The 71,725-nt window shown below is 37.8% G+C and overlaps 1 protein-coding gene across 2 annotated transcripts; it reads right to left on the bottom strand.

The window, feature by feature from the left end:
* Positions 1-35,421: 35,421 nt before the first annotated feature.
* ADH7 (alcohol dehydrogenase 7 (class IV), mu or sigma polypeptide) lies at positions 35,422-54,176 on the bottom strand. Of its 2 annotated transcripts, none has more exons than XM_055296933.2 (9): positions 54,050-54,176; positions 48,372-48,473; positions 47,335-47,473; positions 46,929-47,016; positions 46,614-46,830; positions 43,671-43,931; positions 42,126-42,261; positions 38,642-38,780; positions 35,422-36,338 (listed from the first exon to the last, which is right to left on the bottom strand). In XM_055296933.2, exons 1-9 carry the CDS (start codon positions 54,101-54,103, stop codon positions 36,314-36,316), a joined length of 1,161 nt encoding a protein of 386 aa, XP_055152908.1. In that variant the 5' UTR covers positions 54,104-54,176; the 3' UTR covers positions 35,422-36,313. The 2 variants fall into 2 exon arrangements, with proteins under 2 accessions (XP_055152908.1, XP_055152907.1); XM_055296932.2 differs by lacking the exon at positions 54,050-54,176 and adding an exon at positions 53,861-53,967.
* Between the last annotated feature and the right edge of the window lie 17,549 nt (positions 54,177-71,725).

The raw sequence follows: 71,725 nt of genomic DNA, 5'->3' as shown, positions 1-71,725 counted from the left end.
CCAATTAGTCTTTTACTAAATACACAATTTACAGGAATAGTCACTTATGCCTTAGTCTGGCTTAGTGAAACAATAGGGCAAAGGAAGCAATCAGATAGGCATTTGTCTCACATGAGTGGAGGGATGACTTTGAGTTCTATCTGTCCTTTGTTTGCAAGGAATTTCTTTCTTTTTTTCTTTTTTCTTTTTTATTATTATACTTTAGGTTTTAGGGTACATGTGCACAATGTGCAGGTTTGTTACATATGTATCCATGTGCCATGTTTTTTTGCTGCACCCATTAAGTCATCATTTAGCATTAGGTATATCTCCTAATGCTGTCCCTCCCCCCTCCCCCCACCCCACAACAGTCCCCGGAGTGTGATGTTCCCCTTCCTGTGTCCATGAGTTCTCATTGTTCAATTCCAACCTATGAGTGAGAACATGCGGTGATAGACTGGATTAAGAAAATGTGGCACATATACACCATGGAATACTATGCAGCCGTAAAAAATGATGAGTTCATGTCCTTTGTAGGGACATGGATGAAACTGGAAAACATCATTCTCGGTAAACTATTGCAAGGAATTTCTTTATGGGCAAATTGTGAGGGAGGTATGTAGCTTAAAAAAAAAATGTAGCTATCTTATTTAGGAGTAGAATGAAAGGTAAGTTTGCCCTTGCAGTTCCCAGATTGACTTTTCCTTCTGACTTAGGGATTTTAGGGTCCCAAGATTTATTTTTCTTTCACAAAGCCTATAGGATTTATGGGACACCATTAAGTAGCTTTAATGAAATATATGAATCTGAGAGTTGCAGAAGTAGAAGAAATGAGAAGAGGCAAGGTGATCATATTTAAGAAAATAACATCTGAAAACTTCCCATGTCTTCAGAGAGAAATGGATATCTAGATCCACGTTATCTAGGATATCTAGCTCTCAAAGTCTCCAAATATACTTAATCCAAAAAGCTCCTCTCCAAGGCCCATTAGGCTTGTACTGTCAAAAGGCAAAGACAAAGAAAGAATTTTAAAAACACAGAAAAGCCTTAAGTCACATATAAGGAAATCTCCATTAGACTAACAACAATTTTCTCAGCAGAAAACTTGCACACCAGGTGAGAATGGGACAACATATTCAAGGTGCTGAAAAAACCCTCGCTGGCCAAGAATACTACCCCCAGAAAAGCTATTCTTTAAAAATAGAGGCTAAATAAAGTCTTTCCTGGACAAGCAAACACAGGAAATGTATCACCACTAGACTGATCTTACAAGAAATACTTCAGGAAATCCCACATCTGGAAGTGAAAGGATAAGAAAACAGATGAGAATATAAAACTCACTGGTAGAATGGATACACCAATGAGCAAAAGAAAGGCATCTAACTTACCACTACAGAAATACATCCAACCAAAAAGATATACAATACTAGAGGAAGAAAGAAAGGATGCACAAAACAATAAGAAAACAATTAACAAATTGAAAGGAGTAAGACCTCAGCTATCAATAGTAACCTTGAATATAAATGGGTTAAATTCCCCAATTAAAAGATATAAAATGGCTTAAAAAACCATTTGGATTAAAAAAAAGATGGACTTTTTGAAATGAATGGATTTAAAAAACAACACCCAACTATATGCTTCCTATAAAAAACTCACTTCACCTTTAAAAACACACATAGATTTAAAGTTAAGGGGTGGAAAAAGATATTCCATGCAAAGGAAAACCAAAAATGATCAGTAGCTAAACTTACATCAGATAAAATAGACTTTAAGCTAAAAAAAAAGTCCTGTCATTTGTGGCATCATGGAGGAGTTTGGAGACTATTATATGAAGTGAAATAAGCCAGATACAAAAAGATAAATATTGCATATTCTCACTCATTTTTGGAAGCTAAATAAGTTGATCTTATAAAAATAGAGAGTAGAATGCTCACTAGAGGCTGGTAAGAGTTGGGGAAAATGGGGGCTAGGGAGAGGTTGATTAATGGATACAAAATTACAGCTAGATAGGAGGAATAAGTTCTATTGTTCTATATCACTGCAAGGTGATAGAGTTCATTAAACACTCTCATATCAGTACTTGATACAAGTACTGAATTCTATCAAATGAATTCAACACCGTGAGAATGAATTCAACACTCTCACATCTCACACCATGAGAGTGAATTCAACACTCTCATATCTTCTGTCGGTACTTGATAGAAGAAGTAGAAAGAAAATTAGTGAGGATATACTAGACCTGAATAATACAACATTACCAACCAACTTGAGCTAATTGACATTAACTGAAGACTATATTCAATGATGAAATGGTATATTTTCTTTTCAAATGACTTGGAACCTTCATCAAGATGGACCCAGTTCTACAAAATGACACTCAAAATGTCTGAAATGATTAATATTTAAATATTATCTAGTTATCGAACACAGACTTCATTCACTCTAATTCTGCTAAGAGTAATTTTTAGGATTCTATCAAATCAAATCAATTACACTGATCTTTTCTCTTTCTAATCTTATACTAGCTTGTATGATCCACAAAGTAGCAAAAGTTTAAATTGCTACAATATTTCTGAAATAGGTCACCAACGTCAGAGCTATTCATTAAAAATTAACGTGAAGTTCTAGTTCCTGAAACTTTGAATTTTTCTTTTTCTGAGGAAGATTTTTGCAGCTGATTAAATCTGGGTTTTATTGAGGGTGCCCATGTGCCCCAATTCTGGTTCACACATAGGTATAAGTAAAACGATCATATAATTAATTGTTGGAACTGGAACACTTTTGAGACTGAAAGGTAAGTCATTAATAATTACTTTATAATTATATTCTCAGCAAACCAAGATGTATCATTACCCATCCATAACTGTTCAAGTTGGATCATGGATTTTATGTGGTATATAAACTTATCAATGATATAAATACCACTCAGTTTTTCAGGGGACTAACTAGCATGATAAGCAAAAAATCAATATCCCTACCACTGTGAACAGAAAATGTGTATATTCACAGAGTGACAATTTTGAGGAGACTAGCAAAAACAGAAGTTCTTGACTCTAGAAGCCAGACTTTTTATTGCTAGGAGGCAGTAGGGCACTCAGATCCTATACACCATTATATTACGTTACTAAAGGCTTTGATTCCAACTCAACTCCTTCCCCACCATTGTAAACAACAAAAAAAAGTGCCTATCCTGTCTCGTCACCAATATTTATCTTAGAAGTGGATTAGGAGAGAGTAATTTAAGCATTTTATGACCACAGTATATGAACATTTAGAACTCTCTTCCTTTCTCTACATCCCATATAGTAAAAGATCATGAAACAATGCCAACAACACTATCTCAGGGAAATCCTGAAGGCCTGCCTTGAGCCCTGAATATTTCTTTTGGTCTTTGACATAACAATTATAACTATATTCTTCAAAGACCACAAAGCACTTTCACTAATGTGGTTTCAATTTTCATAAAAATGAATAGAGTTGGTAGAGTAATGATTACTTTTCCATTATTTCACAAATGAAGAAACATTATCAAAGAGGTCAAGGTCACACAGTAAGTGGTAGGTCTTCTTACTTTAATTTCTGTGTCTCGTCCATATACAAAATAGTTGCTATGGAAACTAGATTTGGTTGTTTTTGAAATATCTTTCAATATAACACTGTTCATCATTTAGCATTAATAAACTCACCCTGAGATTTATAATTAATATCAGAGTCTTCCCTGAGAGCAAGGTATTTGTAATGGCTAACAACAACAACAACAACAAAACCAGGGTAAATCAGGTAGCTTAGTAGAATGTTGAATCATGGAAGAATTAACAACAAATTGCATGCACTTCACAATTTTTTCTCAGACTCTTCTTTACTGGGACTAACACTTGGGAAGGAACCTTAATCTTAGTGCTAAAGCAATAGCTCAGGTTTTAGTATTTCTCTTGCTGGAGAACTCTACTGTTGAAGGAGATAAGTCATTTTAAGCATCTTGCTTATTTTTTCTCTTCTTTCTTATTTGGGTCCTTCATTTATTTAATAAGCAATTGTAATGTTTAAAAATGTAAGCAATCTCACATACATGCAGCCAAGATGTGTTTCTAAAATTATGCCTAAAAAATGTAGGTTATTACAAAGATGTACATAATCCTTGTGCTCTTTATCTTTTGATAAAAAGAAATGCTCAGTTTCCCAGAGTCTTCCTGTTCCCCAATTCTCTCCCAGGGCATCTGGGGGAAGGAAGACTTTCCCACCTCCTTGCCTAGGTGAAGATCAGCTCCTCAGCACTTGTGATGCTCCTCTTTCCTTCAGTCTTCATGACAATGCCTCTGTCTGCCTGGGTGCTGCTCACCTACTGTACTTGTAGCAGAGGGCCTTATCTGGTAGAGCTCATGGCCTGGTTTATTTTGGTTGGCCAGAGCCCAGTGTTGCTCTACTGATCACTTAGCTCACTTTAGCTCTAGTTATCACAACAAACCCCATGTCTCTCATCTGGCGTCCTTCTCTGATGTTCCATCTCAAGCTGAAGATCTTGATACATTTCACCAATTCAGGCCCTGTGTGTGGGAATGTTATTTGGCTCTCAAGTCACCTGATTGCTCAGTCATTCCCCTTTCCCCTGCTTGCTCTACCCTGCAAAAAGGAAATGAGATATTTACTTTCTGCCTTGGCCTTGTAGTGACGGAAAGCTGCCTTGAAAAGCTAAAGTCCACGCCTAATCTCTGTCTAACCACACTTTGTTGCCACATTAAACTCTGGTATGAGTCTGCCCTAGATTGGGCAGAAGGGCCTGTGGTTGGGCTGTTTACATAGACCCAAATAAGGCTCCATAGCTTCCTCTTCTAGAGCATCCCCTCTTTCCTAACACTCATTCTTGGCTAAAGTAAAGCAGAAGACATCAAGACATTTAGATCTGAGTGTTTTCTACTTCTTCTCCCTTTTTCCCTCCCATTCCACAACCCCCTATTACCAGAAGGATGGACTTTTTCCCCTTCTTCTGTGTCACATTCTCTTCCTATCATCATACAGCAAGCCCTGGCACTCACAGGCAGAAGAGATAGGTGTTACCATTGTGTCAGAAATCTGAGTCTTTTTCAGCCTTTAAGAAAAAAAAGAAAAGGAATTTAGAAAATTCTCTACCCTAAAAAGCTTGGCTTTTAAGCTTATCGTCTTACTTCAAAGTCCTATTTTAAACATCTGGGAGTAAATAGCAATAATCTTGATTGATATTTCTCTGGCCACCAATCATATGGATGTTTCGGGTCAATTGAGAAGAAGGTCTTAGAAGGAGATAATGTCATAGAGATATAAAGAAGTTTAAACCAGAAGGCTAGCCTTGGATCTGGGTGGAAAATTCCAATGTCATTTAAGTCTACTTTTATTGCGAAAGCTGAAGGTCATGGTTGTTGAATGAAAACATCTGTTTACTCTCTTTCTGGACACCCATTTCTACCATCATGCTTTCTGAACTTTGTTACATGTTAACTGAATAATTTGTAGCACTCTTATAACTTCAGAGTACCACGTGCAAAATAAGTGAAAAACTCATGGCTTTTTAGGAGGCAAGCACTCCCAGACATGTGTTATGCACTAGTAAAAACACGCAGTCACGCTTCCTGTGCATGTGCACCGTGTTTGCACTGCTGCCAAAAGAAAAGGAAAAAAATGCTTTTCATTCTATGTGGACATGTTCCAGGTAGAATGACACCACACATTTCAACTTTATTTCAAAACTTCTGCCCTTAAAAGGAAAATAAAGGAAGAAATGTTTATTCTTACTCTTATGGGATTAAAATCTACTTCAAACACCACACAGTAATTGGAAAGACCCAATGGATCAAGCCAAGTGCATAAGCCATGGGGTCAGAGTTGCCTGTTTTCTTCTGAATTATGTTATGATTAGAATAATTAAACAAAGAAGTTTAATAGCAATTTAATAGCTTGTTAACAAAGTTATACAAGCTAAGTTTAATATGTATTTGGACACCTCATGTCAAATAATATTCTCAAGAATCTGAAAAGTTCAGTGAAAGTCAATTGTAAGGCCAATTTGTAAAAGTCTTCTAGAACCAAAAAGATAATTAAAAAGAATATGTAGAACAATAGCAGAAAGCAGAAGTAAAATAATATAAATTTTTCTCTGTCATAAACTTAAACATCTGCTTCCATATGTTTATTCTATAATCTCAGAATTACATAATTAGCTACTCTAAATGTAATGTCAATATTACATGATATTCTGTAAAGAGTATAATGAATTCTAAGTATTATGTCTTTTGAAAATGAGAACCTCTGCTTTATAAGACTTTTTGGACTTTAAATCTCTGTAGGAAAAATAAAAACATTTCCATTGTACTTAGAGGTTTTTTTAAACAAAAAATTGCAGCTAGATGGTATTATTTAGTCTAAATTATTTTACACATGATAAAATTAAGGGCCCTCTGAGATTATTCAATTTTTTCAGGTCACATGTAGTTGGTGAAATATCTAGAATGGGAATTCTGCATTTTCTTATATTCCTTGCTAATATGGGGGTCTGATCACAGGTTCCTTAATTCTCTAGGTTATTGTATATTTGGGTTAAATTACTGGGTTAACATGATAGATGAATAATCATGCCTCCTGTGTCTCTACACAATGAAGCCAACAATTACTACAAAAGCTAGTATCCACAATATAAATTCAAAGGCCATAGTCAGAATAGATTTTTCATCTGTATTGAGAAGCATAGTTTTTGAGGCATATCACATACTCTAGCTTTTGAACCATATGCCAAAGGAAATATGAAAATACTTTGTTTTACCTCTCCTCTCTATGCCTTTTTCAGATTAAAGAGCTCTACTGACCATCAGGAAATGTTGCCATTCCTGAACAGACCATGTAGAATTATCTTTGCCCATTGGAATTATCCTACTTTCCCTAGCCACATCCTGCAACATTACTACTGCTCTTTCTCCATCCAGGCTTCTTTGAGAATGCAACATATTGTAAAAAAGGGGTCTGGAGAAAGCACAAGGCATCCTGGTATGCTTAGTGTGAACTAAGAAAACGTATTGCAAGTGTGGATAAAGTTAGCCTGTGGGAACTGTTAATGAGGAGGTCTAGTCCCATGTGTTATGTTGCTTAATTAAGAACTGCATATTGCATGGTTAGGTGCTGTGTACGAAAATAGAATTTAGATTTAGCTACCAAACAAGCTCTCAAGTCGATAGAATGGAAGCTTAAGGCTGTTTCACTCACCCTATCTTTTGACAAATGCAGTATCAGAAACAATTTTATATAAGAAAAAGGAAACAAGAAGAAACTAAAATGGGGCCTATAAAACAATACTGCAATATAAGGGGGGGAAGACCACACCCCAAAACATAAAAGAACATAACTTTTTATAAGAAACAAATCATAATTTTAGAAAGCAATTGGTTCATTGGTCCTCTCTAGGTATATGAATAGAATAGCCTCCATGAAATGGATGCTTTGACCCATTAGGCTAAAGTAAAGGCTGAGCTCCAAATGGAATCCCAGTGAATGAACAACTTACACAATAAACTAGGAATATAATAGTAAAAACAAGCAAGCAAACAAGCCAACAAATAAAAACTCAAAATGGAAATAGTAAAGACCAGAATTGACACTCTTGATGTCAAATCAGCAATCTGGACAACCTCTAGATACTTATCAAGAGACCCTAGAACAGGATAACAAAACAAAAAGATACTTCTTGAACCAAAATAATAAAAATCAAAGATATAAAAAATAGATGGTAGTAGTTTTTCATTCAATTAATATTTTTGAGTACCCATTAGGCTTTAAGCATACATATTGGGCAAATTTAAACACAAAAAAATCAGGATGGCTTAATAAAGATCAAAGAAGCCTGTGACTGGACAGAGAGGATAACTTTTTATGGCTAGAAGGAAAATTGCATAGTCAAGGAATGCCTTAGCATTAGATAATATAATATCTTAAAAGTTAGAATCATAGAGAAAATGAGAAGCAATCAGTTCAAGGAACTTGGAAGTGCCAATCTAATCTAAGGGAGAGGAATGCATAAAGGTTGGGGCACCATCCATAATGATACCTGGGTTCCAAGTTACAAAATACTAACTAACAGTGGCTTAAGCCCTTGCTACTCAAAGTGAGGTCCACAGACCAGCAACATGGGCATCACTGGGGTGTTTATTAGAGATGTTGAATCTCATGGCCCACTGTGCCTACTGAAGCACAATCTACATTCTAACAAGATCCCCAGGTAATTCATGTGCACATTATTCATTCATAATCAGTCATATACTTCAGGGCCCCCTACCCACGGGCCACCAACCTGTAACAGTCCATGGACTGTTAAGGAACCAGACCACACAGCAGGAGGTGATTGATGGGCGAGCTAACAAAACGTTATCTGTTTTTACAGCCGCTCCCCAGCACTTGCTTTACTGCTTGAGTTCTGCTTTCTGACAAAGCATTAGATTCTCATAGGAGTGAGAACTCTATTGTGAACTGCACATGCAAGAGATCCAGGATGTGTGCTCCTTATGACAATTGAATAATTGATTATCTGTCACTGTCTCCCATCACCCCTAGATGGGACTGTCTAGTTGCAGGAAATCAAGCTTAGGGCTCCCACTGATTCTACATTATGGTGAATTGTAGAATTATTTCATTATATATCACAATGTAATAATAATAGAAAGAAAGTGCACAATAAATGCAATATGCATGAATTATCCCGAAACTATCCTCCAACCCCAGTTCATAGAAAAATTGTCTTCCACAAAACCAGCCCCTACTGCCAAAAAGGTTGTGGACCACTGATATTCTTGACATGTGAAGAGTATTTAGAGTAATAATATTAAATGAGGTAAAATTATATTGCTGTATATTCTACATACAAAGAATATGTTTTTTTGAAAGTTTATACAAGACTTACAAAATGCATGATGGCCCAGTAAACAAAAGTCTTATTAACTCCAAAGAGCAGAAATTGTACAAGTCATATAGTCTGAAAACTAGAATAAAATTTAATTATACTAATTTAAACGAAGAAATTAACCAACCAACCAATAAAAAAACACAAACTTTCATTAGCTATTGCTTTACAGAATAAATTAAAAATGAATTGTGAACTTTTTGGAAAGTCATATACTAAAGTTTATAATATGCTCTCATCTGTACTAACAGGTAAAAGTTTAAGTTATTTAATAAGAAAAATTATAGCCTAGATCTTTAACTTAAGGAAGTAGAAAACCTGTAACAGCTTTGTGGAAAAAGACAGTCCAAGATATACATGCATGGTGGCAAAACTGATTCAACTGAGTTTTTATTTACTTAGCTTGTAAATAATATTCTTCAAGTACCTACGGCATTGTCATTGTTCTTTAAACTGGTGTAGAAGCCAATTATTACTCAGGTAGTACTGCACTGTGTTCAGCTCCTCCTTGATGGTTAGAATCTTCAATTACCTGAAAAGTTGAGGCTCAACCTGGAATTGCCCACTCACTAAATAGAGGGCTGCAGAAGGGTTTTCCTTGTACTTATAGATGAGCCTCCACTGGGACAACCTGATGATCTTCCCAGAAATGAGGGAGGAAGAGAGTGTCTGATTCTTTGTATTACTTCCTGAGGGCAAATAATGTGGGTCTGTAGTGACATAGAATCACAATATTTTCTGCCTTGACTTGGATTCAGAGAAAAAACTTCTTGTGAATTTGTGTGGACAAATAAAAGGCAAATATGTGTGATTTTCTAAACAGAGAGAGAATTTTAAAGAAATGTGTGTTTATTGTATGTTCACTTATCTTACTGTAGATGTTCAATATTTGTCAGAACAGGTGCCCAGCCCTTGGGATACTTTGCTTAAGAATAAGAGAATATAAAAACTATTACTCACATATGTTCCCGTAAGGAAATAAAAAAATATTATATGGTTGTGCCAGAAGGTTGAAATAAATAAAGCTAGTGAAAATAAGAGACAAGTCTTGTTGGGCTTCAGCAGAGAGCAGTGTCTCTATGGTAGACAGTGATCTATATAGAAAATGTAGGTGAGAATTATGGTTTGGTGTGTTTCAACAAAGCTTGTGAAAAATTCTGACTGGGGTGGGAAAGAGCAAAACAGAGGAGGGTACTTTCTTTTCCTTAGCTAACTCAGTTTAGTCAACTCTTATTAGTCAGTTGAAGCAAGAAATAAAAATGCCAAGATGAACTAGAGACACTTACTGCTTTTAAGAAATTTAAACTCTAAAAGTTAATGTAGGGAAAAGTTAGATACATGTTTTATTACAAGCTTAAAAAAGACTTATCACATAGGTCAAACCAGAGTGACTGAGAAATCTCCATGAATAAAGTAATTTAAACTGGGCTTTATATATTTTGACAAGTGGGCATATGAGGGAAAAATAATTCCAACTGGAGAAATACTTTCATAGAAGGGACAATGTATGGGGCATATTTTGGCTGGATGTATAGTGTGTGGAGGCAGTAGTTCAGGGCAGTAATTTTAAAAAGCAAGTAGAATCTAATTAATATATTACTTCAAATATTATTTGGAAGAGTTTGGATTTCAAGGGTGCCCACTTTCACCACTTCTATTCAACTAGTACTGAAAATTCTAGCCAGAACAATTAGACAAGAGGAAGAAATAGAAAGCATCTGAACTGGAAAGAAAGTAACATTGTCTCTGATTTCAAATTACGTTATCCTATATAGAGAAAACCCTAAAGACACCACCAGAAAACTGTTAAATGAATTCAGTGAAGTTGTAGAATATAACATCAACATTAAAAAAGTCATATTTCAATACAAGAACAATGACTGATCCAAAAAGCAGTTGAGAAAATAATTCTATTAAAATAGCATCAAAAGGAACAAAATACTTAAGAAATAAATTTAATAATGAAGTGAAAGATCTGTACACTGAAAACTACAAAAAAAACTCATGAAACAAATTGAAAAAGACAAATAAATGGAAAGATATCCCATGTTCATGGATTGGAAGAATTAATATTGTTAAAACTTTCATATTACACAAAGTGACCTACAGATTCAATGCAATTTTTATTAAAATTCTGATGGCATTTTTAACAGCCTCCATAGAGCTTGCACACTCTGCATCCCTGCAGAGTTAGCACCATGTGGACATTGTGAAGGGTTGTGGGTGTTGCCTTTTGGAGTAGCAGCCTGAATTGCACTTAGGCTCACTTGAACCACAGCTGGGGTGGCTGAGGAGTGCTGTCCTGGAATGAAGGGAGCAGAGACTTAGAGTGGCCCTGAATCATGAATCCCAAGGCTTTATGAGAGTCCTTGGGCCTCTCTCAAAATTGTTCTGGCCTCAAATTCCTGGCAGTCTGAGTCTATGATGAGAGGAAGAGCCTCAAAGATCTCCAAAATGCCGTTGAGGTCATTCTTCCCTTCTTTTGATGAGTAGCACCTGGCTTTATACTATCCATACATATTTCCTTATAAAAGGGTCACTTGGCTGCACCCTTGGTTTTCTTTCTTTGTTTACATAGCCAGGCTAAAAATTTTCCAAATCTTTACATTCTGCTTTCCTTTTATTATAAGTTCTGTCTTTAAACCATTTTTCCTTTTACATTTCACTATAAGCAGTTAAAAGAAGCCACATAGCATCCTCAAAGCTTTGCTGCTTAGAGATTTCTTTTGCCAAATATCCTAGTTCATTGCTCTTAAGTTCTGTCTTCCATAAGGTCATCGGACAGGAATGTAATTCAGTAACAAGGACGGGCTTTCCTCCAGTTTCCAGTAAGATACTACTCATTTCTGTCTAAAATCTCATCAGAGTTGTCTACTTTGTCCATATTTCTACCAATATTCTCTTCCTGTCCACTGAAGTAATCTCTAAGAATACCAAGGCTCTCTCTACAGCTCTCCTCTTCTGGGCTCTCACCAGAATTACCCTTAATGCTTCAGCCACAGCAGTATATGATTTTTCTGGCCTATTCCTCCAAACTCTTCCAGCCTTTGCCCATTACCCAGTTTCAAAGCTGCTTCCACATTTTTAGATTTTATTTTATTTTATTTTATTTTATTTTATTTTATTTTGAGGCAGAGTCTTGCTCTGTTGCCCAGGCTGGAGTACAGTGGCGCGATCTCGGCTCACTGCAAGCTCCACCTCCTGGGTTCACACCATTCTCCTGCCTCAGCCTCCTGAGTAGCTGGGACTACAGTCACCTGCCACCACGCCTGGCTAATTTCTTGTATTTTTAGTAGAGATGGGGTTTCACTGTGTTAGCCAGGATTGTCTCGATCTCCTGACCTCGTGATCTGCCTGCCTCGGCCTCCCAAAGTGCTGGGATTATAGGCGTGAGCCACCATGCCTGGCCTCGTTTTTAGATTTTTTTTATAGCAACAACCCCACATCTTGGTACCAATTTCTGTCTTAGCCTGTCTGTGCTGTTCTAATATCTGATAATGGGTAATTTATAAAGAACAGAAAATTATCAAGACCAAAGCACCAGCAGGTTTGGTTGTCTGGTAAAGGCTACATCCTCTGGAGGGGAGGAAGACTGTGTACTCACATGGAAAAAGGTGGAAGGGCAAGCAAATGTTGTGTGCAGTGTTTTTTGTAAGGGTCTTAATTCCATACATGAGAGAGGCACCCTCATGACCTAAGCACCTCTACAGGTTTTATCTCTTATTACTACCACATTCACAACAGGCGAATTTTGGCGGGGACACATTTAAGCCGTAATCATTCTATATGTTCCAAAAGCTAGAGGAATGACTGAACATGTTACATAGAAACATACAAACATAACAAAGGTCTTAACTGAATAGCCAAAACAATTTTGAAAAAGAACAAAGTTGGAGAACTCACACTTCTCTATTTTAAAACATGTCATAAAGCTATAATAATTAAAACAGTGTGGTATTGGCATTAAAGCCATACATATAGACCAATGAAATATAGAGCTCAGAAATAAACCCTTACAAATATGGCCAAATGATCTTTGACAAGAATGTTAAAACCACTCAATGGGTAAAGAAGAGTCTCTTCAATGAATGGTATTGGGAAAACTGAATACCCACAGGCAAAAGAATAAAGTTGGACCCTTATCTTACACTACATACAAAACTTAAAATGGATTAAAGACTTAAATATAATACTCAAAACTATGAAACTCCCAGAAGGAAACGTAGGAGAAAATCTTCATGACATTAGAGTTGGCAATTACTTATTGAATATGACAGCAAAAGCACAGGCAACAAAAGCTAAAATAGACAAATGGGACTACATCAAACTCAAAAACTTTTGTTTATTGAAGTACACTGTCAACAGAGTGAAAGGGCAATCTACAGAATGGAAGAAAATATTTGCAAATAATATATCTGGTAAGGGGTATAGCTAGAATGTATAAAGAACTTCTACAACTCAATATCAAAAAAACAAATAACCCAATTTAAAAATGAACAAAGAAATTGAATAGACATTTATCCAGACATGTTATAGAAATGGCCATCAAGGATATGAAAAAATTCTCAACTTCACTAATCATCAGAGAAATGCAAACTAAAACCACAATGAGGCATCACCTCACACCCATTAGGATGGCTACTATATTAAAAAAAAAATATATTGGCAAAGATATGGCTAAATTGGGACACCATGCACGGTTGGTTGGGTTTTTAAATAGTGCAACCACTATGGCAGTATGTATAACAGTATGGTGGTTCCTCCAAAATTTAACAATTAAATTACTATATCATTCAGCAATTCCACTTCTGGGTATATATTGAAAAGATTTAAAATTAAGATCTTGAAGACATATTTGCATACCCATATTCATAGCTGTACTATTCACACTAGCCAAGAGGTGAAAGCAACCTAAATGTCTAACAGATGAATGGTTAAAGAAAATGTGATAGAGTTGAATATTATACAGCTATAAAATGAAATGAAAATTAACCACATGCTACAACATGGATGAACCTTGGGAATATAATATTAAGTGAAATAATCACAAAAGAACAAATACTGTATGACTCCCCTTATAAGAGTTATCTAAAGTAGTCAAATTCATAGAAATGAAAAGTAGAATGGTGGTTTCTGGCAGGGTAGGAGGAGGAGACAAACAGGAGTTATTGTTTAATGGAAATACTGTTTCAGTTCTACAAGATAAAAAAGTTTCAAAGATCTATTTCACAATAATTTAAGTATGTTTAACATTACTAAACATTATACTTAAAAATCGTTAAGATGGTAAATTCTATGATAGGTGCTTTTTGCAACAATAATAGATTCAAGTTGAACTTTTAGACATCTGGAATAAAAAATACAGTGGATGAGATTAACAGCAAATTATATGTTACAGAAAAAAAGATAAAAGCTATTCAGAATTAAATACAGGGAAAAAACTGATAAAAGCATCAGTGCGAGGTGAGACAACTTCAGGAGGCCTAATATATGTGTAATTGTAGCCCTAGGAAAAAAAGGAAAACATTTTTAGAACATAATGGTTAACATTTTTCATATTTCATGAAAATCATAAACTTACAACTTCAGGAAGCTCAATAAGCCCCAGGTACAAACAATAAGGAGAAAACTATGCCAAGGCACATCATAGTCATAAGCAATGTTAATGACAAAAATTTTTAAAATATTGGTGATGCTTAGCAGACACAAGTAAGCAAGACAATAGATTTATTACTGGAAATAGCACAAGAGAGAAAAGAGTAGAGCAACCTTTTTAAAGCATTGAAAGAAAATACCTTTCAATCTAAAATTCTATACCCAGTGAATATCTTTCCAAAATGAAGGTGAAACAAAGATTATTTTCAGCACGTAAAGGCTGAAAGAATTAATCACCGTCAGACTCACAGTACAAAAAATACTAAAGAAAATCCTCAGGCAGAAGGAAAATTGACAGTGGCAGCAATAAGATCAGTAGTTGTGTTGGGATGGGGAAGACGGGGAGGGGCAGGAATAGGAATCACAGTGTGGCACAAATATCTTTGTGGCATAATGGACATATTCATTACCTTGATTGTGAATATATATAAACAGTTATCAAATTGTACACTTTAGATCTGTGCAGTATATTGTATGTCAGTTATGATTCAAACAAGCTTTTTTCTTATTTTTTACTTTTAAAAAAACTTTTAACTTCCAGGATACATGTACAGAACGTGCAGGTTTCTTACATAGGTATACATGTACCATGGTGGTTTGCTGCACCTATCAACCCGTCATCTAGGTTTTAAGCCCTACATACATTAGGTATTTGTCCTAATGCTCTCCTTCCCCTTGTCCCCACACCCCTGACAGGCCTTGGTGTGTGATATTCCCCTCCCTGTGTCCATGTGTTCTCATTGTTCAACTCCCACTTATGAATGAGAACATGCGATATTTGATTTTCTGTTCTTGTGTTAGTTTGCTGAGAATGATAGCTTCCATTTTCATCCATGTCCCTGCAAAGGACATGAACTCATTCGTTTTTTATGACTGCATAGTATTCCCTGATGTATATATGCCACATCTTCTTTATCCAATCTATCATTGATGGGCATTTGGTTTGGTTCCAAGTCTGCTATTGTAAATAGTGCTGCAATAAACGTACGTGTTCATGTGTCTTTATAGTAGAATGATTTATAATACTTTGCCAAAAGTAATGGCAACAAAGGCCAAAATTGACAAATGGGATCTAATTAAACTAAAGAGCTTCTGCACAGCAAAAGAAACTACCATCAGAGTGAACAGGCAATCTACAGAATGGGAGAAAATTTTTGCAATCTTTCCATCTAACAAAGGGCTAATATCCAGAATCTACAAGGAACTTAAACAAATTTACAAGAAAAAATCAAACAACCCCGTCAAAAAGTGGGTGAAGGATATGAACAGGCACTTCTCAAAAGAAGACATTTATGCAGCCAACAAACATACAAAAAAAGCTCATCATCACCGGTCATTAGAGAAATGCAAATCAAAACCACAATGGGATACCATCTCATGCCAGTCAGAGTGGCGATTATTAAAAAGTCAGAAAACAATAGATGCTGGCGAGGCTGTGGAGAAATAGGAAAGCTTTTATAATGTTGGTGGGAGTGTAGATTAGTTCAATTATTATGGAAGACAGTGTGGTGATTCATCAAGCATCTAGAACCAAAGAAGCTTTTTAAAAGGCCTACATATACCTTATGAGATTGATCAGGGTAATCTTTCGTTATCACTCTTCTAACAGTCACCAGGCTGGCTTTACCTTCCTGTGTTCAAAAACCAAAAAAAAAACAAAAAACAAAAAAAAACCCTTACATTGCAGTAAGAATGTCTTTGATTAAAGGCAATGAATCATAAAGTTATCTTTTAAAAACATTGTAAACTTAAAAGGCAAAATGGTTTGATATGTTACACAAAAAAAGATAGAAACTATTCAGATGGTTTCTATCCAGTTTGTATTCCAAATGTCTAAAAGTTAAATTTGAATCTATTTTCTTATGGTGGCAACAAACACCTATCATAAAATTTACCATCCTAGCCATTTTAAGTGTAATGTTCAGTAGTACTAAACATACTTAAATTATTGTGAAATAGATCTCTGGAACTTTTTTATCTTGCAGGACTGAAACAATATTTTCATTAAACAAAGATAGAAACTACTTCCTTTACAAGGAAAAGAAAATTATTTATTTTTCCATGTGAGTTAACATTTAAAATTTCTCTGGAAGGAAAAGAAGTCTGATTCATGCAGTGACTGATATTCCCTTTCTAAGAGCAGCTCTTAACAAAGGAGGAGAGTGAAGGAGTGGAAAACTAAACAGAGGGTGAGTATATGTCCTAATTTTTCCGGGTGCCCAATGGCTTCTGTCCCCTGTCTTACCACAGTTATCAATAATGAAGCCATTCATTCTTAAAATTGTACTTCTGGAGGAGCAGAGCAAGATGGCCAAATAAAAGCCTCCACTGATCACCACCCCTGCCTGCACCAGGAGCACCAAATTTAACAACTATTTACACAAAAAGCACCTTCATAAGAACCAAAAATCAGGACAGCAATCACAGTACCAGGCTTTAACTTCATATAGCTGAAAGAGGCACTGTAAAGGGTAGAAAAGATAGTCATGGGTCACTGATGCTACCCCTCCATCATACGCTGCTAGCAGCTTTGTAGTGCAGACAATCTGTGCATTTGGGGGAGGGAGAGTGCAGTGATAGTGGGACTTTGAAGTGAACTCAGTGCTGCCCTGTCACAGCAGAAAGCAAAATTGGGCTGAACTCAGCTAATCCCACCTCCTGAGGGATCATTTAGACCAGCCGTAGTCAGAGAGGAATTGTCCATCCCAGTGACTAAACTGAAGTTTCAGCAAGCCTTGATGTCACAGGCTAAAGTATTCTTGCTGACTTAGAGCTTTACGGCCTTGAATGAACATAGTTAGTAGCTAGGCAGTGGTTACAGTGGTTGTGGCCACAGGGGTGCTTCTGTCACCCTATCCTCAGATTCAGATGACACAGCACAAAGAAAAAAATTCCACTTGTTTGGAAAAAAATAAGGGAAGAGAACAAGAGTCTCTGCCTGGTAATCCAGAGAATTATTCTCGATTTTATCCAAGACCACCAAGGTGAGTCTGCAAGAAAAAAGACCACCTCTGTGAGTCTGCAAGAACCACAGCATTAGTGAATTTGGAGATCCCTAAAGCAGATATGGCTTAGATCACAACACTCAAGTCCCTTTCATATCTGGAAAGCCTTCTCAAGAAGGACAGTGCAAACAAGCTCACACTCAAGACTACAATAAATAGCTAACTCTTTAATGCACAGACACTGATGAACATTTACAAGCATGAAGGCCATCTGGGAAAACGTGATGTCACCAAATGAACTACTTAAGACACTAGAAACCAATCCTGGAGAAATAGAGTTATGTGACTTTTCAGGAAGAGAATTCAAAATAGCTGTTTTGAGGAAATTCAAAGAAATTCAAGGTAACACAGTGAAGGAATTCAGAATTTTAATGGATAAATTTAACAAAGATTGAAATAATTAGAATCAAGCAGAAATTATTGATTTGAAAAATGTTAATTGACATGCTGAAGAATGCATCTTAGTCTCTTAATAGCAGAATTGATCAAGCAGAAGAAAGAATTAGTGAGACTGAAGACAGGCTATTTGAAAATACACAGGGGAGACAAAAAGAAAAAAGAAAAAACTGAAAAAGCATGCTTGCAAGATCTAGAAAAAAGCCTCAGAGGGACAAACCTTAGAGTTAGTGACCTTAAAGAGGAGGTAGAGAAAGTGATAGGAGTAGAAAATTTATTGAAAAGGATAATATAAGAGAACTTAAAGTTGGTCTTTTGAAAAGATAAACAAATTTGACAAATGTTTATCCAAGTCACTAAGAATAAAAGAGAAGATCCAGATAAATAAAATCAGAAATGAAAAAGGAGACATTACAACTGACACTTCAGAAATTCAAAGGATCATTAGTGGCTACTATGAGTAGCTGTATGCCAAAAACTGGAAAATCCAGAAGAAATGAATAAATTCCTAGACACGTACAACCTACCAAGATTGAACCATGAAAAAATATAAAACCTGAACAAACCGATAAGAAGTAATGAGATCAAAGCCATAATAAAAGATTTCCTAGCAAAGAAAAGCCCAGGATCTTATGGTTTCACTGGTGAATTCCATCAAACTTTTGAAGAAGAACTAATACCCATCCTACTCAAACTGTTTTAAAGATAGAGGAGGAATATTTCCAAACTCATTCTACAAGGCCAGTAATACTTTATACTGAAAACAGACAAAGACACATTGAAAAAAGAAAACTACAGGCCAATATCTCTGATGAATACTGATGCAAAAATTATCACCAAAATACTAGCAAACAGAATTCAGAAACACATTAACAAGGTCATTCATCATGATCAAGTGAGATTTGTCCCATGGCTTCAAGGATGGTTCAACATATGCAAATCAATCAATGTGATACATCATATCAACAGAATGAAGGACAAAAATCATATGATCATTTCCATGGAGGCTGAAAAACCATTGACAAAATTCAATATTGCATCATGAGATGGTGAAAATCCTGAAAAAACTGTGCATAGCAGGAATGTACCTCAACATAATAAAAGCTATATATGACAGACCCATAGCTAGTATCCTACTGAATGGGCAAAAGCTGAAAGCCTTTCCTCTAAGGTCAGGAACATGATAAAGATGCCCATTTTTACCACCATTATTCAACATAGTACTGAAATCCTAGCTAGAGTAATCAGACAAAAGAAAGAAAGAAAGGGCATCCAAATTGAAAGGAAGAATTCAAATTTATCCTTGTTTGCCCATAATACGATCTTATATTTGGAAAAGCCTAAAGGCTCTAACAAAGAAACTATTAGAACTGATAAACAAATTCAGTAAAGTTTCAGAATACAAAATAAACACAAAATCAGTAGCATTTCTATATGCCAACAGCAAACAATCTGAAACAGAAATCAAGAAGTAATCTTATTTACAAAAGCAACAAACAAAATAAAATAAAATAAAATACCTAGGAATTAACCAAAGAAGTGAAAGATCTCTATAATGAAAAGTATAAAACACTGATGCAAGAAATTGAAGATGCTACAAAAAAATGAAAAGACATTTCATGTTCATGGATTGGAGGAATCAATATGTACCCAAAGCAATCTACAGATTCAGTGCAATCCCTATCAAAATACCAGACATTCTTCACAGAAATGGAAAAAACAATCCTGAAATTTATATGGAACCACAGAAGTCCCAGAATAGCCAAAGCTATCCTAAGCTAAAGAAGTGAAGGAATCACATTACCTAACTTTAAATTATAGCACAGAGCTATAATAAGCAAAACAGCATGGTACTGCCATAAAAACAAACATAAAGACCAAGGGAACAGCATAGAGAACCCAGAAACAAATTCATACATCTAGAGTGAACTAATTTTTGACAAAGCCACCAATATCATACATTGGGGAAAGGACAGTTTCTTCAATAAATGGTTCTGGGGAAAATGGATATCCATATGCAGAAGAATAAAGCTTGACCCCTATCTCTGACTATATACAAAAATAAAATCAAAATGTATTAAATACTTAAATCTAAGACCTCAAATTATGAAATTAGTAAATGAAAACTTTCAGGGAAGTCTCCAAGACATTGGAGTGGGCAAAGATTTCTTGAGTAATACCCCAGAAGCACAGGCAACCAAAGCAAAAACGGACAAATGGGAAAACAAGAGGTAAAAAGCTTCTGCACAGCAAAAGAAACAATCAACAAAGTGAAGAGTCAATCCATAGAATGAGAGAAAATATTTGCAATCTACCCATCTGACACGAGATTAATAGCCAGAATAAATGAGGAGCTCAAACAATTCTATAAGAAAAAATTTAATAATCCAATTAAAACATAGGCAAAAGGTCTGAGTAGACATCTCTCAAAAGAAGACATACAGATGGCAATCAGCTATATGAAAAGGTGCTTAACATCATTCATCATGAGATAAATGCAAATCAAAACCTCAAGGAGATGTCCTCTCACTCCAGTTAAAATGGCTTTATTCAAAGGCAGGAAATAACAAATTCTGGCAAGGATGTGGAGAAAAGGGAACCCTTGTAAACTGTTAATGGGGATGTAAATTAGTACAACTCCTAAGCAGAACAGTTTGTCGGTTCCTCAACAAACTAAAAATAGAATTGCCATAAGATCCAGAAGTCTCACTGCTGGGTATATACACAAAATAAAAGAAATCAGGATATCAAAGAGATATGTGCATTCCCATGTTTGTTGTGGTACTCTTCACAACGGACAAGATTTGGAAGCAACCCAAGTGTCCATCAACAAATGAATGGATAAAGAAAATGTGAGGCTGGGTGTGGTGGCTCATGCCTTTTATCTTAGCACTTTGGGAGGCAAAGGCAGGAGGACTGTTTGAGTCCAGGAGTTTGAGACCAATGTGGGCAAGATGGCAAGGCCCCATCTCTACATTTTGGTTTTCGTTTTTGTTGTTTAATTAGCCAGGCATGGTAGCTCACATCTGAAGACCCAGCTACTCAGGATGCCAAGGCAGTAGGATCCCTTGAGCCTGGGAGTTCAAGGTGGCAGTGAGCCATGATCACACCACTGTACTCCAGCCTGGGTGACAAAGCAAGACCGCATCTTTTAAGAAAAAAAAAAGAAAAGAAAGAAACTGTGGTACATACACACAACGGAGTACTGTTCAGCCATAAAAAATGAGATTCTGTCATTTGCAACAACACTAATGGAACTGGACATCATTATGTAAAGTGAAATAAGCCAGTCACAGAAAAGCCCGAACTTCACATGTTTTCACTTATTTGTGGGAGCTAAAAATTAAAAGAATTGAATTCATGGAGATAGAGAGTAGAAAGATGGCTACCAGATGCTGAGAAGGGTAATGGGCGGATCGGGGGAAGTGGGGATGGTAAGTACCAAAATATTGTTGGAATGAATAACAAATTGACAGCACAACAGGGTGACTATAGTCAATAACAATTTAATTGCTCATTTAAAAATAACTGAAAGGGTATAATTAGATTATTTATAACATAAAGGATAAATGGTTGAGATGATGGATACTCTATTTATCCTAATGAGATTATTACACATTGCATGCCTATATCAAAAATTTTAACATACCCCATAAATATATATACCTACTATATACCCCCAAAAAATAAAAATTAAAAAAATTGTATTGGTCAGATAATGAGCTATATAGCCATCTACCAATGTTGGCTAATACACAGGAGATGGATGACTCCAGACATGAAGAAAATGGGCAGAAGATGAACATGGGAGATCACAAAGTGAAGGCCTTCTGTGTCTCAGAGATGCCTAAACACCCTGCTTCCATATCAACTCTTCTATGAAAAGAACATGAGTCATTGGTGGGAATGGAGGACATGAATCGTTGGTGGGAGTGGTACTAATACCCACTATGTTTCATGACATGTGGAGAAAGCCAGTGCATAGTGAAGTAAAAAGAAGCAAACTTACACAAAGAAGTAGATATAACAGTAAAGAGGAAATCTGTGCTGAAGCCGAGTTCTGTTCTGGCATTGCCGAGGCCCAAGTGCCTTCCTATGCTGTTCTTGGTTTGGTTGTTCACACTTCCTTGTATTCCATGACTTAACACATTCTCAATTTGTCATGAATGTCTGTTGTTACTGAATCCAGAGCATTTGATTCTTCCTTCTTTTTATAATAAATCCTCTTCATTTGGGAATTACCCTTCCCTTACTCCATGTTTTTCCAATGAACGTGCCACTGCAAAAACCCAGCTATGGAGATAAGCACAAGACCCAACTCTGTTCAATCACAGCATCACATTGTTCCATTCGAAGATATTGGCTCTGGGATGAACACATGGCCCCAGCCATGCTTGTTTGAGCTCTTCTTTGGGATTTTTAAGAAAAGATTCTAGGAGAGGGAAGTTTTCTTTCTTCTGGACCTGCTATGCTGGGATGACCTGAGTCTTGAGCCATCTGTATTCTATTTGTCCGCTGCACAAGGAAAGCAGATTGCAGTAGGAGGGGATGGCAACCACACAGGGAGAGCTGCTCAACAAACCTTGAGGGTCAATTTCTCTCATGTGCAATTGGACAGACCTCACCATCTCCATAGCTTATCATAGAAATGCTACAAGATATTTATTATTATATTTTATACAGGCAAAAACTGAAGCTGAGTGATTTGAAGTAACTGTTCCAAAGGTTAAACAGTTAGTAGAATAACAGAAACTTAAACTCCTCATGACTTCTCTGCAGACTCTTAGGAAAAATATTGCTTGCCTCTAACCTTAAGGGTTCAGAGAGTGTAAGCATCCACTGATGCCACTGAGGACCTGATTATCCTTCCTGATTCACCTGTTTTGCACTACTACTCCAGCAAGGAGATGGGGCAGGGGATTTTGCCCATTTTATAGACAGGAAACTGAGCATTGCCCATAAGGAAGAAGATGACTCTGACCTTTCCTCTTTCCTTCTTGGTACATCCAAACATGTCCATTGCCCTGCCCTATCCATCAACCCACTCCATGTGCACGGAAGCATCAGAGTTTCTCATAATGGAAGTTCTACTCTGAGCTGGTGACACTTCAGGCAAAGACTACACTATGGGCCACCACCGATGAAAGGATTTTAGGAGGATCAGAGAGGTGTTGAAAGCTCTTATTGGAAGGTGAAATGGGAATTGCGTTGAGCTGCAGTGGCAGCCTTCAACTCTAGTTTTTCTAGGCCTTTGACAGGGAAGCTCCAAGATCTCAAGTGAGGGGGCTCTGGGCACTAGGTTACCTCATGGGCCTGACAGCCAACGAAAGGGTGTTATGTGGTCTCCTAGTATAAATTTCTGTGCTTTAGGTAATTCTGAACACCCTCACTCCATGACTTCAGGGAGAAGAGGGTAATGGGGGTAATAGGAGATGCCCTGAAACACCTAACAGCTTTTTCCTCTCAGCATGTATTCTCTAGGACTTGTAGTCTAAGGTGTGAGATGGGACTAGGAATACTACCTCAGTCCATTTGGGCTGCTGTAACAAAATATCATAGACTGGGTGGCTTACAAATCACAGAAATTGATTTCTAACAGCCCTGGAGGCTGGGAAGTCCGAGATCAAGGTGCTGGCAGTTTGGGTGTCTAGTGAGGGCCCTCTTCCTGGTTTGAAGGCAGGTACCTCCCTGCTCACTGGAGCCTTGACTTCTTGGGCTTATGTGATCCTCCCACTTCAGCCTCCTGAGTAGCTAGGATTACAGGCACACACCACTATGTTGGGCTAATTTTAAAATTATTTGTAGAGACAGGGTCTCACTATGTTGCCCAGGCTGGTCTTGAACTCCTGGGCTCAAGCGATCCTACCTTTCAGCCTGTGAAAGTGCTGGGATTACAGGCATGAGCCTTCATACCTGGCCTCCGGCCTCTTTTATAAGAGCACTAATCCCATTCATAAGGCCTTTTCCCCCATGACCTAATTACCTTCCAAAGGCTCTGCCTCCCAATACTATCACAGGGATTGGGGGTTTGAGAATTTTAACATATGTGTGCTGGGGTTACATAAACTTTCAGACTGTAGCAAACACCTCACAGGTAGAACTAGCATAAGGACTCTGGGATGTTTATTCATCCAAAAGGGTTTCTTTAGGGCCTGAGTACTCCATGGGCTACACCCAACATATAAATAAACAAGACAGTCATGTGACATTTAGAACTTGACCCACCATTCCACCTGTGCAGCATCTGAAAATCTGGTGAGTGGAGGTTTAAGGAAATAAGTTGGAGCAGCCCATGTATTGCAGCAGTTCCCAAGCACTGAAAGTAGTCAGACTCTTACTTTAGTTCACTGGAGACTGAGGGCATCAGATTCTCCCACCTTCAGCATCAGCTCCCAAGGCTGTTCTCACTTTCATTCATGGGATGCAGAAAATACTGACCCCAGCAGGAGGCAGTCTCCTTCTATGTCTCCAATGCTACAGAGAAGCACCAAAATCATAAGGATCCAAATGCTGAAAGGCTAACAGAAAGAATCCTTCATCCTGTTGGAGAGTTGCAGGCATATCTCCTTTATGTCCGTATTTTTTCAGAAGAGCATTGCATGCCCTGCTCCCAACCTCCCCAACCCCATTTCTCCTTCCTTAGCCAAACCCATGTCTGAGCTAGGAGAAGAAGGTGAGCTCTTTTGACTATATATAAAGCCATAATAATAATATAAAAAAGTCCACTTTGGATTTCTATCACCATTCCTTTTCACCATGTGGTAAGCAGCTAAAGCCCAAAAGGACCTGAGGCACTCATAACTACATGCTTCGCATGCATCACTCTTCTGCTGGAACCAAGGCAAAGGGGCTCAACTGGCACCCCAAAACCTCAGTTGAGACCACTGTAACCTTAGTTGAGACCACTTCTTAAACACTCCTTTCACTACCCCGTGCTTTAACAGGACTTCTTTTCTATAAAGTTGTAAGAAAGTGGTAAGATTTTCTTAAACAGCTCCGCCTGTTGGGGGGACCCAGCCCATAAGGAAGCCCCTTCTTTTAAAAGATCTGTTACTGTAGGCTTTGATCATCACTTTGGGAATACTTGTGAAAACTGTTAAAAGTTTGGACTGGTGATTTTTACCATATTTCTGAATTCTGAAAGCTGAGCTAATCATACACAGGACTAATGATGCTTTAAAAGTTAATGGTTAATGATGAAAACACTTATGTTCTTGACTCTCCCTAAACCGAATTGTGGATGCAAAGTTCAAGAGAGAGAAACCAGTCAATACTGGAGCTGAAACAGACTGAAAACAAAATATGTTACCTAATGTTGAGCCTGTAACAGCAATGCAACTCTGAAACCAGATATGGCCTCATAGCTTCCTGGAATCTGAAAATAGTTATCTCAAAACTGATACTCAAAATAATGCCATAAAAAATACACAAAGTTCCAACTTTGTTTCTTAAAGAAAAAGATTTTTCATTCTCATGTTTAGGGAAAGAAACCGTGGGTTAAACGAGAAAACGGAATCCAGCTACACAACAAAGAGTGGGTGTGATTAGAAGGTGTGGTGCCAAATATCCTGCTTAAAGTCCCCAGTGTGTTTCATAAATTAGTAGGTTACCTTGATAGAGAAAATAGATTCATTTTTCCCAGTAATTTGCCTTTTCAAGATGGAAATCTCCTTTTGAGCAGCACATTTTTCTATAGCCCTGAAAAAACAAATTTATATTTAAATGCATACTACACTCAGAATTTAAAAGGGGAAGGTAGTCATCACAAAAGTCAACTGCAAATTTCACATTGGCTTTAATTTCCCTATAGAACACCAGTCTATCAAATCTGAAGACTTACTTCATTGGTTCTTGATCTTAGAGGGTCTTTCAGCTTTGAGAAGTATTGAGAGGTGACAGCATGCTGGCAGGCCTCACAGCCCTCCCTTGCTCTCGGGGCCTCCTCTGCCTGGGCTCCCACTTTGGCGGCACTTGAGGAGCCCTTCAGCCCACCACTGCACTATGGGAGACCCTTTCTGGGCTGGCCAAGGCGGGAGCCGGCTCCCTCAGCTTGCAGGGAGGTGTGGAGGGAGAGGTGCGAGCGGGAACCGGGGCTGTGCACGGCGCTTGGGGGGCTGGCTGGAGTTCCGGGTGGGCGTGGGCTTGGCGGGCCCCCCCACTCGGAGCAGCCTGCCGGCCCTGCCGACCCGGCCCTGGGCAATGAGGGGCTTAGCACCCAGGCCAGCGGCTGCGGAGAGTGTAATGGGTCCCCCAGCAGCGCCGACCTACCGGCACTGCGCTCGATTTCTCACCGGACCTCAGCTGCCTTCCGGTGGGGCAGAGCTCGGGACCTGCAGCCCGCCATGCCTGAGCCTCCCACCCCCTCCATGGGTTTCTGTGTGGCCCCAGCCTCCCCGACTAGCGCCACCCGCTGCTCCATAGCGCCCAGTCCCATCAACCACCCAAGGGCTGAGGAGTGCGAGTGCACGGCGCGGGACTGGCGGGCAGCTCCATCTGCAGCCCAGGTGTGGGATCCACTGGGTGAAGCCAGCTGGGCTCCTGAGTCTGGTGGAGATGTGGAGAACCTTTATGTCTAGCGCAGGGATTGTGGACACACCAATCAGCACCCTGTCTAGCTCAAGGTTTGTGGATGCACCAGTCGACACTCTGTGTCTGGCTGCTCTGGTGGGGCCTTGGAGAATCTTTGTGTCCATACCCTGTATCTAACTGATCTGATGGGGACGTGGAGGACTTTTATGTCTAGCTCAGGGATGGTAAACGCACCAATCAGCGCCCTGTCAAAACAGACCACTTGGCTCTACCAATCAGCAGGATGTGGGTGGGGCCAGATAAGAGAATAAAAGCAGGCTGCCCGAGCTAGCAGTGGCAACCCGCTCCGGTCCCCTTCCACACTGTGGAAGCTTTGTTCTTTCGCTCTTTGTGATAAATCTTGCTACTGCTCACTCTGGGTCCACACTGCTTTTATGAGCTGTAACACTCACCGCAAAGGTCTGCAGCTTCACTCCTGAAGCCAGCGAGACCACGAGCCCACCAGGAGGAACGGACAACTCCAGACGCACCTCCTTAAGAGCTGTAACACTCACCGTGAAGGTCTGCAGCTTCACTCCTGAGCCAGCGAGACCATGAACCCACCAGTAGGAAGAAACTCCGAACACATCCGAACATCAGAAGGAACAAACTCCAGACGCGCCACCTTAAGAGCTGTAACACTCACCGCGAGGGTCCGCGGCTTCATTCTTGAAGTCAGTGAGACCAAGAACTCACCAATTCCGGACACAGTATCAGGGGCAAAGTGCTAGTTTAGATAATAAACAAGCGCATTGTCTTTTTCTTGTTAAGACTGCAAAGGGTAACAGTATGTCAAATTGCTTTTCTTTTGACTGGGCTGTAAAAACTGTCTGGTATCCCTAGTTATTTTTTACTTAACAGAAGCTCGGCATTAACGTGTGGCTTGGTTAATAGCAATGAGAAAAATAGTTACTACTTTAAAATGTTGTCTAGTAGAAGAGTTACCTCAAAACCTGAACCCTAAGAGGGGGCTATCAAAATGAAAGAGAAATTGATGATGACTCATTAATGAAGCATAAGTCATTGAAAGGAGGCCTATGATGGTCAGCCTCTTCCTGTGGTTGGTGAATCATTTCACCAGCAATTCTCAATCACATTTGGCCACTGCTCCTCTCAGGCAGCCCCTTGGCTATAGCTCCATTCCATCACTTGCCAGATTCTAATTACTTCCTTGTCATCGACCTTCAGGCCTAGGGGCGATAATAGCTTCCCACTGTAGCGAAACCCTGGATACTTCAACATCCCTTCTTAGAGTGATTAACCCTGCCTTTACCTCTGGAAAGAAAATTATTAAATTATCTCCCATTAAGCCCTAATTGATTAAACAGTGGTTCCCTGCTAAGACCCTGACTGATACAGGTCCTACCTTCAGGTTTTCCACCAGACAAATCAATAAGCAGTGACTACTCAGCATGAGTACTACTGTGATGGAAATTCTAATTCTCAGCCTAATCAGTTAGAAGTTAACCAACATGAGGAACTGAGAAAAATGTAACATGAAGAATGTAGCAACCACTGAATGCTTAGGGTTGAATTAACAAAACCATTCTTTCAACCTACAATTATAAATTTAGAACCTATAGGTAGAAGAATTGTGTGTGGGAATTAGAACACTTAAAACGGGAGAATGGGATCATTCTGTGGGATTAAACACTAATAAATGCAAATAAAGTATAAAAAGATAGACTTGAAGTCACATTGAAGATATAAGCAATCTCCCCCAGTAATTCCCTTATTCTATGAAACTGTAAGCAAGATAATAATTTACATACTGATTAGACCATTTTATGTCCATTTTTCTCATCCCTAAAGCAGTTCCCAGGGCCTGCATGACAAAAGTGGGAGGATGGGCTTTACTCAAGTTGCTCAGCCAGTCCGGCATTTCTGGGTTTGATGTCTCCATCAAGCACAAAATTCTCAACTGTGGCCTTATTTTTCTCAGTTCTGCTGGAAAAGAGAAGCAAACAAGGCAGTTGGAAAAATGTCCCAAGATACACTCAAGAGGAGTGGTTATTTCTGTGTCTCTTCCTAGTAGCTGCATGAACTCACTGATAGCTAAATGCTGCCACCTTGCTGCCCTTATAAGTACTGCAGAGGAAACCAATCCTGAAAGGACCAATTATGGAATGGATTGAATTAGAGACCATTATTCTAAGTGAAGTAACTCAGGAATGGAAAACCAAACACTGTATGTTCTCATAAGTGGGAATGCAAATGAGGATGCAAAAGCATAAGAATGATACAATGAACTTTGGGGACTCAGGGGAAAGGGTGGGAGAAGGGTGGTACAGTGTACACTGTTCAGGTGATGGGTGCTCCAAAATCTCAGAACTCACCGCTAAAGTACTTATTCATGTAACCAAACACCACCTGTTTCCCAAAAATCTATTGAAATTAAGAAAAGGAAAAAGAAAAAGAAAGAGAAAAATTATTTTTTAAAAATCGAGTACTGAGAACCTCAAAAAAAAAAAGAAAAAGAAAGAAAAGAAAGAAACACTAATGGATCTCTATTCTTGTTAGCTTCTCTGCCAGCAGCTGGAGGTAGATGAATAGACCTGTGAAAGAACAAACGCATAAACAGAAAATTAAATGATAACATGGTACACGAAAAGACAGACTTATACCAGATTACTGAGAGACTACAGACACATTGAGACCAGAGGAGATGTTCTGGAGGAGTGAAGACAAAACTAAACCTTAAAAAATGAGCAGGAATTTGCCAAGACAAAGGAGAAGGATGAGAGAATATTCAAGGAGGAGGAGTAGCAAGAGAGAAAGCAAGAAAGAACATAAAACCCTGCATGGTGGGTGCAGCATTTTAATGTTGCCTGAGAATGTTGGGTAGCGCAGGGAGCAATGGGAACGCATCTCAAGGGGCCCTTGATGCCTATTAGTAATCTTGGAGGCAAAGTAAAGCCCCTGAATATTTATTAAGCAAGAGTGGCATGGTCAGATTTGCCTTTTGGATGTTACAGTCTGGGGACAGTGGACAAGCTATATCTGAAGGGAATAAGACAAGAGGCAAGGTATGTGAAATTTCTTGAAGTTCTCTTTGTAATTATCTTGAAGAAAGACAAGACGATAGCAAAATTTCTCTTTAAGTATTGGTGATTTTCTAAAGAAAAATGAAAAATTAAGTCACAAAGACCATGTTTTTGGTGAGTACTGAGTAAACATTTCGAAACTCAGTAAGTCTCACCAGAAGAATATCATAATTCCTGAAGTAGAACCAAGCTTAGAACCGAGCTTGTCTCCAATGAATGATAATGGAGGTTAAATCCATGGTAATTAGACCCTGAATCCTCTGCCTTGATTTTAAGAGAGAAACAAGCCAATGAAAGATAAGTATCCTTCTTCTTAAAGGAAAGGGAGGAATAAGAAAGAGTTCCTGCTCTCATGGAAAGAAGGAGGGCAAAGATAAGACCTATGCCTAAGCGTTTGGCATTACCTCCATCCTTTTCAGGTGGGGGTCTATTCCCCTCACTCCTACATGAACAAGAATCTGCTGGGGCTCAAGCAGAGCTGGTCACAATGAACAGAGCATCTCCTCTCCATTCTACACATCCTGTCCATTCTGGGACTGTGAGGTATCTTCCTCTAATGCTTGAAGTGAGAGAATGTGGATGTATTAGTTCATTCTCACACTGCTATAAAGAACTGCCCAAGGATGGGTAATTTATAAAGGAAAGAGATTCAACTGACTCACAGTTCAGCATGGCTTTGGAAACTTACAAATGATGGCAGAAGGCAAAGTGGAAACAAGGCACCTTCTTCACAAGGCAGCAGGAAGGAGAAGAGCAAAGAAGGAAGACCCTTTATAAAACCATCAGATCTCATGAGAACTCACTCACTGTCACGAGAACAGCACGGGGAACCTGTCCCCATGATTCAATTACCTCCACCTGGTCTGTCCCTTGACATATAGGGATTATGGGGATTATGGGAATTATAATTCAAGATGAGATTTGGGTGGGGACACAAAGCCTAACCATATCAGTGGAGAATGAGTGTGATGCTGCTTTCTCCTTTGCTCTCAAAAAGCCTTTTTGTATTTAAAGCACAGAGGAAGAGAGTGCTCAATTTAGCATTCCCATGGGTGGGATTGGGGGATTTGAATAAACCATTCAAATTAATTCCAAGGCCATTCTACAGTAGGCAGGGACGTGCATTCGGTGGTTATTGCAGGAATATGGGCAAGAGATAAAGGAATGAACTAGGGCAACAAGCTAGCAGGGAAGAGGAAGGAAGAATTGATTGTTTCAATACTTTTAAGTTTCAAAGGGACAACACCCCAAAGTAGGATTAGAATTCTGCCATACGAAGCATCCTCTAAGCAGATAGGGATAAAATAAGGCTTCCTGATGGTGCTGGGACTGAGGTCCTAGAACCGAGTCCTCTCTTGTTTCTTCTGAGGGATTTCATCTTTGATCAAGCTATCTCTTTTGAGTGTTTCTTTCAAATGTAGCCAAGTGCTTCCTAGAACTTTCAGTGGCTTCCAAGAGAGACTATATCTTTTTTTTTTTTTTTTTTTTTTTTTTTTGAGACGGAGTCTCGCTCTATCGCCCAGGCTAGAGTGCAGTGGCGCGATCTCGGCTCACTGCAAGCTCCGCCTCCCGGGTTCACGCCATTCTCCTGCCTCAGCCTCTCCGAGTAGCTGGGACTACAGGCGCCCGCCACCGCGCCCGGCTAATTTTTTGTATTTTTAGTAGAGACGGGGTTTCACCGTGGTCTCGATCTCCTGACCTCGTGATCCGCCCGCCTCGGCCTCCCAAAGTGCTGGGATTACAAGCGTGAGCCACCGCGCCCGGCCGAGAGACTATATCTATGATTCTAATTTTCTAGAACAAATGCACTAGATAAGTCCCCTAGTTTGAAGCAGCAAATTGCAAGTGCTTTAGCACCTTTTCTTCCTTAGGGAGACACTCCTCAGTCTTCTTTTGAAAGGTAAAGAAAAACCAATAACCGATTTTATGACAATTTCAGAAACCCTCTCAAAACCATGGTAGGTACAGAAAAGTTATTAATAATAAAAAAGAACCCTCATTCTAGTTAGAACCTTTGAGAATGCTATATCAGACTTCAGAAAATAGCTACTGTGAGTTTTAATTGGAGGTAGAGTTGTAATCAAACTCAGGCCTCCTGAATTAGGTCACCACATCACACTTTTAACAAGTTGTAATACACAATCAGAGTACAATATTTATACTTCCTTTTTTTGGCAGGAAATTTTGTTTTATAAAAGGCCTTTCTGAATAAATAGTACTAAAATGATGCATGCCAGGTAGTTATGTAACTATGTGGTTCTTTGCCAAAACTTGCATTGAAATTTATAAAATGCTAGCGAAATTAAAACAACATATCCATTTTTTTTTCCAAAGATACCATTGCAAATTCAAGTAAACATTATTATTTTTTAAAATTTTACTTTAAGTTCTGGGATACATGTGCAGTATGTACAGGTTTGTTACATAGGTATACACGTGCCATGGTGGTTTGCTGCACCTATCAACCCGTCGTCTAGGTTTTTAAGCCCCACATGCATTAGGTATTTGTCCTAATGCTAGTAAATGTGATTTTTAATTAAAATGTTGACTTGAATCTGAAGTTTAAGTCTCATTCGTTTACCAAACAGAAAAATAAATCCAAATTTAAAATTAAAAATTTGACTACCTGAAAGAGCTGTTGCCAAAAACATGCTTTATTATTTCATTCAATTCTTTGGCTAACATGAAGATGCATTTAATGAGCTGGACAGGTGACACAGCCAGAAATACATAATCCTCTCAATTCAATTGTTGAATCAGCTAAGAATCCATCGGGCACAAAATGTTCTATTAATACTAGGTACTGTTTTGAGAAAGAACTTAGAACATAATTCTTATTTTCTGACACTTTACATGTAAAATGGAATGGACTTTCAATGAAGGCATCCGTCACTTTTCTGTACCCTATAGGGTAACAGACAAAGTCAGATACATGGTGGAAAGAACTGCTGGAACCTGAAGCTGGTGGCCTAGGTAATCTAGATTTTCCTTAATGAAGGGAATATAATTCTGTGAGGGAGTAAGGAATATATGCATGAAGAAGATGAATACTACAAACTAGTTTATGAGGCCTTGGTTAGTTATTTATTCCATAAAAATATAAATAATTTTAGATGTAAACAGAAATGAGAAACAAAAAAGAAATTGCTGGTGGAAGAAATCTTTGCAGAGACTGGAGTTGAAGTCTTGGGCAAGAGGGTACTCTTGGGAATGCTATTTCTATATAGTCCTTTTCTTCCTCTAAATTAAAATAATTTCATATCAATTTTGGCACTAATCAAATCACATTATCTTCTGGAAATATACATAAGGAAGCTGATTATTGAGATAAATGTATAAAAATGTCCACAAGGATTTAGCATTTTTTCAGCTAAACAATATCGTTAACGTTTTGCAGCAAATACCAGCTACACTGGCCCTTTTATAGTTCCCAACAATAAATGGGTATGCTTTTCCCAAATTAATGGCCTTTGGCCATATTGTTCCTTCACCTGAGATAATTTTGCTCCTCTCTTCACAGAACTGGCTCTAGCTTATCCTTCCAATTAAGCTTAAATTTACCTTCTCAGAGAGGCCTTCAAGTACCTTATAGAAAGCTGAAAATACCTTCCTGTTTCCCCTCTTTTTTCTCTCTAACACAGCACCTTGATCATTGCCTTATTTATCATTTATCAAAAATTGAAGTAATATACTTGTATGTTTATTTACTTATTAAATCTCCTACTGTTACAGGATCCTTGGGGTGTCACTTTGCCAGCCAGAAACCTCTGTGGCCAGTGATGCCTTTGCTCGTGTTTTGCTCTGGCCTGCTGGGCTCATTCTGCCCACTCGGCCTGGCAGGCTATGCTCAGCCCATGCTACTTGTCTGGGTCCCACACCTGCCAAGGGTGAGCCAGTCATGGAGTGATGAGGGGTGTGTGAGGAAGTATGGGGTCTGGCCACTGCCCACAGCCAGGCATACTGGCTGCAGCAGGGTGGGCAGCTCCAGGTGCTGGCATAAGCACCAGCTTCCTGCAAGTCTGCGGCTGGACCAGGCATACCATAAGCAGCTTCCACAGCCGACACCAAGAATGCAGTGGTTCCCGGAAGCTTGGAGACATCAGGAACCACAGAGTTCCAAAGAGGGTGTTACAGTCCTGGCTTAGGGAGCTCCTAGGTCTGGGCTCCCCAAAGGGTCACAGCTCTTCTCTCCATCTCTTTTCTCTCCTTGTCACCCACAACATGGTGAGCAAGGGGCGTGTTTCAGCCCTGTTGGTGCTACAGCTCTTTTAGCCCGGCTATTTGGTGGGCCCCAAGTTCTTGTCCTGTTAACTGGAAGAATGAGGTACGCAGACAACTGAAGAGTGAGCAAGGCGAAGAACAGCTTTATTGAGTGATAGAGCAGCTCAGAGGAGACCTGCAGTGGGTCACTCCTTTCTGCAGCCAGGGTGTCCCAAAGAGTGTTCAGTTCCTAGCAGAGAGGAGCTGCCATCACTACTAGACCATATACTCCAAAGGGCATTCATTATTCTGTTTTATTCATTACTGTATACCAAACACCTAGCTCAGTGCTTAATACTGGTTGAAATTAAAAAAAAATTGCCCAGTGATTGAATATTCTCCACATATCAGTTAAATGGTTAAAAGTCTAGACTATTCTTTAAAGAAGAAGCTGGATATTTCTTTTAGCATTACTCTAGCTATTTATTGCTTACTTATATTTTGATTTCTATTCAAGAACTCAGTTTGACAATGCTTTGTGGTTTCATTGACCAGAAATAAGAAATATGCACAAATAATCAGATTTCCTGATCTCTTCTTAGAACCAGTGTTTTCTGATGACTCAAAATGCTATTCATGTGCAGGTTACCCCGAGAAAGATAGTAGAAGGTCTTTCTGTTCATTATTTGGCCATGACAAGCTCAGACATGAGGAATGATTCCATAAAGTATCATAATAAATATTAAATAAATAAAATTGTCACATATGCAGCATATTTGTCAAAATATAATTTTATCTAAGCAGAAAGTGGATTTCATTTAAAAAGCTGTGATCTGAGAATGTAAATGTGTTTATTCCTTCTTGGATTTATTTCTTTTGTTGTACCTATATTTGCATATTACTTTCGGTATCCTTATTTACATGTTTTTCAAAATTTGAGGCAAGAGACATAAAGGAATTAATCCATTCTACATATTTTTCTTGTTAAAAATGCTTTTTTGGGGGGCAGTTTTCCTTCCTTAATGGATTCTGAGATCCTAGCTATAGATATTGCTAATGGACAGAGGAAATGTCTCCAAATGATTCTTGGGTAGAGATTTTCTATGCTTATCTATCTATCTATCTATCTATCATCTATCTATCTATCTAATCTATCTATCATCTATCTGTTTATCTATTTATTGACATAAATATAGATATCTATGTATACATAAAAATATAATTCTTATAAGCTGTAAATATTCATAGTGTTTTGAGAATTGCCATAGCTAAACCCAGCTGATGATGAAGATACTTCAAAATAATTATTTACACTTTTCAGCTATTTTTTTCAAACCTAGATTAAGCCTAGATTGACAAACTGGTAAAAGAAAAAGGAAATTTTACTCCTTGAGTTCATGCCACTTTTCATTGGGAAATATTCGTCACGTAAAAGTGGTTCATAAATACCTGGACATTTTGCAATTTACCATGGTAGAAGTGTCCAATCTATATTATACCCTAACATTGGAAGCCTTAATTTCTGCTATGACCACTCAACTTCTTATGTGTCTTACAAAGTATTTTTATGTTTTCAGGTGCTTCAACCTTTTGTTTATAACAGATAAAAGCTCAATAACAACATAAAAATGCCTGTTTAAAAATATATCACCACAAAACATTTTATGTAATTTTTAATTTTCTTAAGAATTTTCAACATGTTATAGATATATATAGATACATCAGTGTATCTATAGTTGTTAAAAACTAGAAACACTTTTTATTAAATGGAGTCACTACTAAGCACAGTGAATAGGGACTTAGGGACTTGTAATTCTACTGTATCAAATTGAACATTATGATAAATATGATAATGTGATTCTAGCTCTATGTTTATATTCGGTATTACAAAAAGGAATATTTTCTAAAATATTAATATATGCTGGCAAATAGCCTTGTGTACCCATATGATATACTTTTTCAGTTTCACCAAGTTATGTAATGATGATTCTTAATCGTTGAAAAATGTGCCCATCCCTTAATCTTTTCTGTCTTTCTTAATCTAATCCAGTAATATGTATCATGGAATGAACTGATTTCAAAATGTAATCCAAGTTAACTCATAACAAGTGTTTAAAAAATACATTTATATTCAAATCTAAAAAATAATAGTTTAAATGTGTTAAGTGAATATTACTCTAGGAGGTGCATTTACTATATCTTTATATGCTATATCTGTTTTGAGATATATATCTGCAGCAGCTGGTTAAAACTCTTAAAAATCTCCATTTCAACATAGAAATCCAAGTGTATGTTTTTTTAAAAGATACAATTATAGCCTTACAAAATGTAAATCAAAAATATTAACATTGTTATTATACTAATTCCCAGGTGCTCACAAGACTTTAAATGTTTATAAAGGTTAATAATCCTTTATAAGGGTTCTATGTCTTCAACAAATCTTCTACTTATGCTTGTATCTGTGAGACAGATACATGATTTCAGATGAGGGAACTGTCAAAAGAGAAACTCCAGTTCACCACGACAACACAGACCTCCTGCCACTTTGGATCTCAAAACGTCAGGACGGTTCGAATGCTGAAATGTAAAATGAGAGTTTTTAAAGACTTGTTTTCATATCTTTCAAGAAAGGATAGTATAAACAATTGTCCTTTCTATCTGTCATAGAAACTTCAAGTAAATTCTGTTATTGGAAATCCTTTGGGCTCAAAGTCCTTAACAAATAGTTTTCTTTGTTACGCAACTCTGATAAGGGTGTCTGAGCTAATTCTGAAAGCATCAGTATAATTTCAGTATGCCAGCAAGAGGGAAGTGGTTTCCAGGCTGAGGAGAAAGCATGAGCAAGCCTAGGAACATGTGAACAGGAAACGTAATCCAGTATGCTTAGATTTCTGGATGCCCAAGAGATCCTGCAAATAGATGAGACCTACTTCCCTCACTTTATCCCAAAAGTCTGCTGCAGAGGATGATAGAATGAATGCCAAATTCTTAACTGTTGAAACAAGATAGGTTTTAGTTCAATCATAAAGGCTTTCAAAACCATGCTAAGACATTGACATTTTGGCAAAACTTGAGCTTGGCAGCTTAGTGAAAGACTAACTGGAGTGTATTTTAATACAGAAGGTGGAAAACCTATTATCTCACTACCATGTCCATGTCAGAAATGATTAGACTGAATTAAAGCAATGAGCATGGGCAATGAGATGAGGGATTCTGAAGGAGAAACCAAAGGTTGCCTCATCAAGGCTTAGAATTGGTTTGTATGTAGTAGGCAAGAGTGAAAAAGAAGTCAGACATGATGCTATGGCTTCTCATCTATAAAAGAATGCATAATATAATGACTGAGATAGAAATTACTGGTGAAAAAATATTTCCAAGTGGGACATTCAAATGGAGCTGTGCAGGAAGTAGGTGGAAATTGAAGAGTTTAGGTTTACAAATGTTAGTTTGGATGTCCCTGCATTAAGATGATATTTGAAGTAAAATTCCTGAAAGCAGAATTTATGTTTCTTTGGAAAACAAACAGTAATTATTTTCCAAGCAGGCCATACTAAGCTGTTAGTTTTGCTTATCTGAGCAAAGTAGTATTGACTGGTTCTGACAGTTTTTCTTACAAAATCCCATTGTTTACTTGCTTATAAAAAATGTATGTTCATAATATGGTGATACTGTAGGCTAGACCAAATGTGGAGACAAGACACAACATTGAAAAAGCTCTCAGGTAAAAAAAAATTAGTAAAAATTTGGATCTCAATATACAGTTCCTTTTACTAATTAAATCCAAGTCCTTGGCACATAGTGGAAGCTCAATAATTATTTATAGACCCAATGAGTGAAAGTCATTTCATCTTGCAGACAGGCTTTTTGATTGCTGTTTGAGACCTCCATGAGGTAGATGTTGTAGATAAAATTTGCACGAATTCATACTTGATCTCTACCCTTGCCCAACCCTCAGACGCAACAAGAGTAGTAATCATCACACCCATGTTTACCCAAAGCTTGCCAAGCTCTGTCAGAGAAGTTTGTTATATGGTCAAAAGAGCACAAGTTTTGCAATTAGTTTGTATCCTGGCACTACCCCAGGAGGTTTGACCAGTTATTTATTTGCTTTCACAACCTTGGTCTTCATCTAAAAACGGTAAAAATAATACTTGGCCTACAGGGGTCTGAAAAATGCACATTTGAGAAAGCACTTTGAAAACTGTAAAATAAGGAAATTTTGTGGCCTACCTGAAATAACTAGCAGCTTTATGATGAAATAAAAATAGCCACAATGAAATCAACTAAGTAAACAAACAAAATCCAAAAGATTTAAAAAAATTGATTAATATAGTACAATGGCATACTAAGTTGGTGATATGGTTAGACTTTGTGTCCCCACCCAAATCTCATCTTGAATTATAATCCCTATAATCCCTACATGTCGAGGGAGAGACCAGGTGGAGGTAATTGACGCATGGGGGCAGTTTCCCTCATGCTGTTCTCATGATAGTGAGTGAGTTCTCACAAGATCTGATGGTTTTGTAAGGGGCTCTTCCCGCTTTGCTTGACACTTCTCCTTCCTGCAGCCTGTGAAGAAGGTGCCTTGCTTCCTCTTTGCCTTTCACCATGATTATAAGTTTCCTGAAGCCCCCAGCCATGCTGAACTGTGAGTCAATTGAATCTCTTTGCTTTATAAATGACCCAGTCTCGGGCTGTTATTTTTTATAGCAGTATGAAAATACACTAATGCAGTGGGTAAAGAGAAGTAATTAGCTGTATCAATCTGGCTAGATTAAATAATTAGAAATAAAATATGAAGAAAACAGGCACATTTATAAGTACTAAATTTTAAAAGTAGCCTGTGGAGAAGAGACAAGATCATCATAAGAAACAGTTACCTTTGTCCTGAATTGAGCAGCTCAAATCCTTCACTGATTTTTTTAAATGGTAAAACATGAGTTATCAACTGGTCCAGGTCAAATTTCTTTGCCAGGAACTCAGTCACTAGTTTTGGGACATCATCTCTGCTTTTCAAACCTGTAAATAAGCACACATTTTCTCTTTAGACGTTACTAAATAATCTTTACCTTTTATTATGTTATATTTTTTCCTTCTCTTTCCTGCACTATGACTTTTCCTGTGTTAAATCATTCCCAGCAGTGTACAAATAAGCTGTATTTGTCCCAGCATAAGAAACAAAAGTTATGCAGCCATAAAAAAGAATGAGTTCATGTCCTTGCAGGGACATGGATGAAGCCGGGAACAATCATTCTCAGCAAACTAACACAGGAACAAAAAGCCAAACACCGCATGTTCTCACTCATAAGTGGGAGTTGAATAATGAGAACACAGGGACACAGGCAGGGGAACGAAACATACCAGGGCCTGTTGGTGGCTGGGGGGCAAGAGGAGGGAGAGCATTAAGACAAATACCTAATGCCTGCAGGGCTTAAAACCTAGATGATGGGTTGATGGGTGCAGCAAACCAGCATGGCACTTGTATTCCAATGTAACGAACCTGCACGTTCTGCACATGTATCCCAGAACTTAAAGTAAAATAAAAATTAAATTAAATTAAAAAGAAACAAAGTTTAAAAAAACTCTTTTGATACCCCCATCTCCTTCCAGTCACCCCATATCTTTGCTTCTATTGCAGAGAAACTTCTTTACTTTACAGAAAGAATTGTCTCCAGTTCATTGTTTCTGGATCCTGTTCCTTTCCTCTCATCCTCTCTGAGCTCACTCTGATTACGCTCTTGCCCCCAGCACTGTCCTGTAACAGCTATCATCAAGGTCATCTTTGAGCTCCATTTTGACCCAGACAAGGGTCATTTCTCAGTCCTCCTCTTATATGAACTGTTAGGTAGAATTGATACTGTTGGTGGCTCCCCTTTTCTCAAACACTCTGTTCCCTTAGCTTCTAGATACTACATCATCGTCGTCATCATTGTCACTTTCCTTGCTCACTAGTTACTTCTTCCACAGATCTTTGCTGGGTCCTTTACATCTTCCAGACCCCTAACTCTGAGGATTCCTAGGGCTTGGTCCTTGGTCCATTTCTACTCTTTATCTACATTTACTTCTAGAGTGACCTCCTCTGGTCTTGTGGCTTTCGATATACTCCTCTTAAAACACTTAGGTTTCTATGCCCATCCTAAACCTCCACCTGTACTACAGACTCATACCCAATTGCCTACATTTTGTAGACATCTTTATTCAGATATTTCACAGGTGCAAAAGTGCAACCTGCCCCAAACCACTCCTGGTTTCTTCCACTTCCACCAGAGCCCCCAATCTATTCCTTCCATAGTCTTCCTTCTCAATAAATGATGATAGTGACATGATTCCTGTTGCTTAGGCCCCAAAATCTTGGATTCTACTCTTTTTGCCATACAGTAACTATTTCAGCAAATTTTATTGGCTCTATCTTCAAAATGTAGTCAAGGGCTGACTACTTCTCACCAGCCCATCACTCCAAGCCAGCATCCTTTCCTTCCAGCATTATAATAACTTCTTCCATGGTCTCCCTGCTTGTCCCTTTGCCCCATTTAGAATATTCCCTGTAGAGCAGCCAGAAGGAGAGTGTTAAAATGGAAGTCAGATCAGGTGACACCTCCCTCAGAAGCCTCTATGGTTTTATTTCTCTCTCAGAATAAACCCCTAAAATCTTGCAATGGCCCAAAGTCCCCATATAATTTAAGGTCCTCTGACCCCAGCTGTGACTGTTGTTCTGTCCTCACTCTGTTGTAAGCATACTGACCTTTTCCCTGTGTTTATGGTTCTTGCCAACACCCTTTTGTATTTACTATGTCCCCTTCCTGGAATATTCTTTCCCAAGATTTCTGAATATCTTATTTATGTTTTTGCTCCAATGTTACCTTATCAAGGAGGCCCTCCCTGAACTTTATAAAATAGCATTCGCCTCCACCTCCACCCCAGCCCTCTGGCACTGCCCATTACCCATCCTCTATTGTTATCCTTCGCACTTGTAACCATATGGTGTATTCTGCATTCATTTATTTATTGTCAGTCTCTCTATACCAAAATGAGAGGACTCTCACAATTCCTGAGATCAGAGACTTAGTATGTTTTCTCTCTTCTCCGTTCCTAGCTCCTGGAATGGTACACTGTATACACAGTGGTACCTGTACTCAGTATACACTCAACAAATATTTGCTGAATAACTGAATTTTAGCTCTAATATTCCTGAATAATTTATAATCTTCCCACTTCCCACAAATAGTCAAAGCAAGGAGGTTCAACTTCTTATATCTCTTATTGTTTTGTTCTTCAATTCAAGTTTTATTTTCCCTAAGAAGCCTTCTCTATAAAACCTCATCCATACCAACTAGCCTCTTGCTTTTTTATGCCCCAAGTAATGTTGCAGAAAGAGGAAAAACTTTGTTCTCCCATGAACCAGCTTTAAATCTCAGTTCTCAACTTGAGAGCTATAGGGGCAAAAAACTTAATAGTTCCAAGTCTCAGTTTTATTATTCATTAAGTAGCTTCCTCAGAGAGTTACTGAGGAATAAAATAAACTAACACATTAATGTAAAACTTTTAACATAGAATAAATGCTAAAAAACTCCTCTTATAATTTGTTTTATAATATCTATAGCTACACTTATTTATATATTCTTTCTTTTATATTTGTTTTTGTATTCCTTGCTACATTATGTACTTCTTTAAGTGAAGAACAATTATTTTCTCCTTTTTATACTCTTAACAAGTACTCGAACAGTTACTATTCTCTTATATTGTATAAGGCAGACTCTAATATTGGGAGTACCTTCAAAGCACTCAGTACAACTCTGTATGAAGGCACTAGAAAACAAGACTTTGTGGAGGTAGGAAATAAAAGGACTCACTGTGTCATCTGCCTTGAGCAGAGTGGTTCTGGCTCCATCTTTCCTAAAACAATATTAATTGTTGAGTGATAATCTAAGTCCTTCCAGTGTGAATCTGAAATGTTCCCATAAAATGTGACAATCCCTTTTTTTGTTGTTGCTGGTTTTGGCTTTGGGTCCAGGATTTTTGTTGGTGCTATTATGAATCAAATAAATTCATTTTAATACACATTCTTGTGTATATTAATAATAATGGATTAAATCAGAACTTCCTGTCACATAATTCATCCCTATAGAAACACTACTGGTGTCTCTCATTCAGGCCTTTGGGGAACTTGAGTTGCAGTTGTTAATATTAAAAATGCGTCCACCAATATTAGTCCTACATCAAGGTGAGGAGTGGAGAATTATCTTTTGTGTTATTATGGTCACAGTTCCATTTTAGATCACTTCATACTCATTCTTGGAAGAAAGACCTGAGGAAACAGGCTCCTCCCACTTGCCAAGCAACATCCAGAGGCTTTGCTTTCCTCACCTCCAAAGACACATCCCTTCCACGTGCGTCCAGTGAAGAGCAACATCGGGTCATAGGTGAGCATCTTGGCTGATGGAGGAGCTCCTACTACCACGCTGGTCCCATAGTTCATGTGGCAGGATGCCAGGGCATCAATCTGAGTTTAAAAAGGAGGAGATCGTTTGCTTCCTGTGTCTCTTACAGTGTAACATAAGCTCTGAAATGACCTATGTACTATGGCAAAGTCATGAAATTAAATTAAGCCATCTTCTGTTTTTTACTTGCTTTAAAAAAATTTCAGTGCAACTTTAGTCCTTAATTAAATTTCTATACACATTTGCCCCTTAAGGCAGAAAACAGCAGTCAATGTGGTCAGTGTTTGTGGCATTTTCAGTGTACCATGGACTAAAATACAGGGAAAATTCTTGTGATACTTTCATACCAATATCACCACTTCAGATAAGCCTTAGAAAGCCATATGAACTAAACTAAATTGAATTAAATATACTAAATCATTTAGTGTAGTTTTCTTTTTAAGTTTAGTCTTAAAATTAAATAAAATACTAAAATGTGGGACAAAAGAGTCCCTTTTCTTGGGAACATTTCTGAGACTAACCTCACATTTTCTAGTCATAACCCATCCAGTTATTAACTAATAATTTAATACTTGCTAGATTGGAGCAACAGATGACATTGTTTTTAGAGACCAGCCTTCATCAGGTAGCAACTGGAAATCAATCGACTGTAATAATATATCCAATATCATGTACGGCTTCATAAACTTATGACCTAGAATGCTATTTGTTGATATGAAATAAATCTAAGTGATTCACTAGGAAAGGAATATGACAACAATGATAAATTAAGGACTATTTATTCTTAAATTACCAAAAGTATTAAGATGAGTTAATCTGCTACTCAATCTTGAGCAAAAATGGCTTTATTCTATTTTTCCAAGTCTCCTTACACTATGCCAGGCTGGAGCTTTCTAGTTCCAGGAACCTTGGATCTGTTTTCCAGGCCTAACTGAAGGTCTGGTGCTGCGGGCTGCCATACAGGAGGCATGGTTAGAAAACTGAAGGTTCATATTCTAAGGGAATTCAGATGAGGGCAACAAAGCTCAGGTGTAAAGAGTGAGAAGGTCGATGGATCACAGATTTGGGGGAAGAGACCATAACATTTGGAATAATCCCTTTCACCTCTCCTCAGTCACCTTCTGATGCTTACTTTGCTAACATTCAAGAGATAGAATTGCTTTTGCCAAGAAATCTACACATACAAGGAAGATCATACTTAAAACAATTATCTAGAAGGGTTGACTACCTTGCCATCTAGTCAGCTGAGAGTGGTATGATATAGTATTTAACTTCGGTCCAGTGAACCTGCTCTTAACTATTTGACTTTTTAGGCAAAACTGCTATGTGATTATCAGTTTTTGCCTGAGTAAAACTGACAGTCGCAGAGATCTTTCAATCATTGACTTAATAAAGTTATAGAAAATTAAATTTACCTTGTGCATATCTAATAACTTGGGCATTTTGTGGCTTCTCAAATTTTGGGTCTTACCATGGTTTCAAGACGCCCAATAACTTCAAAGGTGTACCCCACATTGTTGCCTGTCATTTCTGACAGCACCTCACTGATGGGCTTGGTAGAGTCCTTGGGGCTGATACATTCAGTGGCACCTACAGCCATGGCTTTCTCAAATTTGTCTTTGTTGAGGTCAATCCCAATGATCCTAGATGCACCAGCTGACTTACAGCCCATGATGACTGACAGGCCAACTCCTCCCAGGCCAAAGATGACACAAGTGGAACCAGGTTTGACCTGTGGAGAGGAATGTTCTTGAACATTTTAGGTGTTAGGGTCAAAAAGTGAAACCCGAAAAGGGCCTCCAGTTAAAAACACAAATCATGAGTGAACTCCCATTCACAGTTGCTACAAAGAGAATAAAATACCTAGGAATACAACTTACAAGGGATGTGAAGGACCTCTTCAAGGAGAATTACAAACCACTGCTCAAGGAAATAAGAGAGGACACAAACAAATGGAAAAATTCCATGCTCACGGATAGGAAGAATCAATATCGTGAAAATGACCATACTGCCCAAAGTAATTTATAGATTCAGTGGTATCTCTATCAAGCTACCATTTACTTTCTTCACAGAATTAGAAAAAAACTACTTTAAATTTCATATAGAACCAAAAAAGAGTCCATATAACCAAGACAATCTTAAGCCAAAAGAACAAAGCTGGAGGCATCATGCTACCTGACTTCAAACTATACTACAAAGCTACAGTAACAAAAACAGCATGGTACTGGTACCAAAACAGAGATATAGACCAATGGAACAGAACAGAGACCTCAGAAATAACACCACACATCTACAATCATTTGCTCTTCAACAAATCTGACAAAAACAAACAATGGGGAAAGGATTCTCTATTTAATAAATGATGCTAGGAAAACTGGCTAGACATATGCAGAAAACTCAAATTGGACCCCTCCCTTACATATTATACAAAAATTAACTCAAGATGGATTAAACACTTAAATGTAAAACCCAAAACCCTTAAAACCCTAGAAGAAAACCTAGTCAATACCATTCAGAACATAGACATGGGCAAAGACTTCATGACAAAAACACCCAAAGCAATTGCAACAAAAGCCAAACTTGACAAATGGGATCTAATTAAGCTAAAGAGCTTCTGCACAGCAAAAGAAACTATCATCAGAGTGAATCTACAGAATGGGAGGAAATTTTTGCGATCTACCCATCTGACAAAGGTCTAATGTGCAGAATTTACAAGGAACTTAAACAAATATACAAGAAAAAAAATGAAGAACCCCATCCAAAAGTAGCACAGGATATGAACACACACTTCTCAAAAGAAGACATTTATGTGGCCAATAAACATATAAAACAGCTCAACATCACTGATCACTAGAGAAATGCAAATCAAAACCACCATGAGATACCATCTCATGCCAGTCAGAATGGCGATTATTAAAAAGTCAGGAAACAATAGATGCTGGTGAGGCTATGGAGAAATAAGAACGCTTTTACACTTTGGTGAGAACATAAATTAGTTCAACCATTGTGGAAGACAGTATGACAATTCCTCAAGGATCTAGAACCAGAAATATCATTTGACCCAGCCATCCCATTACTGGGTATACACCCAAAGGAATATAAATCATTCCACTGTAAAGACACATGCACACGTATGTTTATTGCAGCACTATTTACAATAGCAAAGACTTGGAACTAACCCAAATGGCCATCAATGATATACTGGATAAAGAAAATGTAGTACATATACACCATGGAATATTATGCAGCCATAAAAAGAAATGAGATCATGTCCTTTGCAGGGACATGGATGAAGCTGGAAGCCATCATTCTCAGCAAACTAACGCAAGAACAGAAAACCAAACACCACATGTTCTCACTCATAAGTGGGAGTTGAACAATGAGAACACATGGACACAGGGAGGGGAACAACACACATCAGGGCCTGTTAGGAGGTGGGGGGTGAGGGGAGGGAAATTAGAGGACGAATCAATAGATGCAGCAAACCACCATGGCACATGTATACCTGTGTAACAAACCTGCACGTTCTGCACATATATCCCATTTTTTAATAGAAGAAATAAAGAAATCATAACTGAGTCATTTGTAAATAAATTTAGATACAAATATAAATTTTAGAAATTTGAGTCTGAAGGAGATGTGGAAGAAACAAAAATTAAATCTAGAAATTTCATTTTCAATTGTATTTCTTGATAAACATTTTTTCTTTTAATACTGTATTAGGTCAAAGATTCTTAATTCCTTGAACTCCAATTTCCTTGCAAAATTTCATGTGATTAATTTAAAATTCCGGGGATCCTATCTACTATCACAGTTGATGGAAAAGTGTATATTGAGAAATCAGTTTTGGTGAACAGTAACAGCATTACTGATAATAGGCAACAAATACTACTGTATTTTATTTCTGATATGCATTATAGGTGGTAATCCAAATGATTAATGATTTTATTGCTCTTTATATTATCTATAACAGGTGATTTGACATAACTGTACTTTTTCTGAGAAGCTGGTAATGTACTTACTACTCTATTTTGTAGTTATACAATAAATCTTACTTAGCTGACAAGAAACTAGGAGTAAAAGCTCTGCTGACAAAAAGCCTCTGCTGTAACTGAAATACTGAGATCATTCTATCTTAACAAACTTAACAGATGGGGAAGGGGTATATTTTAAAGATGGAGAAATGATGCAGTTTGGAAATATAGTCAATAAATATTCTCAAATGTAAAAAAAAGAAAATTTCTAATCTGAATTTTTTATTTTTCTTTTAGTTGATTTGGCATTGTGCTGCTTGGCAGCCTGAATATGCAATATATTTTTAAAAATGTTTTTTTCCATACCCTTCAAGATTCCAAGGAAATCATTTAAGAAAAGGAAAGAAGAAACAAATTAACTAGCCTACCCTGTTTCTTACCTTGCCAGTTTTAACAGCAGCCCCATATCCAGTGGAAAACCCACAGCCAATTAAACAGACTTTCTCAGGAGGAGCTGCATCATCAATCTTAGCAACAGAAGATTCATCCACCACTGTGTACTCAGTAAATGTACTGGTGTTCATGAAGTGATGGACTGGTTTGCCCTTGCATGTAAATCTGGTGGTGCCATCAGACAGTACTCCACAACCAGTAATACTATTTGATACATCAAATACACGTATTAATTAATTCAATTCAAAAATTAGCATAGGAAAAATTTAAATAACATTAAAATAAAAATGACTGAAACCTACTCGCTCCTAATACAAAGGTTGCCATCTGGGTTGCGACAAGCATTGCATTCTCTACATTGTGGCAGAAAGAGAGGGATGACTTTGTCACCTACAGGGAAAAAAATCATGATATAAGATGCTGTTCATTAATGTTAAAATATGAAATTAACAAATGTGAATTGAGCCCATACTATAGGTAAAACTTATAAAAAGATATTCTAAGGTTTATAAACACCGTAAGGTTTGCCTTCTAAAGGCTGAGGTTTTGCCAAATTAAACATTACTCAGTAAAATCCATTCTTGTATCCTTTTAATTCCCTGAATTGTGTTAAGGATCCCTCTAATGATTCCTAGTGTGTGCTATTTCCTTTGATAGGCTAATCAAAGCCTAATTATTTCGAACTTGTGGTTTGACACCTGCATATACCTGGTTTCACTGTAGTCACTCCTTCTCCAATGCTCTCTACAATCCCAGTTGCCTCATGTCCCAGAATCACTGGAAACTTAGACACCATTGTTCCTTTTATCACATGGTCATCTGTGCGACAGATTCCTGTGGCCAAAATCTGTGTTCAAAGACAAAAACATTGCACCAATCAACAAACTGATCATTTCACTGTTGGGAGAATATTTAACTTCTTGAAGAAATTATAATTGTTTAATCAATATCTTTGCCTAATATAACAACATTTACTCTTAGACGATTCTGAGCCAAAAATCAACCATCAGACAAGATCCCTCTCTGACGGAACTTATATTGCTCCCTTATACCCTAGGTTGAATCTTGGTGCCTGTCTGTAGTAAACTGGTGCTCTTGTGAGGGAACCAGAATGCAGATGTTACCATGTGATGGCCCCAAAGTAGATTTTTATAGCTAGGCCCTTATTGGGCTCTCTTAACAAAGAATAGAGGAAATGGCATGCAAGAAGGTAAGCAAAGAGCAAAATCTTACTGCTACTGTTGTGCTCAGGTAACAGTAAGAGGGTCAAAGAAAGATTGGTAGCAATGCCTACTCAACAACTGGTGTCCAAAGCCAAGGTTAAGCTCTGTCCAAAGAAAGGGAGGAAAACGTTCCACAAAGTTGTCATTTCTCCAGGCACAAGTGAGTTCCTCATTCTTTGTGAAAAGTAACCTCAAAACAATCTGACTCCCAGAAGATTTTAAAAGAAGTCTTTAGCTATGATTATTAACCATTTTTAATTAGACACTATATGAATAAAAATTCAACAAATCAAAGGTATAATAAAGCATGTTAGCACTGTTGTTTTTTAAAAGGATAATGAACTCATTAATTTCACATCGAGTACAACCAGATCCTTAACAATATACAAGAGCCAGTAAAGGAATTAATACTCCAAACATGAGAAGCGTCTCCTTATTTAAGAATCCAGCCTCACAACACTGCTATATTCAATATAAGTTTGATAATGCTTTTCGCTTAAGTTCTCCAGGGCTCACGCTTACCTTAATGCGAACTTCTTTAGTCTTTGGTGGGGCAACTTCTATTTCCTCAATGGAGAAGGGTTGCTTCTGCTCCCAAAGCACAGCTGCTTTGCATTTAATAACCTAAGAAATAGGCAAGTGTTATAATGGGTCCGAATTATGCCTTTAAATACAGACTCCCTGAATAGTATAAATATGAACAGAAGAGCATATATAATATTCTAAGTTTTCCAGAATGATTTTCATCAAACACTAGTATTATAAGCCTTATAAATCATCTTGTGTGTGCCTTTGCTTAAGGTATGAGAAATGCAGCCCAGAGTGACTAAATGATGGATCCATGGTCACCTAGCACATGAGATGCAGAGCTGGACTAGACCTGAGGTACTTTTCCCAACTTATTGATTTTTGTTTGCTGTTCATATAATACCCCCACCCAAAAATAGGTCATTTTGTTACAATTTCAAATCTAATAGATTAACAAAATTGTCCTGTGTGTATCGCTTATTCACAAGAGACAAATTAATAAAACAGAAAATGCTGCTGACTTGTCTGTAAGAATTTAAACCAGTATTTAATAGCTGCATATAATCATATAGCAATGGTGAAGAAATTAGGCTATTAGCATGGTAAGGATGAAGGGAACCATGAACATCATGAAGCATATAGATTATGACTGTGAGTTCCTGGATGATTGAATTTGTGTCTGCATCTCTGCATCCCTTTTGCACCTAGCCCAGTTCTTGCACCTGGTAGGGCTTGATAGGCAGGTTAAAGCTTGTCATCTTATAGCAGTGGAAACTAGGTGTGGAGATACCAGTGACTGGTGTCCAGTTGTTCAACTGGTTTTGCTGTAGTTATTCAATTAAATGGTTTTGCTAAGATTATTGAATTATGACAGAGAGACAGACACACACAGATAAACTGTTTCCCCCTTCCTACCTCCAAATCTGTCTAGGACTCCTAAAAAATATTTTAATTAATTTGTTCAGATGCAAAATAAGTTACCTTCATCTTGTCAACAAACACAACAGTCCTAGAGAGCTCTTATGGATTCTTAAGTGACTCTTTTGTAAAAAGATTAAATGTGAAAAATGATACACTTGTAACAGATGGGTGGCTGAAAGCCTTCAGTAGCTCAATTTAATATTTACCCTCTGCCTTACTAATGAAAATGTTACGGGTTACAGTGTAATATGGCCCGATGCTGAAGTTAGAAATCTCACGCCACATTCCCAAACAAATTCAAGCTGGATTCATTGTTAAGATTTTTATTTTTTTATTTTTTTTTTTAGACCCAATCTTGCTCTGTTGCTAGGCTGGAGTGCAGTGGCGCCATCTGGGCTCCCTGCAACCTCTGCCTCCCAGGTTCAGTGAGTCCCCTGCCTCAGCCTCCCGAGTAGCTGAGACTACAGGCATGTGCCACCACACCCAGCTAATATGTTTTTGTATTTCAGTAGAGACAGGGTTTCACCATGTTGGCCAGGATAGTCTCGATCTCCTGACCTTGTTATCTGCCAGCCTCGGCTTCCCAAACAGCTGGGATTACAGGTGTGAGCCACTGTGCCTGGCCCAAGATTTATTTTTAAAGTCAAACTATTTTATCAATCAGTGAAGATGTAAATATCAATCATACTGAGTATGGAGTAACTTTTATGCTTAAGAGTGATAGAAAAAAATAACAAAGGACAAGCCATGGGGAAAGAATGCCCTACTTAATAAATGGTGCTGGGATAACTGGCTAGCCATATGCAGAAGACTGAAGCTAGACCACTTCCTTATATCATATATAAAAATTAACTTAAAATGTGGCTTAAATCTAAAACCCAAAACTCTAAAAACAAACCCTGGAAGATAACCTAGGGAATACGATTCTGAACATAGGACCTGGTAAAGGCTTAATGACAAAGATGCCAAAAGCAATTGCAACGAAAACAAAAATTGACAAAAGGGGCCTAATTTAACTAAAGGGCTTCTGCACAGCAAGAGAAACTATCAACAGAGTACACAGACAACCTACAGAATTGGAGAAAATATTTGCGAACTATGCATCTAACGAAGGTCTAATATCCGGCATCTATAAGGAACTTAAACAAAATAATAAGCAAAAAACAAACAATGCCATAAAAAAGTGGGCAAAGGATATGAATAGACATGTTTCAAAACAAAACATACATATGGCCAACAAGCATATGAAAAAATACTCAACATCACTAATCATTAGAGAAATGCAAATCAAAACCACAGTGAGGTACTATCTCATACCAGTCGGAATGACTATTGTTAAAAAGTCAGGAAATAAACTGGTGAGGTTGGAGCGAAAAGGGAATATTTATGCACTGCTGGTGGGAAGGTTAATTAGTTCAGCCATTGTGGAAAGCAGTCTGGCCATTTCTCAAAGAACTTAAAACAGGATTAACATTTGACCCAGCAATCCCGTTATTGGGTATATACCCAAAGGAATATAAATCGTCCTACCATAAAGACACATGCAAGCGTATGTTCACGGAAGCACTATTCACAATAGCAAAGACATGGAATCAACCTAAGTGCCCATTAATGCTAGACTGGATAAAGAAAACGTGGTATATATTTACCACAGAATACTATGCAGCTGTAAAAAAATAAGATCAAATCCTTTGCAGGGACATGGATGGAGCTGGAGGCCATTATCCTGAGCAAACGAATGCAGAAACAGAAAACTAAATACTACATGTTCTCACTTCTAAGTGGAAGCTAAATATTGAGCACCTACGGACACAAAGAAAAGAACAATGCACACCAGGGCCCATTTGAGGGTGGAAGGTGGAGGGAGGGTAAAGATCAAAAAACCACCAATTAGGTACCATGCTTATTATCTGGGTGACAAAATAATTTGTACACCAAACCCCATGATACACAATTTGCCCATGTAGCAAACCTGCACATGTGCCCCTGAACCTAAAATAAAAGTTAAAAAAAGTCATACAGGAAACAGCTTCTAAGAATTAAAATTTTGTGTGTTGAGAAATAGTAAATTTTCCACATTGACAGAAAATAGTACTGAGGGAAACTATTAAAGCAAAGTAGATAAAAGTTATCACATTTGATAAATACAATGCTTACTCAAATTTACAGAGGAAGCGTTAACAACTTCACTCCTAACACTCCTTCCCACTTCCACATACCACACTTACACCCTGGGAGATACATGGCAGGCAAAGGACCCGTGGAAAAAACTGCAACAGATTAATGAATAGATTGTGACATGTTTGTTCTCACTCATAAAAACACCTTTTTAAAAAAATAAAAATGAGATACAATTCTCTGCCTATCAAGTCTATAATGAATTAAAAAAAATTTTTTTAAGACAATATCACGCTTTGTTGCCTAGATTGTACTGTAGCTCCTGGGCTCAAGTGATCTTCCCATCTCAGCCTCCCCAGTTAGCTGGGACTACAGGCACAAGCCACCATGCTCTGATAATGACTTTTTACTTAATGAGAACTTAATGAGAATACACAGTATTATCAGAGAAATGGTAAAATGGGCCATCTTACCTATGTCAACCCTTTAGAAAGTAATTTGCATGGTACATCAAGATATTTAAGGATGTTGTGACATGTTTACCCTGTAATTCCATTTTTAAAGGCTACCTCGAGGAAATACCAATTTTAGAAAAATCTCTCTATATAGTAGATGTCATCACAGCACTATTTATAGAGGAAAATACATAAACAATAATAGAGGAATGAAGAAATAAATTGTGTTAAATGCAGAAATTAGACATTTAAAAAGGTTTATAAATTGTAATAAATTGAAAAATGTTTAAGTTGGAAAAATAGGATAAAATATTTGTATATTGTATGAGTACAGCTTCATAAACTATGGATGGAAAAATAGAAGGAAACACACACACAAAAATGGTAGTTTGGGGATGTGATATTATGATTGATTTTTTTTCCTTCATATTTTCTGACCTTCCAAATTTTCTAGAATAATCATTGGTATGGGATGAATTGTGTCTCCCTCCAAATTCATACATTGAAGTCCTAACCCCCAGTACCTCAGAAGGTGACTGTATTTGGAGATGGGGTCTTTCAAGAGGTAATTAATTTAAAATGTGGTAATCAGGGTGGAACCTAATCCAGTATGGCTGGTGTCTTTATTAGAAGGGGAGATTAGGAAAAGGGAAGATCATGTGAAGACACGGAGAAGAGGGTCATCCACAAGCCAAGGACACAGGCCTCAGAAGAAACCAACCCTGATGACACCTTAATCTCAGAATTGTAGCCTTCAGATGTACAAGAAAACAAATTTCTGCTGTTTAAGCCACCCAGTCTGTGACACTTTGTTATGGAAGCCCTGGGAAACTAATACAGTTATCTTTTACTTTTTTAATGAAAAAGAAAACATTTATTATAAAGAGAAAAAATCAATCCCAATGTAAAGGGAAACTCCTTTCATGAGCTACACTGGAACACTACAGAAACTTGGGAAATATATAATCCTTATGCAAACCACACTATTGCATGACCATATATCAAAATCGTATAGCTTTTATACTCTTTATATATTATACACTGTATTATTAATTGGAAAGTGCTGCTTTGAGGCTACCTTCTCCATCATTAGAAATGTTCTTACAGTGGATGAATATTGACTTTCTAGAAATAGTGTAACCAGACCTGAAGCATCTGTTGGGTGGTTAAAGTTGCAAATTTTTAAGATTCCTTTCAGTTCTAAGATTCATTAATTTCCATGGGTAGAGTTGCTAGCTTCTATAGTGCAAAATTAACTTCCGAAGTAATCTAGTTTTGCTGGATTTCTGGCCCAAATTAGGATGGTTTTATTCCAGTTCTATTCAATTCTAGTAAAACTTATTTCAAATTCTAACATCATAGAGTCTCCTAACTTCTCACATTACCCAGACTTCTCATGTCATCTTTATTTTTCCAAAACCTTAAGCAAGCTAAATGCAAAATTGTTCAAGCTAAAACAAAACAAACAAAAACATTTAGTCCTTTAAGCAATTATGTACCCATTTAAAGCAAGGAACTGTACTGACCTACTTTCAAATAAAAAAAAACAAAGCAAAGCTGTTTCTAAAGTTAATACCAACTTTGCTAACTCTGTTGTTTTTAAAACAATAAACATACTTTACCAACAATGTAGTCTTGATTTTAAAGAATTTTTAAATATATATTTTGATAAAAATTACATTCGTAAGAAACCTAAAAATCATGACACTTTCTTGTCCATTTTGCATCCCGGAATTAGCATTTTCCATTCTTAATGGCAGGAACGTTTCTTCCAACATCTGGGCATGAGACCCTGGTCTCCCATGGAACACTGCAGTGAGTGCAGCACATGCTACTGAGACGATTGAAGTGTCCTTGTGGAAACATTTTGCTTCCTGGAGCAATTGCCCAGTTATCCTGAAATCAAATTATGAATAATGCCAACATAAATCAATTTCTCTATTTTCCTCCAATGTCTTGCTGACATTGGATATGCTATTTCCAACTTACCCCTGCTTCCACTGACATTCTCTGAAACACCGTACCCAGTGTTTCCCTCACTGTATGCCTGCTCACGAAGTGTTTCATTCCTCAAGGAATATCTCCAAGTGTTTAATAAATTTAATGGATTCAAAGTTCTAAGTATCAGCCTCACATCGTTAGGTAATGATGACGAGGGGACAGAAATGTTCCACTTACTTTTCCAGCAGTGCCCATCCTGTCTTTGTCTTGGATCTGTATTTCTGCAAACATAGACTTTTTCTGACTGATGCTCAGTTCACTCTGTTGTAAATAACAGCATCTTATGCCTTCACGTAGATAGTCTGGCTCGAAAGTTCCGCCTTCAGCAATATGACTCACAGCCGTCACAACTTTCCAATGTTCTGCAAGCCCTACCCTTTGCAGACCAACTTATAAGAAGAAGTACAGTAACTACTATGATCAAACCAAGAGGAGGGATCTAACAAAAACAGGATAATCAAAGCTATTGAAAAGGGCTGAAAGCATTCCTATCCACCTTATTTTGAAGGATATAAAAACAGGTTAGGTTACCTCACTTCAACACAATCACGAAAAATGTATTGTGTGTTTAATCACAGGCTGCTTTGCCTAGGCACGGCTGATTTTAGAGATGCATGTGTACATCTCTACTTCTTTATACTCTACTTCATTCTGCAAGGACTTGATGTGGTTTCTGGAATTAAATATAAATGAAAATAGAGCCAAGGGAATGTAAAATAATTGCAACTGTAGGTCAAGTTTGGGCAAGAGAAGTTGAGAGGATATAAAATATCAATATGGATGACTATGGTTTCTAAGTATTTTAGGTATAGAAAGTTAAGTAAAACTTTCTGTGTCTGCACATAGAGAAATCATCATCTGACTCCAAATCACATTAACCACAGAGTTGTCTCCTATGGTTGTACAGTTTGTTTATGGCACCAATGTAATACAGTGCAGGGGCTCAAGAGAAATTGAAATCCAGCCTGCATACCGGCTCTCAAATGCCAGAAGGTTTCCATTTACTTGGGCAAGTACCTAGGTCTTCTTGAGTACCTGTTTAACCACTACAGACCATTACTTCTTAATATAAGTTGCAATGGCACCAGAAGCTTCTGGATCTACTATTTTATAGAAGAATGTCCAGTATAGATGTTATTTTTGACAATAGGTGGTCAGCATACTTGTACACCATCACCTCCAAGAAAACTTTACACAAAAGATATTTTACTCTTGTTAAGTGATCCAGTGAAGCAGGTTTTCTAAGTCTTCAGACAAAGCTGTTCAAGCTATGAAATCCAGAACCTGGACTCTTAACAACCCAGAGATGAAATTTGTTAAGAGTTTATTTTTCAGATATAAACAAAAGTTTCTTTTCAAAAATAAGTATATATTTTTTCCACAAATCTCTCTCTCAATATAATATAGTAAATGTACATCCAATTTAATATATATTATGTCAAATTCAGAATTTGTAATTAGAATTTTTTACTATAACTCATTAGCCAAATTAAATCCACCAGGAGAAAGCATTGCCAGTTGATTTGGCTTGTGAGTAAGCACCATTGCTTTAGCAGTAATGCTGAAGAACTCCAGTATGTTTGCTGGCACTATAAGACAAAGTTAAACAGGTGTGGACAAGGACAGGTATTCTTAGTCTCAACTTTCAAACAAAAACTTGTTTACTTATGAACAAAAGAAAATGAGTTCAAACATGGGTGGTGACAGCATAAACACAAAAGCGCTGAATTGATAAACTCCCTCTTAAGGGCTTGGCAAAACTTTGTAGCATATTAATCTAAAAAATTTTTTACAAAAAATAATGTATCATGTGAGGCTTAATATCTGAATAAGTCTTATGGTCCTAATCCAGTCTCCATGAAACTTGATTGGATGATAAAGTGCCAAAAGCTGAATCTTGGAAGGTAATAAAAAAAAAATTGGTCAGTTTGGATATATAGCAGCTAAGTCTTAATTTTAGGTTTAGAGAATTTAGCAGATGACTCTTTCTTCTAAACACCGTATTTCTATGAAATTCTGGGGCCAGAACTCTTAGGGTACTCAATCTCCTAGTTACTGTGAGCCTGGTCCTACTTCCAAAGTTTACAAAATCCTTTAATGATTACCTCAAAGCACCCATGCCGCTGTAATTTCCTCAGGTCAAGATACAGGGGAACTTAGAGGAACTTTGAAAAGTGTACTACAGGAATACCGGCTTTGGAATTAGAGTCACTTGGTTCAGGGCCTGGAGCCTTGCTTGAATATGTATGACTTCAGCTTCCATATTCATAAAATAAGACTAATGATAACCACATTGCATGGGTGTCCTGAGGACTGGTGGTGAGGGTCAGAAAGCACTGAAGTATACTGCCTGATTCATAATCAGTAGCAGATGTCATTATTATTAACTTGACTCCAGTTGGCTGCTTGGATTATTATTATTATGGATTGGTTGCTCGAATATTTAAATATGTAACCACTTGAGACCAAATGTCCCGGAGTCCTGGCTCAGTAAAGCTGTCTTGCAGCAATTGACTGTGAGGTCCTGGAAGCCGCCAGAATTTCCTAAGAGTCTGAGGACTAAGTCTTTTGAACCTGGAAGTGCTACCAGAAATTTAGATGAATCCAAAGAGGCAAAATACGATCCACACAGGGGTTGACGAGCCATTGGTGTGCACAGAATTGAGGAAGTTCCCAGGATGCAAGATTTTCGGTTCCCAAACCAGGAGAGTCCCAGGCAAATGGAGACTAGTCAGTCACCCTGTCCACACTCTGCATCACCTGTGAGTGTGGGAGTCTGTAAGTGTGGGAGGCTTACAGGGTCATGTTATCAGCACTACTCTCCCACAGCCTTGCTCCTTCACCCTTCAGTAACAGCTTTCTGTTATGGACCCTGTCCAGAAGTGTTCTCACTGCAGTCTCATAATGACAGCAAAGAAGTGAAAGAGTCACTACAGTCAGAAGAGCTAGGTATCTGCTCCGGTAGGGATTGGTAGGCACTTACGGTGAGAAAACTAAATGCTCCAACCTTCACAAAGGGAGGAAATAATACCCACTTCAGGACTTGCTGTAAAGCACAAGTGTGGAAGTGCTTATTAAACTGGCAAACACTCAGTAACTGAAAATTAAATAGGTATTTCCCTAAGGTTGAGAAGGGAAGAAAGGATCTCTGTTTATTGCTAAATCATTCTCTTTTTTTTGTTTTTTTTTTTTGTTTGTTTTTTTGAGACGGAGTCTCGCTCTGTCGCCCAGGCTGGAGTGCAGTGGCGCAATCTCGGCTCACTGCAAGCTCCGCCTCCCGGGTTCACGCCATTCTCCTGCCTCAGCCTCTCCGAGTAGCTGGGACTACAGGCACCCGCCACCACGACCGGCTAATTTTTTTGTATTTTTAGTAGAGACGGGGTTTCATCGTGGTCTCGATCTCCTGACCTCGTGATCTGCCCTCCTCGGCCTCCCAAAATGCTGGGATTACAAGCGTGAGCCACCGCGCCCAGCCAGCTAAATCATTCTTAATAGCATAAATAGTTATGCAATTGTACTTACTGAGTGGGATATAACTAGACACCCAGTATTAGGGTGAATGCTGCTCATTTACACTCCACTTCAGTAAACTCCAAACCTTGAGGGTGGGGTTTTATTCTTGCCATTGTGTCTAAAATTCTCTTTCTCCAACACTGCAAACTCAGGTGGTAAATCCTATGGCTAGATGCAAGCTGAAACTCATCCTTTCATACCATCAGCTCTGCCAAGCCAACTGGGAATGAGGCTGTGCCAGGAGTAGGGCAGAGATTGGGCCTCTGCAGCTCTGCCCAGATTTGTCACGCTTTTGCTAATCCTTTTTCAGGCACACTGTGCCAGCTTTCAGAACTGCCGTGGGAGATTGTGCCTAGTAGTTTCAGAAAATTTGCTTCTGCATGCACACCCTACTCAAGAAAATAATCCAAAGCAGATTTTTCACAAGATGAAGGCTTCACATAAACTCTCCACTTCACTCAGCTCATGAAATCAGTGTGCTGGCTGATGGGAATTTCATTTCAAGGGGGTCAAGGATTGTGAAAAAAATAAACCCAAGTTTTCTCTTTTTTTTTTTTTCCTACTCATTATCTCAAAAAAAAAAAAAAAAAAAGCACAGGAGAATCAGTTTTGTGATGTATGCAACTAAGGAGATGTTGAAAATGACCCCAAGGCACTAAGGCCTAGCAGTTCTTTACAGAGACTGAGCCTAAAGGCTGTTTCTGGCAGGGAAGGACCGGCATCAAAACACAGCAACTAGAAGGGGAGCGTGCCTAAAAACTGGAAGACGGGAGGCACAACCTTGCGAAGAAGACAGACATGGCTCTGGGAGGTGTTCAGTATCTCACTAAGTCAAGTTAAAGGCTGTCTCTTTGCATCTGTTTCTGGAGGTCCCCTCAGGACTCTTGTCACTAAAATATAGAGTAGGCTCCTGGAATGGTACGGTAGTACCAGAAGTGGCCTTGGACCAATTCTTCATTGCAGAGCTTTGTACATACTTAGTACCTCACCTTATGCTGCAGCAGTGTGGTCAGGGGCAAGCCTGGACGAAACCTCAGTGACTCCCCACTGCACCTCAACTCGAAGTTTTGCTTTAACCTGTTTCATATTGCCAAGCCTTTATTTGGAGAAAAAAGGTTCCTCACGGTTTTACCCCCTTGTATTTTCTAAAGCCTGGAAGTAGAAACATGAGAGAAACTCTTGAGACTAACTTGTTATCTATACGGAGAAGAGAATTCCAATCTTAAATAGGTTAACTTATGAAGGTTTTGAGCTGCTTATCATGAAAAGGGCACAACCATCTGCAAGTAACAATACAGACCAAACTCTTGCACTGTGGGAGAGGTTAGACTAACTTCAGTATTACCTAAGACATGAAACATAAGAACTGATAATTGGAAATGCAAGGGATAGTGAAGAGCACACATCTAGGCTGCAGCCAACAGAGGTCATTGTGAGTTCCTTCATTCACCCCAGTGAGCTGCTATTTCTGGCTGCTAGAGATCGGAAGCCAGAATGGATCCAAACGTAGATCAACATAACCCAGGAGGTGAACTGGAAAGTCCTTGGAGGTCTAAGTCTCCAAATATAATTATATCACATGAAGCTAGGTTGGTGCAAAAGTAATCCATTACTTTTTTTTTTTTTTTTTTTTGAGACGGAGTCTAGCTCTGTCGCCCAGGCTGGAGTGCAGTGGCGCAATCTCGGCTCACTGCAAGCTTCGCCTCCCGGGTTCACGCCATTCTCCTGCCTCAGCCTCTCTGAGTAGCTGGGACTACAGGCGCCCGCCACCACGCCCAGCTAATTTTTTTGTATTTTTAGTAGAGACAGGGTTCCACCGTGGTCTGGATCTCCTGACCTGGTGATCTGCCCACCTCGGCCTCCCAAAGTGCTGGGATTACAAGCGTGAGCCACTGCGCCCGGCCATCCATTACTTTTAAAATAAAAACTGCAATTAATTTTGCAACAAACTAATACAATATTATAAATGTGGTAAAAACCACAACTCTCATTAACTTCTTAACTGTTTTCTTTCATCTTACTGAACTGGTGAAAGCTTCACTGCTGTCTGGGCCTTCTGAGAACAAAGGGAATGCTGCTCTCACAGGGAACCAGGTATTTCTGCTTTTGCTGTCCACCCAGGTGCTCCATGAGTTTTAGATTGTTTTTAAGGTGGTTAAGGGCAGATCCAGAATGATATTGAATCTCATCTCCCTGGGATTCCTATAGTATGATGAGGTTATCTTGGGTCTAAAAAATTCTCAGCTATGTAAGTTTGAGAGCTTGATTTTGATTAGATTCTGAGTTTGCTTAGATTCTGGAATCTGATTCACATTAATCATGTACATGAATAATTGATAAACAAGGTACCAATTTGTTGATATACAATGCCTGGCACTATAACTTTGAACAGATTCCGCATAAGAAACACTATTGGTAGATGTAATATTCAAAATATTCAAAATATTTATCAACCTAAAATACATGGCACTGATTAATCAGTGGATCCACAGCTTAATTTAATAGATGCCAGCTGACTTGCCATTTCAGGGCATATCGGATAGATGTCAGCCTTGGGAATGAGTGAGGGTTAATATTTGAGTAATCCTACCACTTGCCAGACACTAATATATAATCAATTTTGTGGGTTATTTTATTGAAAACTCACAATGATCCTTTGAGGAATGCATTTAAGAAACAAGGGCTCAGAGATTTTAGATAACTTCCTCTTGGTCCCACAGGTAATAAAATGTGGTTTGAGGAAGGCATTTAAGAAACGGGACTCTCCCTGCTTGCAGATGAAAAGAACCTATATCTAGGAAACCCCATGACTTTAGCTCAAAAGCTTTTTAAGCCGATAAGCAACTTCAGCAAAGGCTCAAGATACAAAATTAATGCACAAAAATCGCTAGCAACTGTACACCAACAATAGTCAAGATGAGATGAGAGCGAAATAACAAATGAGCTCCCATTCACAATTGCCACAAAAAGAAAAAAATACCTAGTAATACAGCTAACAAGGGAGGTGAAAGATCTCTATAAGAAGAACTAAAAACTACTGCTCAAAGAAAGAATAGAAGACATAAACAAATGGAAAAATATTCTGTGTTCATGGATAGGAAAAATCAATATTGTTAAAATTGCCATAGTGCCCAAAGCAATTTATACATTCAATGCTATTCCCGTTAAACTACCAATGACATTCTTCACAGAACTAGAGAAAACTATTTCAAAATTCATATTGAACCAAAAAAGAGCCCAAATAACCAAGGCAACTCTAAGCAAAAAGAACAAAGCTAGAGGCATCCTGCTACTCAATTTCAAACTATGCTACAGGGCCACAGTAACCAAAAAAGCATGGTACTGGTACAAAAAACAGACACATGGACCACTGGATCAGAACAGAGAACCCAGAAATAAGACCACACACCTACAATTATCTGATCTTCAATAAACCTGACAAAGACAAGCAATAGGGAAAGAATTCCCTATTCAATAAATGGTGCTGGAATAACAGGCTAGTCATATGCAGAAAATTAAAACTAGGCCCCTTCCTTAAGCCATGTACAAAAATTAACTCAAGATGGATTAAAGACTTAAATGTAAAACCCAAGACTATAAAAACTCTGGAAGACGATCTAGGCCATATCATTCAGGATATAGGCACAGGCAAAGATTTCATGAGGAAGATGCAAAAAGCAATTGCAACAAAGGCAAAAATTGACAAATGGTATCTAATTAAACTCAAGAGCTTCTGCACAGCAAAAGAAACTGCCAACAGAGTACACAGACAACCTATAGAATGGGAGAAAAGTTTTGCAAACTATGCATCTGACAAAAAATCTAATATACAGCATTATAAGAAACTTAAAGTTACAAGCAAAAAACACCATTAAAAGGTGGGCAAAGAATATGAACAGACATTTGTCAAAAGAGGACATACCTGCGGCCAACAATCATATGAAAAACAGCTCAACATCACTGATCATTAGAGAAATGAAAATCAAAACCACAATGAGATACCATCTCACACTAGTCAGAATAGCCATTTTAAAAAGTCAAAAAATAACAGATACTGGCGAGGTTCTGGAGAAAAAGGAATGCTTATACACTGTTGGTGGGAGTGTAAATTAGTTCAGCCATTGTAGAAAACAGTGTGGTGATTCCTTGAAGACCTAAAGACAGAACTGCCATTCGACCCAGCAATCCCATTACTGAGTATATACCCAAAGGAATATAAATTGTTCTATTATAAAGACACATGCACATGTATGTTTATTGTAGCACCATTCACAATAGCAAAGACATGGAATCAACCTAAATGCCCATCAATGATAGACTGGATAAAGAAAATGTGGTACATATTCACCACAGAAAACTAGGCAGCCATTATAATGAATGAGATTATATTCTTTGCTGCGATATGGATAGAGCTGGAGGCCATTATCCTTAGCAAACTCATGCAGGAACAGAAAACCAAATGCCACATGTTCTCATTTATAAGTAGGCGCTAAATGATGAGAACACATGGACATGCAGAGGGGAAGAACACACATTGGGGCTTATAAGAGGGTGGAGGGTGGTAGGAGGGAGGGTATCAGGAAAAATAACTAATGGGTACTAGGCTTAATAAGTGAGTGATGAAATAATCTGCACAACAACACCCCATGACAAATGTTTACCTATATAACCTGCACATGTACCCCCAAAATTAAAAGTTTTTTAAAAAAGAATCTGGACTCAGAGATTTTAGATAACTGGCCCAAGTTCCCACAGGTAGTAAAATGAAGTCTGGTTTTACACACAGGTCCATGTGTACCATACTGTAAAATGTACCCTCTTCTGGTAAATTCACACAGGAAACAAATTTACATCAAATGGTCAACTAATGCTGATATCAGAGCAAAGAATGTTATTTTGTCTTAAAGAAATTCCTTGAGTTTTTTTTTTTTTTTTTAATGAATGCCAGGGCTAGCTCTAAAAAATAAAAGCTAGAATTTTATTTATGTAATTTAGCTGGACAGAGCTAGAATGTCTAAGCTGTCTGTACCTTCAGGGTTATTACTTTTTATGTAGATCTGGCTGTTTGTCAGTAATTGACAGAAATGAAGCTTAAATAACAACAAGGCCTATTATTCTGGAGCAATGTTTTTCAACTTCACTGCACATTAGAAAGAATTGAGAAGCTCTTAAAAAAACACAATGCCAGAACAACATCCACATGATTCCCCTTTCAATAAACACAAGTTTGGGGACACCTTCCCAAGTGACCCATGTGAAGCCTATCTGAGACCACTATTCTTCCATACTAGCAGTGCCACCCAAAGCGTGATCCTAGCCTAGCATCAACCCTCTGATTATTAGTGGTCCATGAGGAGACGGACCTCAAAACTAAGAGTGTTTAGAAACTTCTCTAGAAACTTGACAAATTAAGTTTATATATGTTAAATATAATAAAAAAATATGGATTAGTATTTTGCTTCTCATTTTATTTTTCTAGTAATCCATTTTTATTATATTTTATAAAAGGATCAGTCCACGATGGACTGGAGAAGGAATAGAATGGGTCTTCACCACAGATAGTTTAAGAAACACAGCTCAAAACCATGTATGAGATCACCCTAGTTCATTCCAAAGACTATGCTTTGTGAGATATGCCCCTGTACTTTCTGTCCTTCCAAGACTGGCACTGCATCCTTTATCGCTTTTTGTGTCATCGAGGTAAAGCATAGCATCCTCAAAGGGTTGGCTTGTCTTTGCCAGTTTCCTCTCAGATAACTTAGGCGTGCTCTCTCACTTCTTCTGTAATTTGCTTGGAAAAAATGGACATGTATGAGTATAAAATGTGCATTTATTCTAAGTGATAAAAGCAAAAGGAAGAGCCCAATTGAACCTTAAGGAACGGGTGCCTGACTGATATGAAATCTGAGGTTCCTCAGCTAAACACACCTCTGGAGGAAACAGCCCTGGACATTGTTGAAGAACTATGGTCAGACAACACTATGGCCTTCTATTTTTTTTTCTGGTCCTAGGAATGAAGTTTTGTGACAAGATTGAGTCTTATGGCAGTGCTGACTGAGGATGAGACCAGGAATTATATAACTATGAGGATGCTGGTGGCTAAATTGAGGTCAGAGCTATAATTGTGTAAGAGAGGTCTAAACTGACAAGAAGCTGTGGTTTGTGCTGGATTTCTTCAAAATGAAGAAATTCTAATTTTAAAATAAAAAGGTTTAACTCCACCTAAACTATGGGGAATTAATTAAATTGATTAAAAATCAATGCATAGTCTGGTAAAGGGTTTTGGCATTGATGTTGTTGATGTCACTTCCATATTTGAGACCTAGTGTTGGAAATGTAACTTGGACACTGAAATAGAAGAATTTCTGAAATATTTCAGGGCTTTATGGAAAAACTAGAACAAGATGTTTTATATCAAAAGATGCTTGAAAGTCAGAGACCTGGCCAAATTTTCCATTGTGTAAGGACAGTAGGTAACCTCCTTTTATCTGAAATTATGGCCTGTAATTTGTTAGAAATTACCTTGGTTAAATGATGCTCTATATCTTTCTCTTTTTAACTGAACGTTCCTTCAATTAATCATAGCTAATATTTATTAGATCGCTAAATAATTATCTCATTTGAGTATAAAACTTTTACAAAGCAGATGATATTGTTCATTTTAGAGAAAGAGACTGAGGCACAATTTAAAACAAACCTCAAGGTAATCTCAAAGGGGAAATGATATGCTACATGGGTGACATGAAACCTATTGGTGGATTGTGGAAATATTTATAAAATAGTTGAACAAAGGGGATAAATAATAAGAAGGAAAAAGGAAAAAAAAGAGGAAAGGAAATGAGCTAGAAGCCAGCAAGTGGTCTGAGTCCTAACACCAAGTTCTGAGTTGGGCCATCATGATTTAATCAAGGAATGGGTTATCCCTTGATTGTAAGTATTAGATTTAAATACTTACAATTTTAAGTATTTAAAAGTAAATTGTAAGTATTAGATTTAAATGCAATTTTAAGTATTTAAAAGTTCTGCCTGGTAGAACTTTCATTTAGGTATCAGTATAGTCAGTATTATCAGAATGAAGCCCCCTAAATGGGAGTTTCTCTGTCCCTACATCCATGCAGCCGAGGGCAGTGTCTTGCTCACAGCATCTCAGCATCAAAAGGAAAGAAAGGGCTCCCAAATTCAAACTCAGGCAAAGTCAGGCTAGTGTGGGTTTAGCAATCTCTTGGACAGACCATTGAGGTTATTATTCATGATTCAACCTCCTTTTTTTTTTTTTTTTGATCTGCTGAATCCTCAAAGAGCCAGCCACCCACTTTCCTCCATTGCTGTCATCACCTGGGCCCCTGTAGAAACAAACTTGCAGTCAGGTGCTATAAAAAGAATTTAGCTTTAAGGGAAAACAGGTCAGGATTTTCATTTCAGATGTACCGGCTATAACACTTCAGACAAATGACTTAATTTCTTGTACCCACGTTTTTTCTCATCTGCCAAATGGAGAAGACAATGTATTTTTTATAAGAAGACCACATTGAAGTGTTTAAAAGTTTCATCTCTGAACTCTGACATCCATTTAAGAATATTGTTACCTTTGATAAACTACCTAATTTCTGCAAGTCTTAATTTCTTTACCTGTAAAATGAGGATAATACCAATTTAGTACTTCTTTCACAAAACTGTTGTAAAGATTTAATGAGATACCATTTATGAAATGCTTGAAATATTCCCTAAAAAACTGTTTATGATCAACAAGTGTTAGCTTTTATTATCATTACTGAAGATCAGTGATAAGCCTGCCCACTGCAAGGTAACTACCCTTATTAGGATACCACTAGACAAGCTTTGAATAATTTATAGGCACATTATTTTCTCTGAGCTGCCACTCTTAAATGTGCATTCAAATGATGAAAGTCTAGCTTTCTAGTTCTTTTCTCTTTAGATAAATGAGCGTGCACATATATATATAGGTGTAGGGTGTGGGCAAAATCTCAAGAAAGCTTGAATGATATCTTGTGCTCTTGTAAGACCCAGCTGGGAAGAAAGGAGGTGTATTGGATTGAATAGTGTTCCTCCAAAATTCATGTATGCCAGAACCTCAGAATGTGGCCTTATTTGAGAATAGGGTCCTTGCAGATGTAATGTAAGTAGTTAAGATGAGGTCATATTGAATTAGAGTGAGCTCTATATTCAAAGATTAGTGTCCTTATATGAAGGCTAGGTAAAGATGCAAAGAGACACACAGAGGAGAACAGCATGTGACCACAGAGGCAGAGATTGGAGTGATACATCCACAAGCCAAAGGATGCCAAAGATTGCTGGGAACTACCAGAAGCTAGGGGAAAGGCATGGAACAGATTCTGCTTCAGAGACTCCAGGAGTATCCAATCCTGATGATACTTTGATTTTGGACTTCTGGTGTTCAGAAACTATGAGAGAACAAATTTCTGTTGTTTTAAGCTACCAAGTTTGTGTACCTTGTTATGGCAGCTCTATGAAATGAACACAAAAGGGGTCCCTAAATGAAAGGAATATTATAGGATCTCTCCTCTCCAGGCAGGGTCAACAAGGAGAAGTGAAGGAAGTGTGTGTATAGGAGTACCAAATGTATCCAGAAAAACACAGGACATCAGAAAGTGGGTCCTGGAAGACACTGTAAGGGCAGGTACACATTCTGTTACATCAGTGGCTCATTGGGCAACTGAGGGTAGTTCTGTAACATCCCAAGTGGGGGGCCAGACATGAAGAGGCAGGGAAACATAATCATATTGAAAGGAACAAAATTTTTAGACATAGGGCTGCTCAAGTACTGCAAGGGTGACTCTCCATGTAGATTCAGAGTCTGGGCACTCCGGTCAACACTAACTCACAAATCCTTTTAAGCATATAGGAAAAAGATGACCACCTTCTTATACTTCAAAGACCATACGGATACCTAAATGTAAACTACTTAGTAAATGGAAGTTCTACCAGCCAGTTTTAAATCAAATGCTTACAATTTTAATCAAAGGATAGCCCATTAACCAAGCAATTCTTTTTATGAAGTGTGTTTTTTTTGTTTTGTTTTGTTTGTTTTAAACGTCTAGGAGACACCTTACCAAGACCTCATTTATTTTAACACTTCCTGGGAGACCTTTATTGTCAAACTCGACCAGATTTATTCAACAAACAACAATTCAAGCAAGCAGTGGAAAAGATCTGAGTCACGGTGAGAGTGGCATTTCCCTTTGCAACTGAAGAAACCACCGGCCGTGATTAACTGCTTGACTAGTCCTCCAGTGTGAAGGATCACAATGGGATCAAGAAGGCTTGGCTGGGCTATGAGAAAGAAAAGAACTGAATCAAATTGGAGCCTGGGAAACTCAGTTCACAGGATCTCCTAAAAGTTACAAATGTCACAAGTGTGAGTGACCATTCATTTACTTAATCAGGCAATAAGTCTTTTATTCATTCAATGAGATTTTTTATTAGTTTCTACTGTGGGCCTAGGTGCCGGGATACTTGTGGTGGGGTCAGATACTAAAATGATTCTGAGACAGTTTCTGTTCTAATAGGCTTAGAATATAATAGATTCTCAACAATCTTTTTTTTCAATAGTCTTTCATCCCCAAATAATACTATCTTTAAAAGAGAAGAGCCACCTGAGGAGTGGCTGGAGAGCTGTCCATTCAAACTTCCCTTATTGCTGAAATGTTGCTAAACAGAGTTTGACATGGACTTTTAGTTGTCACTCTCTCCAATGTGGGACAGACCAGCAACTCAGTGCGGGTTCATTTGGGTACTGAAGGACAATCAAAACCTAACTACAGGATGATTGATCTGTGATACCTTCAGAGAACAATCGTAATCAAAAAGAGAAATATGAAAGTGGTCGGAATCAAAATGGAGTCATGTATGTTTGAAACAAACAAACAAACAAATACAAAAACCCCTGACAAATAGAGCTGGGGAGGGCTATGAAGAGAGGCTTCTCACACTTATATGCCAGATAATAAAAACTCCCACAAAAGACTCTACAGAAACCACAAAGATGCACAAAAGTCATCACAACCTTACACAAAAAATACTTCTGTGAGGATATCTGCCCAGCAACTAACTGCCTGTCCAAACTCAGACTGGCACCACCTTTGTTCCTTTGTTAATCTTTGTAGCCAAAGATAATTATCTCAAAACAATTATGCAATTCTGCTCATTATTTTTAATTTTTATTTTAGATTCAGGGGTACATGTGAAGGTTTGTTACATAGGTAAATTCATTTCATGGAGGTTTGTTGTACAGATTATTTCATCACCTGGGAATTAAGCCAGTACTCAAGAGTTATCTTTGCTGCTCTTCTCCCTCCTCCCAACCTTCACCCTCAAGAAGAGCCCAGTGTCTGTCCTTCCCTTCTTTGTGTTCATACTCATCATTTACCTCCCACTTACAAATGAGAACATGCAGTAGTTGGTTTTCTGTTCCTTTGTTAGTTTGCTGAGGATAATAGCCTCCAACCCCATCCATGTTCCTGCAAAAGACTAATCTCATTCCTTTTTTATGGCTGCATAGTATTCCATGGTGTATATATACCACATTTTCTTTATCCAGTCTACCATTGATGGGCATTTAGGTTGATTCCATGTCTTTGATATTGTGAAACGTGCTGCAATCAACATGTGTGTGCATGTGTCTCTATAACAGAACAATATATATTGCTTTGGGCATATACCCAGTAATGGGATTGCAGGATAAAATGGTAGTTCTGATTTTAGGTTTTTGAGGAATCACCACACTGTCTTCCACAATGGTTGAACTAATTTACACTCCCACCAACAGTGTATAAGCATTACCTTTTCTCCACAACCTCGCCAGAATCTGTTATTTTTTTGACTTTTTAATAGCAGCCATTCTGACTGCTATGAGATTGTATCTCATTGTTGTTTCAATTTGCATTTTTCTAATGATCAGTGATGTTGAGCTTTTTTTCATATGACTGTTGGCCGCATGTATGTCTTCTTTTGCAAAGTGCCTGTTCATGCCTTTTGCCCACTTTTTAATGGGTTTGTTTTTACCTTGTAAATTTGTTTAAGTTTCTTATGGACACTGGATATTAGATCTTTGTCAGATGCATAGTTTGTAACTATTTTCTCCCATTCTATAGGTTGTTTGTGTAGTCTGTTGATAGTTTCTTTTGCTGTGCTGAAGCTCCTGAGTTTAATTAGATTCCATTTGTCAGTTTTTGCTTTTGTTACAATTGCTTTTGGTGTCTTTGTCATAAAATCTTTGCCCATTCCTATGTCCAGGATGGTATTGCCTAGGTTGTCTTCCAGAGTTTTTATAGTTTTGAGTTTTACATTTAAGTCTTTAATTCATCTTGAGTTAATTTTTGTATATGGTATAAGGAAGGGGTCCAGTTTTAATTTTCTGCATATGGCTAGCCAGTTATCCCAGTACAGTTATTGAATAGGGAGCCTTTTCTCCATTGCTTGTTTTTGTTGAGGATCAGGTGGTCATAGATGTAGAGCCTTATTTCTGGGTTCTCTATTCTGTTCCATCGGTCTATGTGCCTGTTTTTGTACCAATACCATGCTATTTTGGTTACTGTAGCCCTGTAGTATAGTTTGAAGTTGGGTAACATGATTCCTCCAGCTTTGTTTTTGTTTTGTTTTGTTTTGTTTCCCTTAGGATCGTGTTGGCTCTTCAGGTTGTTTTTTGGTTCCAAGTAAATTTTAAAACATTTTTTTCTAGTTGAAAAATGTCATTGGTAGATTGATAAGAATAGCATTGAATCTGTAAATTGCTTTGGGTGGTATGGCCATTTTAATGATGTTAATTTTTCCTATCCATGAACATGGCATGTTTTTTCCATTTGTTTGTGTTATCTCCAATTTCTTTGAGCAGCATTTTGTAATTCTCATTGTGGACATCTTTCACCTCCCTGGTTAGCTGTATTCCTATGTATTTTATTCTTTTTGTGGCAATTGTAAATGAGATTGCCTTTCTGATTTCACTCTTGGCTTGGCTATTGTTGGTATATAAGAATGCTAGTGATTTTTGCACATTAATTTTTTATCCTGTGACTTTGCTGAAGTTGTTTATTAGCTGAAGGAGCTTTTGGGCTGAGACTATGGGATTTTGTAGATATAGAATTATGTCATCTGTAAACAGATAGTTTGACTTCCTCTCTTCCTATTTGGATGCCTTTTATTTCTTTTCTTGCCTGATTACCATGGCTAGGACTTCCAATACTACGTTGAATAGGAGTGGTGAGAGAGGGCATACTTGTCTTGTGCTGGTGTTCAAGGGGAATGGTTCCAGCTATTGCTTATTCGGTATAATGTTGGGTGTGGGTTTATCATGAATGGTTTTTATTATTTTGAAGTATGTTCCTTCAATACCTAGTTTATTGAGAGTTTTAACATGAAGGGGTGTTGAATTTTATCAAAAGCCTTTTCTGCATCTACTGAGATAATAATGTGTTTTTTTCTTCAGTTCTGTTTATGTGATGAATCATATTTATTGATTTGCTTATGTTGAATGAACCTTGGGTATCCCAGGGATTAAGCCTACTTAATCATGGTGGATTAGCTTTTTGATGTGCTGCTGGATTCGATTTGCAAGTATTTTATTGAGGATTTTTGCATTGATATTAATCAAGGATATTGGTCTAAAGTTTTCTTTTCTTGTCATGTCTATGACAGTATTTTGGTATCAGGATAATGCTGGCCTCATAGAATGAGTTGGGGGGGAGTCCTGTCTCCTCAATTTTTTGGAATAGTTTTTGTAAGAATGATAATAGCTCTTCTTTGTGTATCTGGTAGAATTTGTGAATACATCAGGTCCTGGGCTTTATTTGATTAGTCAGATATTTATTACTAATTCAATCTTAGAACTTGTTGTTGGTCTGTTTAGGAAATCAGTTTCTTCCTGGTTCAGTCTTGGGAGAGTGTATGTGTCCAGGAATTTATCCATCTCTTCTAGGTTTTCTAGTTTGTGTGTGTAGAGGTGTTCGTAGTAGTTTCTGATGGTTATTTATATTCCCATGGGGTCAGTAGTAACATTCCCTTCATCATTTCAAATTGTGTTTATTTGGATCTTTTCTCTTTTCTTCTTTATTAGTCTAGCTAGTGGCCTATCTTATTAATTTTTTCAAAAAACAAACTCTTAGATTCATTGATCTTTTGAATGGCTTTTCATGTCTCAATTTCCTTCAGTTCAGGTTTGATTTTGGTTATTTCTTGTCTTCTGCTAGTTTTGGGGTTGATTTTTTCTTGCTTCTCTAATTTTTTTCAGTTGTGATGTTAGGTTGTTAACTTGAGATCTTTCTGACTTTTTTATATGGGCATTTAGTGCAATGAATTTCCCTTTGAACACTGCCTTAGTTATGTCCCAGAGATTCTGAAATATGGTATCTTTGTTCTCATTAGTTTCAAAAGCTTATTGATTTCTGCCTCAATTTCATTATTTACCCAAAAGTAATTCAGAAGCATGTTGTTTAATTTCCATGTAATTGCATGGTTTTGAATTATTTTCTTAGCCTTGACTTCTGTTTTTATTGCACTGTGGTCTGAGTGTGTGTTTGGTATGATTTGGATTTTTTTGCATTTGCTAAGGATTGTTCTATGCCCAATTACATGGTCAATTTTAGGGTATGTGCCATGTAGCAGAGAAGAATGTACACTCTGTTGTTTTGGTGTGGAGAGTTCTGTAGAAGTGTATCAGATCCATTTGGTCCAATGTTTAGTTCAGGTCCTGAATATCTCTGTTAATTTTCTGCCTCCAAGTTATGTCTAATATTGTTAGTGGAGTGTTGAAATCTCCCACTACTATTGTATGGGAGTCTGTGTCTTGTTGTAGGTCTCTAAGAACTTGCTTCATGGATCTGAGTGCTCCTGTGTTTGATGCATATCTATTTAGGGTAGTTAAGTCTTCTTGTTGAATTGAACCCTTTATCATTATGCAATGCCCTTGTCTTTTTTAATCTTTTTTGGTTTGAAGTCTCTTTTGTCTGAAATTAGGATTGAAACCCCTGCTTTTTTCTGTTTTCCATTTGCTTGGTAGATTTTTCTCCATCCCTTTATTTTGAGCCTATGGGTGTCATTTTGTGTGAGGTGGGTCTCTTGAAGACAGCATATCACTAGGTCTTGTTTTTTATCCAACTTGCCACTCTATGCCTTTTAAGTAGGGCATTTAGCCTGTTTACATTCAAGGTTAGTATTGATATGTGTAGATTGGATCATGTCATTGTGTTGTTAGCTGGTTACTATGTTGACTTGTTTGTGTGGTTGCTTAATAGTGATACTGGTTTGTGTGTTTAAGTGTGTTTTTGTATTAGCTGATAGCAGACTTTTCTTTCCATATTTAGTGTG

Source organism: Symphalangus syndactylus, chromosome 10 (assembly GCF_028878055.3).
Source record: "Symphalangus syndactylus isolate Jambi chromosome 10, NHGRI_mSymSyn1-v2.1_pri, whole genome shotgun sequence".
Lineage (NCBI taxonomy): Eukaryota > Metazoa > Chordata > Mammalia > Primates > Hylobatidae > Symphalangus > Symphalangus syndactylus.
This window is presented reverse-complemented; position numbering and strand designations above follow the sequence as displayed.

What these genes read in the sequence shown, in the direction of transcription:
- ADH7 (XM_055296932.2), bottom strand. Translation starts at nt 53,938, where the DNA reads ATGAAACACTTCGTGAGCAGGCATACAGTGAGGGAAACACTGGGTACG. An exon ending in TTGGGCGTCTTGAAACCATG is followed by an intron (nt 42,262 to 43,670) that starts GTAAGACCCAAA and finishes TTTTAAACTCAG; the next exon opens with ATTGATGCCCTGGCATCCTG. An exon ending in CTGCTCAATTCAGGACAAAG is followed by an intron (nt 36,339 to 38,641) that starts GTAACTGTTTCT and finishes TTTACATTTCAG; the next exon opens with CATTCGAACCGTCCTGACGT.